At 43.7% G+C, this 54,368-nt stretch overlaps 1 protein-coding gene across 1 annotated transcript; it reads right to left on the reverse strand.

The window, feature by feature from the left end:
* Positions 1–10,196: 10,196 nt before the first annotated feature.
* On the reverse strand, positions 10,197–36,801 carry LY86 (lymphocyte antigen 86). Its single transcript, XM_040548981.1, has 5 exons — positions 36,433–36,801; positions 22,041–22,127; positions 20,774–20,902; positions 14,088–14,140; positions 10,197–10,954 (listed from the first exon to the last, which is right to left on the reverse strand). The coding sequence occupies exons 1-5, from the start codon at positions 36,551–36,553 to the stop codon at positions 10,859–10,861; spliced, it is 486 nt and encodes a 161-aa protein (XP_040404915.1). The 5' UTR covers positions 36,554–36,801; the 3' UTR covers positions 10,197–10,858.
* Between the last annotated feature and the right edge of the window lie 17,567 nt (positions 36,802–54,368).

Raw genomic sequence — 54,368 nt, forward strand, 5'->3', positions numbered from 1 at the left:
CAGCTTGCTTTGGGATGGCAGGGGTGGTTGTGCTGGCCTGAGGGAGAAGCACAGCTGTGGATGGGGCTTGTGAGAAGGTAAGAGGCACCACTCTAAGTGTGATTCTCAGGAAAAAGTCTGCTGAACCTTGTGTTGGCAGCTGAAGCCGTTAATGAACAGGCTATGCATCTGCTGTGAGGTATAGGCAGCTGCATTAATGTGTGGTGTTGACAAGTTTGCTGGCACACCGTCTTGTTAATGGAGGTGGCTGGGGTGCAGGTACCTGCCATGGTCAGCTCTCCCCTCTGCAGGGGAGGTCACCAAAGCTGGCAGCACCCTTGAGTCCTGCAGCAGGAGTAGCCAGGGCTGCTGTCAAGGTCTGAAGAGGCTTTCAAATGGAGTATGAGCTTCAAAACGGGACATGAGAATGTGAGCAAATACATTGCTTTGCATTGTTTGATCTTTGTGCTCACGGGGGGGGGGGGGGGGGGGGGGGGGGGGGTGGGGGGGGAAGGAATTTATGCATTCCTTGTGAGGGATGGAGGGAACACCTTATTCAGCTACCAAAATGGCTTGTAACGGAAACTTGCCACTCCCTACATTTTTGGCTGGCTGCTGAGGTCAGATGGGATAACAGCAGCGCTGTGTTGGAGTTAGCATTTGTCCTAGTTACTGAGGGGAGAGCTCTGTCTTCTTGACATAGGTTGAAATCGTCTCCCTCTATGGACACATGATATCTAAGTCATTAGTGTGTGAGGAGATATTTATCACTGAAATGTTAAAGTGCTAGGAAGGTGGCTTTGGTACAAATCAAGAGGATTGTTCAACTGGAAGCTTTCTATTTTCATGCCACTTGCATTGTGTTGATGTGTGAGCCTAGATACACCAACAAGCAAAGGCCCAGCAGGACAGTTCATAAAGCTCATAGCTTGATCATTGCTTTGTGTTTCTTCTTTTCCTTTGGAGGGACTTTCAGAGCCAGCCACTCCTACCCTGAAGGTGATGGAAGAGGCAGTGCCCGGGGCACATTTTTTGTTTCATGATGGCCTTTCTGGTAACAGAGTCCAGGTGTGAGCCCTTGTTATGGGAGAGGAGGAGTTGCAAGGACCTTAAGGAAACTGCTAATTGGGCTGGTTGCCAGACAAGCAGTGCTTGTGGGTAGCTCCTCTACTAAATTCAAGGAACTCACAGAAAATGGCTTGCTCATGAGCCATTGCTCATAGCCCAGGACCCCTTTCCTGGTAGCCTTGTTGGGAAGCAGGGTAGGTGCAGGCTAGCATGCATGCGTGCAGCACAGGTAACGTTTCTGAGAGGTGTCGAGCAAATTGCATGTACACAAGTTAGTTCTTCCACCTCGGCATGCTGTGTTATGTTCAGGGAGGATCAGATGTGTAGTCCTTGCATATGGTGAGAAGAACTTGTGGCCTGTCTGGCTAGAAATTTGGACGCCACTGTCCTGGAGCACATAGTTTGCAAAGCCTCATTTGCTGGTAGTTTCTGCAACTGTGGTAGAGAAGGGCCAAGTTTCAGGGAGAAAAAAATGGCCATGAGAACTTTTAAATCACTAAAAAAAAGACACAGGCACTGCAATCTTTGCTATGACTCATCTGGGCTGTTATTTGAAAGAGACAGTCTGATGAGCAGTTGTAGACCTCCTTGCTCAAGGGGAGCAGTACTCATTTGTGAACTCACTGAAGTCCTGAAAGCAGAATTGGTGTAGGTGAGTGGTTCCCATGCTGAGCCTCTGACCACTGATTTCCCTCTAACCACTGCCAGATGCAGCTTAGGGAGAGCTAGCAGGTCATGGCTGGCTAGTTTCTTTCCACCTGTTGCTTCCACTGCTACTGAACAAGTCTAAGAAGTTAAAATCCGGCAGATGTTTCCTCGTGGTTATCTTTCTCCCGCAAACAACTAATGAAATAGTTGCAAGAGTATCAGTGATTCCTGGATGATAGGTTTCTGAGCTGTAGTGAGTGTTGCAAAGGGGCTGGGGAGGGTCTACAAGGAAAGCTGTTGCCTTCATTACTGATGTGAGTGGAGATAACTTCAGGATGTTTCAGCCAAGTTTTTTTCCACTTTGTACTTTATTCCAAATTCACTGAGAGTCAAAACACTGCTGTGAACTGCAGTAGCTTGTTCAGTCACCTCCACAAGCCATGTTCCTGTGGGGCCCTGCTGGGACATGAAAGTGCCAACAGGAGTTTTGTTAAGTCTTGCAGCGCTGCTACCTCCTCCCTGGAGATTATGGACCCGTCGAGTCCCAGCAGGAGCATGTCCCCCCAGCTCAGCAAGTCTTGGTGCAAACTGCTGAGGGAAGGTAGGTTTGTGCCATTTCCCTGCCTGGGATCCTGAGTGGCTGGCACTGGGCAGGTGAGCTGCTGTGGAGGACTGTGGCTGTCCCTGTCCATGACTGCTGTTTGCTCAGGGAGCAGGAGTCGGGGTGCTGAGCTGCGATAACGCCTCCCTCGTGATAAAGCGCTCTTGTTGTTTGCCTGCTCGGTCAGAGCCAGGTAGGTGTTCTGCCTCACAGTGCATTGAGGGTGTAGGCTGTTCAAAATAAATTAATTAAAAGGGACTTTGAATGGGCTGGGGCCAGGTGCCAAAGGGTTAAAACAGAACAGTTCCGGTAGTTGCTGGAGGCAGAAAGTTGTATAACATCACCTTATACAGAGTAAACATCTCTATCTTAGCCAGTCCTTTACAATTCTGATGTGAGAGAGAAACACGCATGCAATCATAAAGCCATCGTCTGTTTTAAGGAGTCTTTATTCTTAATTCAGCCGAGCTTTTTGCGATGGTCTTTCGCCATCCTCAAGGCAGGAAAAAAAAAAAAAAAGACTGGGGAGGAGGTGGGATGGAAAACAGACGACTTGTGGCAAGCCTCAGTAGTTTAACAGTGCCACCTCCTGGATGGCCGTGAGAGGCGGGGATGTCCCTTGCCCGGCGACAGGCTTTGCACTGACGTGTCCCACCCCGAGGAGCTACCAGCAGAAAACACTGGGTCCCACACAGCGACTCGGGGCTCCTGCAGCATCTTGCTAAGTGCTGAGCAGCGTGGGGCTGCAGGGGGAAAATCAGCTGCAGCTTATACCTAGGTGGCACAGCAGCCAGAGACAGTCTTTGGAGTACAAAGGGGGCTGGCCAAGGCAGGATACTTCCACTTCATGCAAAAAGATCCACAAGACTTCAGAATTTTTTCATCTGCGGGGGTTCTGCCCTGATCTCACCTCCCTCCAAGGGATGGAGGGCTCGGATTGTAAAACATTTTGTTTCATGGGGAGGGCGACAGGGGAGGTCCTCTTTGGGAAGGTCAGAACAGTTTTTCTGATACCGATATTTAAACATTTATGATTATCAAAAAGTGATAATTAAATATACTAGGTAGGAAGCTATTTTAAAATGAAAAGCCTGTTCCTATAATGCTGGTCCAGGAAGTTTTGACATCAAAGTATTTCAGGCTTTTTGTTAATTTCTCATGAAGGAGGTGACCCTCTGGATTTTTTCAGCATAGCATTGTTTTCTAATATGCTCTTCCCAACAAGCTGTAGGGACAGGTTCGGCTCACAACTGAGGAAAAGGTGTAAGGGTTTACTGGTGTGAAGGGGTTACCTGCAACCTTGTCCTTTAGGCTCCTAACTTCCCTATTAACACCAATTAATCCAGGGCCTGTGCTCAGTGCTGCTATGAATTCATCCTGAGCCAGAATGGTGTTAGGGCAGTGTGGCCCCTTCTTGATGGGGCATCAGCTCACCTGTGTCTCCCACTGAGGAGATGGGGTTTGGGGCAGTGAGGAAAAGGCCATCCCTGGTAAGCCAGCAGGACGTGGCTCCAGCTCCGGAGGAAACCTCTGTCTGGGAGCTTTGCTCTGCCATGGATGCTGTGTATGTGAGTAGCCAAGGCAGATGTTCAGGCCCAGGGTGGATTTTCTGGGGGTACACCAGCTGCTTCAGCATGCTCCCAAGAGCACCTAGAGATGGTTAGGACCTTATGGGTCCTAACCTATCTTCCCTCTTGAAAGAGTTTATCTTTGCAGAGGCTCTCACTTATGCAATATAGCAGAGCATGTGTCTGATTTTTCCCTCTGTTGTACCACTTTGGCAGTGTTCCCTCCCTTCCTCCTCACTTTTGTCCATCCTACAGTGTTTTCTGTGGGTGCAGTCACTATGTAGGAAGCAGGAATGAGCAACCTGGAGTGACAGAAACTTCTTGAAATTACTTTGTCAGAAAAGCCTGGTAGTATGATAGAGTCTCCTGAATGGCACTTCAGCCTGTAGCGGGGTGATACGGAAACCTCAGCAGTGCTTTAATCGTAAGGAATGCTGCATCTGGGACTTTGACCCTTCAGCTGCGCGGAAGGATTTGTGGTAGGAAGCAGGCCAGGGAACTAACTGAGCCTAAAATAAGCAAATAAAACCACAGCACAACTCTTGTGCGTTGACAGGACCAGGAGCTCCTTCAGCCAGTTCTGCTGCTGAAGGACTCATAGCAGCAGAATACAATTGAAGTGTTGGACTTCATTCAAATTAGATTGAGTCTTCCTACCAGCCCTTTCTGCTGTGTGACCACCAGTCTGTTTCTAGGAGGCCTCTCCACTTATTTCATCTTTTAGACAGCAAACTGCTGTCCGGACAAACTGCTTTGCTTGGTCTGGCTGCTTCATTTTAGATTGAGCAGAAGACGTTTCACACCTTAATATTCTTCTGTTGTTAGCTCTGTCTCATCAGTGTTTGGGGTTTCATTTTAAGTAGGAGGTTAAAAAAGAAACAAAAACAAAACAAACAGAACCAGGCAGAAACAACACAGAAAATCTGCAGAGAATATGCTTCATAATCCTGATGGAAATCTCAGTTGTGTGAAGGTCTGCCTGAAGAGATTGTGATTGCAGTCAAGCCAATGCAGAAAAATTTCCCTGAACTGCCTCACAGATGGACTGGAGGACTGGACGTGATGTGTTGTGCCAATGTGTGTGTGCGCACCACAGAGTATTCAGGTGTGATTTAAAGTCTGAGGTACTTCAGAGTCCACTTGAATTAAAGCTTCTTATCTTGGTGGTTTCGGGGATTTGCATCCATTTTGCTCTTTCTTGCTGACCAGCAAATGCCAGTGTCAGAGCGGTTTGCTATTCAGACAAGATTATGAGAGACTTGTGTGAGCAAGCAGCAGTGGTGTGGAGTAGAAAAACTCTGCAGTGTTGTTTCCTTGCCACGTTCTGCAACTGCAGAAGCAAAACTCATCTTAGCAGTGGCTTCAGGCCTGCTTGTTTGTTTGTACTCATCATCCAGAAGGTAACAATGTGTTTATAAACATGTCTTCTGTTGTGTGTTCACCTTTAGAGGTGTTGATGAAAGAATTAGGGATGGAAAATATTGTGTATTCCTGATCTGGATCTACAGTTCCCTAACATCCAGGGAGAACAAACCAAGCTATGAATAATAAATACAAGCTCTGGGGCAAAACTATTTTCCATTCATAAAATTCAGTGAAGGCTGAGTAGTAATTTCTAAACATGTTGAAAAGCAACAAGAACTCCATCTTCGGACCAGAAAGCTTCTGATGGCTTCTTCAGCTTTTGCTATGCCACTGTTAATAGGTAAATTGGTCTCCAGCTGACTGATGCAGCTTGGTTTAGTTCCCAGCCTGAGTAGTTTGAACTTGAAAAAATAAGGGAAAAACAAAACCCTTTTTTCCTTCTTTGATTTTTCTCTTGGCTTTCAGAATGGGAAACCCAAATGGGTTAGCGGGAGCATAATTTGAATAAATAAAGTAGGGAGAACAGATGAAAGTTGTAGCATTGTGTTCTGGGCTGAATTAAAAGCTATTGCGCAGACTCTGACATTTCTGAGATGATGGGGTGGTGATTGGCATCTTGTGATCTGACGTTGGTCCTGCAGTTATCCAAGGGGTTCTCTGGGGCAACAGGCAGAGCGCTCCTTGGAGGGAGGTAAAGCACCATCGTTTGATTTGGGTATTTCAGTAAAGGGTATCTTGAGCATTCAGTAGGAAAACCTGATTATGACTTGCTCTCCTCCTGCCCTGGAACAGCCTGTTGCTTTTCTGTTTGTCAAGTGGCTAAAGGAGGTGAAGTTTTGCAAGGGACAAGAAAGCACCCTGGATCAAAGTATCTCATTTTTCAAGGTAAGGCTGCATCAAACTGTGGAGAAACAAATCAGCATGGTGAAGAACAATCTGTGCATTTTATCACTCTGACCTCAGCTGTAAAACCTGCCATAAGAAAGCTAATAAAATGGGAGCCACACAAGCAAACAGAGGGCACGGGATTATCAGCAAACATTTATTTTGGCTCTGGTGGAGCCACTCTCCTGATCAAAGCGGCTGGAGTTTGAACCTCCTAAGTTGTTCCCTGCATGGTTTGGGAGTGCCTTGCTCCTGCACTGATGGCATCAGTATGCTCTGTGCAGCTGAGTGGAAGAGGGAAGATATGGTAGGGAGAAGGAAACTGCATGTGAGGCTGTTGTACTGCAGTGTGAGACAACAGTAGCTCATTTTAGCTTTGCCAGCTGCTGCCTGGGTTAGGAAAACAACCTAAGGCTTATTGTATAACTAGATAGTACAGGCATTATCATAGGGCCAATAGGGGATGCTTTACCATCTTGCAGGCTCATTCCTGGCAGACTGAGAAGCTCTGGAACCCTTATCATCAAAATACCCCGCTGGCAGAAATCCCCCAGAGCCCAGGCAGGGCTCTTTGAGAGCCTCTTCTTCTGTCCGATCTCTTTGTTCGGGCTTTGTCCCAACTGGAGACGCTTGAATCCCTCTTAGCAATTTGTCTCCTGGCTGATGCTAACTGCTCCTTTGTGATCCTTTCAGGCTCCTTGGTCGGAGTCCTGTGTCCATGGAGGCGGGAGGTTCTCAGTGGGTGAACGTGGTGCTCAGTCTCACTTATTGGGGAAATATTTAATGAGCTTCTGGGAGCAGCTGACATGGATGAAAAACACTGTAATGGTATGGAAACAGAGGGAGGAGAAAGTTTTAAGGCCTCACAAGCAGGATCTTTCTATGCAAATATTTTGCTTCACTGTATAGGTTTAAGAGCAGAACAAAGGCAGCTTTATTTCTGACTTTTGTTGCTGTTTGTTTTCTCACTATTTTTATTCCTTCTGTATCTTTTTCCTTGCATGCTGTTGGGGAAATTGTTGTAGACACTGATGTGCTTGAAATCAGGTCTAGTTTAAGGCCAGCTCCTCATATGTTTAAATCAGAGAGCGCTGAGAGACAAATGGGGGAGCTGGGCTGAGAATATCTGCTAATGTGATGGCTTTTCTCAATGGGTCAGGGCAGCCCTGGAGAACCATGTAGTCCCTGTCCCAAAGAAGAGAGCAGGGGAGTGCTAAGGGAAGAGTTAACCCTGTAAGTGTTAGTCTGTAGAGGATTGCCTCATAATACACATTTATACAATTCTTATTTTTAAATGGCTCTGTGTTACCTAGCCAGAGCTAGATCAGGGTAATAATATTCCGGGGGGCCTTCTTGGAGGTGTGGGTATTGGGGGGGAACACTACAGCAATCTGAAAGGCTGGCAGAGCATAGAGGGAAACCTCTTTGTCCCAGGGGACTGCATGTGACTTTCTGTCCTCTTATCTTCCACAGCCAGCTCTCGTCATGTGAGGAAGATGCTGCATCCATCACATGAGGTTTTCCTGTTCAAGGCTGGTTGAACACTGACACATGCCCCAAGTCTGGCAGAGGGCTTTTCTGGAGGGGAATCCCATCCTACTGCTGTGCAGGAAGGGGGGTTTCTGCAGTGTACAGCCACGTAATGAGACTGGGGGGGCGAGAGCTAGAGTTATGGGTAGACCTTTCCGCTCATCTACGGGTATGCTGTCTTAGAGTGCTGGGTGCTCTATTCATGTCTGACAACCTTGAACTTTGCTTGCTACGATGCTCTGGCAAGTACGAGCATGGCTGAAGTCTCTGACAAGGCTGTGCATGACTTGTGGAAACACTGGTAGCTGTTTCATCTAGGCTTTAGCTGATTACTGAATATACTTGTGGCATGCTGACATTGTGTTTGCCCGAGCCCTGTGGGAGCTCCTGGGGCCCAGGATCCTGTCCTATCCCTCTCACTGAAGCATTTGTCAGTTCTGGGAGGAAGGCTAATTCAGAAGAATACACTAAAAAGACAGGTCCATATTCCAGGCAGATCCTTTGTCATAGTTCATTGAATGAGAATAAAGATAGCTTTGTGCTTTACCTTCCTTGTGTCCTCAAAGAGAGCCGGCTAGAAGTACTCAGGTGCTTGTTTCTGCAAAACTCATTTGCCTTCTTGCTTGGGCTGCAAACCCCTGGAGGATATTCATCTCACCCTTGCACAGCTGAGCTATATTCAGAGTCTGGATGTTGCTGCAGTGCCCTTATTAAGCTTTTTGAGGCTATTTCAGAAAAGGTAACTGCAGTGACTGTCAAGTGTGTTTGAATGCAGGTGTGACTACAGCACAGGCCTGCTGGGACAGCAAGGAGTTCATTAGCTGTTCTGGGATCAAGGAAGATGAGCACTGTTTTTTTTGTTGCTTGACCATGCACAATGGTTGTTGATGAGAAACAGGAATTCAAGGAAGAAGCTGAGGCTGGAGGGGCAAACATTGTTCAGCTGGTGCCAGAAGTGAGGCTCTGTAATGGGTTTGAGTAATTCAGGCAGCAAAGGGTCAGTGATGGAAGATCTCAAGGGCAGAAGTCTGCTTCCAACTTGAAATTACCAGTTTCTGGGCAGCTGAGATCTCCTGCTTCTGCTGCAGTTGCTCCAGGGTAGCACCATTTGGAGGCAAAAGCTGGCTTGTTTGCTGTGTTTGGCTAGGCTTGCTCCGGAGTGTACAGAACATGGCAAATTTGACTAAGAGGAACTTGGCTATTATGGGATCGATTCTTTTCTTTTTTTTTTTAAAGTATAAATGTTTAAACTAGTGCAGGTTTGTTTTCCATCTGGTGAGCCTTTCATCAGATAAAAGGCCAAGAGGCTCGGTGGCTGGCATTTGGGTTTTACTCACACTTTTGTTCTGGATTTGCAGTAGAAAGGAGCTGAGCAAGCAGACTCTTGTGCGAGTACTACTGCTAAATGCAGCTTTGTTCATTTCATCTTAAGGTCTGTCTCTTCTGATATGGGAATGGGGAGAGGTGAACCTAAACTACTGAGGTGAAGAGAAACTGAGCTTGTATCTGTATTGTGGTACAGTTTTATTAGTGATGAAAACCTAAAACATAGCAATGGTGGTGACTTGGACAAACCGCTTCTAAAGCAGCATCACTGTATTAGAGTTGAATCCTGATCTGCGAAGTGGTGGCCAAAGCTGTGATGAGAACTTCCAGCATTTTTTCCCCTCACCAAAACGGGCTGAAACCGCAGTATGTTGTGCTCTCTTATCCCATATTGTGGTGCTTGCTGGTTCATGCTCAGCAGAGGTAAGCCTGCCTAACACAAGTTAGGCCTCAAGGACTTGCTCACCTTTAGGATGGCAGGTAAGAGTTTCACTGTGCAGGAGGGAAGAAAGGGACTATCCCTTGCCTGGCAGCTGTTGGCTGCTCTGCAGTGTTGGTCATCTGTGCGGCAGGGATGCTCTTGCTGCTCAGGAATTTGTTTGTGCTGCAAGTATGTGGGTGTGTAGGACAGAAACCATGTGTGTCAGAGCTCCTGTGTGGCCAGCTGTGAGCCACAGCCCCTGCTGCCCTTGGTGAACCATGCCAAGGTGAGGCATGCAGCACCATGCTCATTACCTCATGAACCTGTGCTCAGCTCCAGCACCCTCCTGTGGCTCTGATTCATGTCCCTACCTCTCAAAATGAACATTCAAACCCACTCCTGATCCTTCTCCTACTCTTCCAGTCCCCCAAACAGGTTTCCAGGCCCACAATCTCCAACCCAAGCTCCTGAGCCCAGGTGTTTTCCCTGTGCTTGGCTATCTACCTACCTATCATCTATGCCAGCTGCAAAGGCTCCTGGAATGAGAAGTTTGGGGGTGTGCTGCAGCTGGTAGCATAAGTTGTGTTTACTTCTCATATTGCTCTTTTCTCAAAGCAAAGGGCAGTCTGTCCTCTGCTGACATAGAATGTGTATCAGCGTAACTCATGTTTCATATTTAAAAAAAATAAAATAAAGGAACTTGCTCATTCAAATTATTTCCTTCAATATTCCCCCTTGGTTGCTCTTTCCCTCCCAAGTTTGTGTACTTTTTTCCCTTTTAAGTTTCAGAATGATACCAGAATCATGAGGAAAAAATTTCTTTTATTACAAATTCATCAAGAAGCAAGACAAGCACATAGATTAGAAATAGAACAATTTGCATATTACAAAAACATTAATGAACAAACAAATTCAGGTAGAGTCCTGAAGCCTGAAGTAATATCAATACTGTGACTGGACATGGAGTGCTGAAAAAAGGCATGTTCATCATGTTTTTGTTCCATAGTTATAACAAAATCTATACAACCAGAGGCTCCAGACAGGCCTCAGGGAAGATTGAAAGCTTTGGGGGTGTAACTACATAATACATATGAAAATCTTCTTTAGCCTGTGTTAGAAATGGATACCTCCATAGCTTACTGCAAAAACTGTTTTGGCTCTTGCCTATTCTGCCTCATCCTATTTTCATCCTGAGATGAGAATGTTGGTACCAAGTACTTTCTATTTGCAGCTGTTTGTATTAAAAGCAAAAAGTGGGCTACAGTGTGCATTTAGATATAAAATTACCACTAGAGGGTCTACTGACTTCTTGAAAACAGTGAATTATAAAGAGGAACAGCATCAGAACCACCATATGGGAATTATTTCCTTCAGAATCATTGCAGCATGCAAGCAATTCAATTGGCTTGAATAGTTTTGGTAATCTGTAGCTTTAATGAAATTGGTCTGGGTACGTTATTTTAGTTGCTAATAATAATCTAAATAATTTTTCACAGTAAAATCAGCACAAGCAACAGTGACATGATCTTCATTAGTCAGCCTTGCTGAAATAGTGTACTCTCCCTGTGTGAAACAAACACAAAGCAAGAGATTAGTCCATGAGTAGTAAATAATTGCTTCAGTTTCTATGAGCGAGTCCTCTTCCTAGAAACAAAATAGTACTTTTCCCATCAAGTTCCTCTGAAACCTCTCCTGTCCAAATGTTTCAGAGCTGGTAAAGGAGTTGCCCATATTTTCTGCCAAAATATGCTCATCAGAAATATCAATGCTGACAGCGTAAGTTCAAAATTAAAACAACGGGGGGAACAAAATATTTTGATGTATAAAAATTCCTTTCAAATCTGTATTGCTTCTCATGTTTCTTGTGAGCAAGCACAGTATGGCCTGTGCTGTTTAGTAACTGGAAGGGGAAGAGGTGCTCAGTTGTCTGTCTGGCCCTTCTTTCTTGGATCTTGTTCACCATGTACACTGTTATTTATGCATATGAATTTCTATAAAAGATGGCATCTTGGGGATGTGTGTATAGATGAGTCAATCTGTGATGAACTCCTATACGGTAAAACAAGTGGTAGTTTAACTTCAAATTGTGCAGTTAAACACTAGTATCTTCTTTTTAGGGACAGAACTTGTATTGTTGAAGGGCAAAAATCTCAACCTTAAAGGTGCCATGGCTTTTTTGTGTTGGTCATAACTGCGCTCTCCAGGTGTCTGGAGAAGGAGAAGCAGTGGGCAGGGAGGTGTCAAGGCTCACCTAAGAGATTCAGAAGAGGTGAATGAAATTTAATCCTCTTGAAAAAAAACTTCTTTACTGTGAGTGTGGCAGGGCACTGGAACAGGTTGTATGGAGAGTGTGTGGAGTCTCCTTCTCTGGAGATATTCAAAGCCCACCTGGATGTGATCTTGTGCAATGTGCTTTAGGTGACCCTGCTTGAGCAGGGGATCAGCCTGAGATATGATGTCCAGAGGCCCCTTCCAACCTCAACTGTTCTGTGACTCTGGGTTGCTAGCATTGTGGCATTTCTGTTTTCTCTGGAGTTTGTAAGGGAGCAAAACCTGTGGTAGGCAAACCAGTAGAAGTGGAGAACTTGGCATCAGTGGCCTCCTGGCCTTGAACCATAGTTCTTGCCCTGCTCAGGACTTTTCTGGTTGTGAAGCAGGAGGAAGTACAGCTAGAATTAATTGTGCTTCTTGCCATTCTCCTTTTACCATGGGATTTCAAAGGCAATATCTGCCCTCTTTCCTCACAGAGAGTATCAAGCTAAGTGTAACATCCAAATTTAGAGAGAGGCCCAATGACAACATGCTCATGAGAATATAGCCTTGTTGCAATCGTCGTACAGATTGTCTAAATGTCCCTTGGGCTGGTCAGATTAGACTTCTCTGTAATGAGCAGAAGCTGATTGCTGCATGGAAGAATGGCATTATTTGCCTGATCAATTAATTAACAGTGAAGGCTTCCTATTCCCTTTCTCACAAACATGTTAATTCTCCAGAAGTTTATAGTTTTATTCATGGAAGTGAGTTTTTAATAACTCATTTCCAGTGCTCATTAGTGACTAGATTTTTTTCATTCTCCAAAATAATAATTTCCTCATGGGTAAAAATTGTTATTAAAACAAGATAGTGAACAGTCTTAATGTTTCTGGCTCCAAATTCAGCTAATTTGCCCATAATTGGAGTTCTGCTGCTCTGTGTGGTTGTTTCCAAGGCTTTCTCCTTGTCTGGAGACCTGTGTCTCAGTTTCTTTAGAGCCTTTACTACAGAAGTGTCATCTGTATGTTAGCAAAGCTGCTCTTGGAGCAGGATGCTGAGTGATACAAGCTTGGGTATTCCTCTGTGTGGTGATGGGGGGAACACACGTTAGGCATTACTTGACATGGTATCTCTAGGCATGGCATTTAGGGAAGCAGACTTGTAAGAATGGGATAACAGGGATAACAGCCTGCGTAAGGGAGCCCAGCTCCCTGTAGGAGAGCCTGGAAAGTGAAGGTTGTGGTTGCTGCTATCAACGGAGGAAGGCTGAGATGTTAGCTGCTGTTATGGAGGCTCGATCTCCCCAAACCCAGTTATCCTTCTAACCTGTGCAGGACCTGGCAAGCTTAGCTCTCCAGGACTTGTGTCCTTGTTCTCTGTCCCTGTTCTGATCCTGTTGTCTTTTCTTGTGCCTGGACCAATCCAGTGCTGCAATCCAGTGCTGATTAGGCCCCAGATCCTCAGTTTTGAGGCTGAGGCATAAGTTTTTATGTCACCTGTTGAAGAACTGAGAGCTGGTGTACTTCTCTGTGCCAGTAAATCTAAGGGGTGTTTGACTGTCCACTTGAACTGCATGCTTTCACAGTGATGACTGTGGCCCCTTCTTCCCCATGTAATCAAACAGATCTCTTGACAATCCCGATCTTACCTTCTCCCCTTCAATCCATTTTTTCAGGTATCTGGCTAGAAATCATTTGTTACTGACCCATAAAATATAGCTTCAAGTTGTGCCTGGTTACGGCAGACCACGTTACTTTCAGCATTTAAAACCTATCTAGCTTTGTAATGTGATTTGGTTGAGGTTTAGGAAGGAGACCTAGCTGAGTGTGAAGAAGACTGCTTGTAAAGAGCATCTATAATGGACAACCAAGCAACTCAGTAAGAGCAATGCCTAGGCACTGCCTGCTTTCTCACCCTTCTAAGAATTTCATCTCTTATTCTCTGGCCTTGTGGAACCTTAAAGTGTTCTTGGTCTCATAACTTGTACTTTTATTTGCAGCTTAGAAGAAATCTGTCTCTACCTCAAACTATATATGTACAGTGAAATGCATGCAATTGCAATATTTATCCAAATTGCCTTTATAGTCTGTGAGGATGAATGAGACTCTCCAAATTATTCAGCCCACTAAGGAGTGAGTTGAACTGCAGCTTTGGTCTCTCAGGAGTCACTTGAAGCTGCATCTACTAAAGAACTGTATGTCTGTGTGAGTTAGTGCTGGTAGAAGGGATCTGCTATTTGAAGAAAGCCTGTCTGTCTCTGGATAATGGTGTCTTTGTTGCTTTTTAAACAAAGCCCCTTAATTTCATGTTGCAAAAGATTATCCATGATGCAGTGTGCCAGCTGGGGAAGCTTGGAATATGCTGCTGTTGTTGCTTATGGTCAGAGGACTACACCTCATCCAGAAGGCCCTTCTGCTTCAGAGCACAGCTGTGGCAATCTTACCTGTGGGATTTCTTTGATCCCCAGTGTGACAGGTCCCTCATAGTAGAGGTGTTCTGAAAAGCAAAAATGATGGGTGGTTAGATACCACACAGCACATGAAGGAAACAAGCACCTGATAGACACTTTTTTTTTTTTTTTTTTTGTAATAGCACTTCAAAGTGCTCCAGTGACAAGTGTTACAGAACTGCAAAGTGCTCAATACACAGTCTTGCAACAACCCTCTTGAAAGAAATGTCAGGACGTGTACTGCCTTATGGGGAAGGCAGAGCCTGGGCTCAAGAAGATAGAGGAGGGGGGGCCCTGGCTTTGCACAGCCAGGTGGGTGTCTATGTCAGCATGCATCCTGCAAATGGGGAAATGAAAGGGGAGCAGGAAATTGCTAAACATGAGTCCTTTAGCATGATCTGTTAAACACCTGGGGATTCAACAGTTGAGCTATACTTTTTGCTTAGAATTAGCAGAATGGTAATCTGAGCTGAGTGTTTCTGTAGGTGTAGGGTTCTGACTGCTTGCTGAACATGACCTTAAAGTAATAAGAACATGTCTGTCTCACTGAGAGAGCATTCACTAAGAAGTTACATGATGTGCTAAAGCCATCGTGAGTTGTGTCGGTGACTGGAATGGAGCCCAGGAGTTGCACCTTCCAATCTCCATCCCCTTAATTGCAAGATGTGCTTGCTCTTCACTGTGGAAGAAAGGGCAACTTTAGCATTAATGGACAGAATTCACAAGCTGTTCTGCAGTTCCTCCTACTTTTTCATAGCTTACTGGGCCAAACTGTGTAGACTTGACTGAAAATAAAATTCGTAGATGTTTTGGTACAGAATTTCTTGCACAACTTGCCCTACAGAAGTCATGGAAAACTAAGAACTGTTTAAGGATTCTCTTTTGTAGGTGTCATGAAATATTCTTTACTTTGACAGTGACAGAGGAGTAAGTGTTTCATCATGTTTGAGCATGTGCTGGCATTTTGATGCTTGTCAATCCTAGAGAGTTGTTTTAGTCCGGTATCTCTGCGTTGCTTTAACTGTTCCTTGTTAAAGGGTGGACAAAAGATTTGTCACATGATTGTCATATGGTCCATCCCACCATGCAATAGGTATCTGAAATGGAAACAAGTGTACAGAATGTCTTCCCCACACATCATGAAATATTAGTCAATGCCTTCATTTAACAAACTTAAATGAAAGAATCGTAACTATAATATGCACTAGGAAATGAGTAGCAGAAACCTGAGACATCACCAATGTCCCACAGCTTTGTATTAATGAGAAGTTTGTTAAATGTAATGCCCTGATGATTCTGGGAGGTGGAGAAAAAGAAGCAGGACTTCCCACTGTCTCCCTGAAAAAAATAATACCAAAACTGAATAGAAACAGTACATTCTGGCTTCTCACTCCCAAACTGATCAACTGTATTATAGCACTCAGACTGTTTTCCTTCCCCTCTGCTTCCCTGGCCACCTCACCTGGACACCAAGAAATCTTTTTTTCAAAGAGCAGTTGCCATCACTGCTTGCTTCTGTGCATGAAGAAAGCCCTGGAGTCTGACACATCTCCGCAGCAGAGAGTGGTGACTGAAGAATCTTAAAAATACTGCACAGCCCACTTCTCAGTTCACAACTTACTAGAGCCTAAATAGGAGTTAAAGGCATTGCTTACTGCACGACTTATGTGATGAGTGACTCTCTTGGGACTTGGTATGTATGTGTGTGGATGTGAGCTAAGGCATGTTGTGAGCTGCACCCCCAGAGTGGTGTGGACCCTGCATTGGTATGGCTTGTGGTTTGTATGCACTTGCTTTCAGTAGAGGGCCTAAAATGGGCCTTGTCTGTCCCTCCTTCAGTCATCTCTGAATCTAGCACATCTTGGATGACAGCAGAGGAGGATAGAGAGTAAACTGGGCTGTGAACCATTGCCTTTCCCTGAAATCCTTTTCCTCTGGGATATGAAAACTCATCTTGGGTCATGTAGCTCTTTAGTGTCTCACCTAGGCTGTTGGAAAGATGTCCAGATTCTAAATGTAGAGAAACGGTATCCAAGCTCTGCAAAACCTATATTTCAAAATGAAATAGGATCATCAGGCCATATATTTCTTTCTGAAAGGATGGCAATGCTGATCTCTCCTTCACTACAGGTGGAAGCCGTTTTATCCCTCTTTGCTATGACAAAGTAATGATTACATCAGTTAGATGAAGGCAGACTTAGGGCTCTGCCTCACCTCTCCCTGTTTTCTTTGATTGCTCTGACTTGTGGTAGCTCTGCATTTGTTTGGTAACAAACATGGGAGGGAGCCAGGTTCTTTCCAGTGGTGTCCAGTGACAGGACAAGAGGCGATGGGCACAACCTGAAACACAGGAGGTGCTGTCTGAACATCAGGAAGCACTTCCGTGCTGTGAAAGTGACTGATCTCTGGCACAGGCTGCCCAGAGAGGTTGTGGAGTCTCCATCCTGTGGGATATTCTAAAGCTGCCCGGACGTGGTCATGGGTAACCTGCTTGAGCAGGGGGATCGGACTAGATATCCATAGGTCCCTTCCAGCATCAACCATTGTGTGGTTCTGTAATCAGGCCTCTAGAAAGCTCCTGTGACCCTCCTTGCTTCGGTAACTGTGAAAAAGGACTGTGCTGCTTTGAATGTATATTCTGATAGGAAAGCAAAATCAGCTTTACTTTTCATCTAGTTGAGGCCTGCTGTGAAATAATATAGAACTGTAGATCTGTGAATTTTATTGTTCATACTCATTTCTGACTATAGCAATCTTCTTGGTGCCCACATTGTCTGGATCAGGCTTCTCACAGCCCATTCAGTGCTCCTCTCACATGGAGATTTCTGCTACAGTTCCAGAAGTGTAAACAATCTGCAAGGCTTTAAGAGCTGTAGTTTATCACAGCGTCCTTCGTATGCTCATATACACTTTTGCATTCCTACAGTGAAAGAGAATGAACACATCTGTTTCAGTGGCTGTAACTGTCACAAACACTGAGCTGAGCTCATTGAAAGAATGCTGTGGTCTTCATAGAGCAAGCCCAGATGCTATTGTAGTTGCATAAATGCATGACTGTATATTTACATTATTGGGAACAGCATAAATCGTGACTACATTTTTCCTAATTAAAAGTCCCCTATGTCATTATTAGTCCGGTAAGTTATAGCACCTATAATGTGTGCTGTTATCAGTGATGTGCTTTTAGCCTACCTTCCATGTTCAGCTCTTCTCCTTAAAGACTTAACTGAATGTGATTTCTGTAGAGCATCCTGGAAAACATTTCTAATGCACTATTGATTCAGGGTGATATTACTGTATTTGTATCAGCTTTCCTCTACTATTTCTACCAAAAGTAACTTAGTCCTTTTCCCTGTCAATGAACAGGCCTCCGGTAGCTTCTAGTCTGACGCAGAGCTTTCAAATGTGTAAGAACTTCCTGAGAATTACTTCAACTTACTAGTTACCATTTACCATGAAGATGCTTCTCATTCCTGACAAAACACCTATAATGAAATTCTCACTTCTCTTTCTCAAATCTTCCTTGCACTGAAAATCTTAAACATTCTCACACTCTTGTACTATATAAAGGCCCTGTACATCTGCACCCACCTCTTCTTTTTCTACATTTTAAATCTTTTTAGAACTTAAATGCTCCATGTTGGAGTTCTTCTAGGACACGATCTTGCATCCATGCAATTGACACAAAACTTTTGTGAGTTTTAGGGATGCAGGAATGATCTGAATAACTGCCAGCTATAGATATACAGTTGAGTGAGAAAAATGTATATAAATACACAGCTGGATGAGAAACATCCACTCTCTTTACTGGGGAGGAAAAAGTGATATGAAGGGGCTAAGCAAGACGGCATCGTATATCAGTGCAAGACCTAGCTTTGTGGTGTAGCTGCTTTCTCGGAAAAATGTATCTAAACTCCCAAAGTGATACCCAGTTCTGTAATTTATGCCTCGTTCTCTATTCACAAATACTTTTTTAGAAACATGCTCACTGTAAAACCTAGCAAAAAGTAATAATGCGTAGAGTGGAGGTCTAAAGTCAGGGGTGTTTTTGTATTGTTTTGAGAGTGCGCACAAGGAATTGTGCCAGCTCTCTGGTGCTTTCTTCAGTTGGGGCTGAAAGAAAACTTGCAAACTTGCAGAGTATGCTAGCATCTTTCACCAGGAAGTTTTGTTGAAGCCTGCAAGTTGTGGTTGGCACACTGCTAAATATTACCATGCTAGGTCTCTTTCTCTGATTTTAGTGATTGCATTGAGAAATCTGTTAAATCTAATGTAACTATTTTCTTTAGAGGAAGTGGAGAATTACCACTTTCTATTAAAATAGAGGAAGAGCTGAGCTCGTGTTATACCACAAAGAATTTAGCAGTTTTTTTTTTTTTTTTTTGTTATTGCTGTTCTTAAGTGAGCAATGGCCTATTTCCTTGCAACCTTTGAGCTTGCAACTTCTCAACAGGGATAAAACTCAAACAAAAACCTTCAGTCCTATTTGGGATTCCCAGTGAGCTGTGCCAGATGTGACGTTTGTTTAACATAAATAGTAAATACTATGATTATGATGAACATGAAACCTGCAGCCATATTAGGTATTATATATTGTGTGATGATATAATTATTATACTGGGGGTGGAGGCAACATCCAAAACTTTGCCAAATCCATCTCTTACACATCTCTCTTCTTTGTAACTTCCTCTCTGCTTGTCCACGCCAGTGGACCAACAAAATCTTCAGTAGAGCTGTTATTTTACATTACTTGTCACTTTGGAAGAGGGAGGCAGAGGTAATTTTTGTCCTTCTTGTGGTGGGCAAGCATATTGTGTGTACAACTCTAAGCTCATGTCAGATTTGACTGATGTTGGAAATGCTGTCCATACAACGTGGAAACAGGGCTCTGCATGAAAAGCTTCCATTGTAAGAGTCATCTAACCTTCACTTTTGCTAGGCTGCATACTTGACCATTCACAATATTGTCTTTTGTGGTCAGACTTACAGTTGTACTAATATGGTCAAAATATGGTTGTGCTGAATTGCCTCAGACAGGTATTGAGCTCACTTTCTAAAACATGGGTTAGAATCAGATGTCAACTAATTAAGAAATACCACGCTTTCAGTTTGAACCTTAGTCTGAGAAAGTTCACTTCTTTCCCACTGTGATTTAATTACTAAATAAAAATAGCTACTGAACAAGATAGAAGTGCAGAGGTCCTCACATCAACTTAGGGATGCTTCTAAACAAAGATACATAATATTATTTCAACAATCAACTATCGCTTTAATCATTGTGTGCTTCAATTAGTAGAAACAATCACCTGTCAGTCTAAGATTAAGGGAATTGGAAACCCCAGGAGGTTTTGGCTTTGTAGCTTAATATGTGAAGGGCAGTTTGTGCTCTACTCAGGACTGGCTCCACTTCTTAATGTGTTCTCTAAAGGATGTTAATAAGTACTTCATGAAAACAAGGTAGTTTTCATGAGGTCTGTGGTGGTTATTTTTTTCTTATAATTCAATACACAATTGAAGAAACCTATAATTTTTTTTTTGTGTGTGTGTCTATCTGGCTTACAGGATTTACATAATTGGTTGCTCATGCAGCATTTCTCTATTATTCTTCATGATATTTCTATGCTGCGTGAAATGTTTTAGTAATTTTCCAGGGGCAGTCATAGCAATAGTGTTGTGCTTGATTGTCAGACTCATAGCCCTTGCACATGAATTGTTGCAGCATTATCATGATGGAGATGCAAGTGAATGGAAGGAAAGTGGAGCTCCTGAAACTAACTGATTCTCTAAGAGCTCTGTGGCAGACTTCACTTCAGTTCCACCTCTTTGTTTTAAAATCAACCTAAAGGACAATCACGATGTAAGAGGGATTTCAAAATGACTGTTGAAGATATGTGAATTTTACAGTCCAGAGGCATGACCATAGCTCTTTCTGGACATATTGTGGCTAGCTTTGCACTACCTGGCCTGGGTCATTGCAGAAGGACCTTGAGGTGCACAGGCTCACCTGAGAACAAAGATGCCTGCTTTCTGGGGCCAGCTAATGCCACTGTAAACCAACTAGTGTGAGGCTGGCAGCTGCTGGCTGGCAGCTTGACTGGCATGAACTGTATTCATCTGACCGCAGCATAGTCACACAATAGGCAGAAACAAGGTACAAAGCAGAGATGGTATCAAATACTATCTTGATCCAAAGATCCTTATTCAAGCATAGTCCTTAAAGTGTGTTAGGAACTGCCTTTAAGGACAGGATGTGTTATTTGCTTAATAGTAAAGAATGTGTTCAGAATGCCTTGTTTGTTTGCTCAACTCTTCCTCTGACAAAAAATAAAGGCTAGTTCTGTAGTACTTTTTGCGCACATGACAACCATGTGGCTATAAATAGGGCTTATGAACCTCTCTGCAGTTGGATGTGGTCTCATTACTAAACTTATTTTTTATGGATGTGAAATCCCATGTGTGCGCAATATTCTGTGATTAAAAGAAAAGCAAGCAAACAGGTTAAGGAAAGGCAGGCTCTAAAATTAAAACATCTCTGTCCTACTGTGTTTCTGTCATCCATTAACATGCTGTTGAAGTAAACAGAACGTTACAACGTATTGGTGCGTTCAGCAGCACAGCGGGTGCATCCTGCTTGGAGTATTCAGTAGCCATCAAACATTTCAGAGTGCTACCTAAATTACCTCCTTTCTTCTTTCCACAGAAAATAAGCTTAGAATGACCAGGCTCGCAAAGTGTGTCTGAGTAGCTCAGGACGGTCTTCCCACCTATGATCAGATCAACCTTGACGTACAGTTCCTTAATGCTGTGTCCTACACAGAAAGAAGGACGGAGTGTTCAGAAAAAGTGCAAGAGTAAACAGCTTTAATTTATTTTTCATTCACCCCATCCTCCCCTCCAGTTTTTAAACCATTAAACATTTTCCCTTCACTGAGGATTCCTGATACTTAGAAATACATGTTTCAGGAGCAGGTCTCCAAGTCTCTTGAGGTAGATATAACAACGAGCATAGCTTACATTTTTATTGTAAATTATGCCCATGACCATTCTCTGATCCTGAGACCAAGTGGCATAGGAAAGCTTGTGTCCATACACCTAAACTCTTTCTTCCCTTCTGTCCCTAGCAGTGTGGCCATGTCCAGTGTGCCCCTTGGAGCAGCCCGTGGCCAAATGTCTGGCTTGGGATGGTTGCCCTGTGTCAGGGACCAGCATGGCAGATAAGTAGTGCTAGGAGGTTGACTGTTTGGGCATTTTTGGCGTGCTAGTGAGGCTACCAGATCTAGAGGGAGGCCCTGTAATCTGAGTTGGTGGAAAGGTATTTGCAAATGCCTATAATATGGTGTGCAGGCTTGTGTAACTTTGCAGCCATCTGATAACAGGTGCTCGTCAGGGAAAAGGGCAGCACGTCCGTTAGGAGGATGACCTTTGCATGTAAGGAAGCATTCCTAAGTGTTAAAAGATGCTTGGCACACAAACTCGTGTTCAGACCACGGGTATACAGCAGCACAGTCTCATATTTGTTGTAGTAGTAGAGGTTCAAGGTGAACTTGGGGCCAACAGGGTTGCAAGAAGGTGCAAGGGTCAGCCTTGGCAATTTGGGAAGCGCTGCAGGTGCTGACACGAGATTGTGGGTGCTGTAGCCATCTCATTCAGCAAGACTTTCCCCAGATGAATTCTCTGTGAAGACAAGCTCTAGATCCAGCCCCCACCTTGGCTGTTCATATGTACAGATGAAGGGTAGGAGAGGGATAGGGGCTGAGGGCTGAATACACTGTCTGAGGCAGAACTGGTAACAGAACTGCCATTTCTCTAGCCTCAAGCAAGTTTTGAAACTTCTCAGGAACGAAGACCATTTTTATTTTATCAGAGGTTGTCACCCTTGCTTACTTAATATCAGCACTTACACGTGAATTATCTGCTTTTGGCACAAGGAAATAGCGATTCACTTACTTAGGACCATGGCAGCTCTGATGTTAAAGGTGTGGGTTACAACATCAGAACAACGGTCAATGCTGAAAGCAAAGTCTTGCTGGGGATCTGTCAGGAAATAGAAAGAAATGGGTAACAAGAGCAGTAAAACTACAGAAGTGCTTTTAAAAAAACATTACAGATTTCCTATAAATGTTCCAAGATGGGCTCAAAGCTCCTATACGCCATGTTTACTAGCTACTTCTGTCTCTCCTTCCTCCCACTTCAATCTGAAACACGTTCAGATGATAGCCTACATGGGGCTACAACCTGCTGGGTGGAAAATTTAACCAAGTTCAGGGAAAGCAAATTCCCCATGGAGGTGGGTTGTCTGTACTCATTTGACACTGAAGTCCTAGCACTGCTGTTCTTCTCAGGTTCTGTGTGTCACCATTCCTTCCTCAGCACAAATAAAAATTAATTACGATGACTGTCTTTTAATGAATTTGTATCACAAGATCACTTGGTGATTGTCTGGGAATCAGAATCCTGAAGTTGATTAGAAAGTCCAAAGATGAAAGCAAAATTGTGTTGCTGAGATCCTGCAGTGGTTCGTGCTGGGTCCATTACTGTGTGATATTTCTAACCTGTTTCTTCTCTTGGAGACCTTAGAAGAGCTGGGGGCAGAAGGAGCCCTAAAGCTGCTGACCGACATGGATGTGTTTCTTGCTACTTTCTATGGTGCCCTTTCCTCAGCACGAGACTCCAAAACTCTTGAACAAACACAACTGTTTTCCCCCTGCTTCCACCTTCCTCCTTCCTTCCCCAGGCTATGTGCTGTGCCTGAAGGCTTGCCAATGTGTCACTTTCTGGTGACAGCCAGCATCAACAACTGACAGCTCAGTTGCTGCTGGCACGGCTGCAATGATCGGCACATGCAAGAGGTTTCCAGAGCTGTGGCTGGAGGTGGAAGATGTGGCCAGTTTGGCTGAATGTCATCTAACCCATGGATGTATGCTGTACAAGAGCCTCAAGGCATACTTGGCCCTCATGGTGGCTTCATGGCCTTGCCCATGAATCTGACACCCTCTTCTGTGGAAAACCAAGAAGCTGTGGGGGTGGACCCAGGCACAACTGCAGCACACACAGAAGCAGCTGTAGGCTCTACGGTCTACACAGAGCTGTTGGTGACAAATTCTAGACTTGAGAATTGAATTCTGTTTCTAACTTATTATTGTTTGTGCTTTGAGGTGATCGTCTTACTGAATGGAAAATTATGGGTCGGGAGAATTTTACTTTGATGCTGTGGTGAAACTTGAGTAATGAGTGACTTCTGTGAGTCTGAGCTAATGTGTCTGTCATCTTTTTGCTCCTAGTCTGACCCTATTTTTGCAGCAGTGCTCCACAGCTGTAGCAGCTGACAGGGAACCAGCCTGGGTGACCGAAGCCTGTTTGTCTATTAGGGGAGCGTGAAAAGAATGAAAGTGCTGGGAGGACCTGGCATCTTCAAGCCAGAATCTGCAGCATGTGGATTGTCAGTGTGGTCCAAAAGGGTCTCCCAGGTCCTAACTTATGACAATTTAAAATAACTATTTGTTATAGGTAAAAGGAGGTAAAAGTCACAGTCATTTCCCACAGCTCTGTATCCCTATGCTGTATTTTTCCTTCCACACCACTAAACCAGTCTCTGCAGTTACATGACCTGCTTGGGACAGGTGAGTGTTCATCGGCTACTCAAGTGTGACATGGGTCGGAAGGGGGTCATTCCTCTTTTTCCATGTTCCTGTCAGTTTTTGCTTTGTTATTGCAGCTTCAGAAGTTGTCGCAATCAGGTAGGAGAGCAGTTTCCTGCTCCAGATGGAAAGAGTGTCAAACTTCTCTTTTTTTTTTTCCAGGACTGTTATGCCTGCTTCCCCTCTGGTCTCTGCCACCTCTCAGGGCTTGGTTTCCGCTTTCTTCTGGACTTTTGCAAGAGCCCCTCTCATTTCTGTTTTTGGTGTGTGGTGCATGGATAAGTTTCAGGAAGCAGCTGTTCAGATCCTGAGCAAGTTGGGTACTGTTGCCTACAAACAGTACTGGTTGTCAAACGACCAAAATTGCCAGTTCCGTAATTTTCAGAGGGGAACATGATCAAAGATGGCACTGCAACGTATAAAATGCTCTTTTCTTTTCAAAGAGACAGAGGCTGTGCTTTAGTCAACAAATTAAATCATGGTATTAAGGCTAGAAGTTTTCTTTTTTTTTTTTTAGCTGAAAATTTATCTTCCATAACTGTTTGGATGGAAAGAAGATGTTCATGAAACAAAGCTTCCCTGGAAAACATGTATTTCTCATAAAGAACTCCACCTCAGAGCTGTTTTAGTTTAGTTCATGTGTTGAGCTTTTTTGCCAGGTGAAGTATTTCATGGTGCAACATAACCACCGTGTCCCCTATTCTACCACTAGTGATGCAGCACAGAGGGACACTGGTGTGTTGAGGCACATGTTGCCTGATCCCCGGTGAGGAAGTGTGTGTGAAAACACTCACATGAGGTAGTCCAGCAAAATTTGTGAATTAGAGCACTCGGATTTTGTGTTGGTACTATTTTGCTGTGAAACAAACTTTTCTACTGGTGAATTAAACTCCAATTAATTTTCTGACCATCTCCCTGTGGAAATTCAGGTGATGACTTTGCAATCCAACATCTTGGTTACTATTGTGTACATGGCAGACTTCTGCTGAAATCAACTGAAAGGATGTCTTTGTTGCTAAATCTATGGTGCCAGGGTGTCTGGATTCCAAAAACAAAACAAAACAAAAAACATAGGCAGAAAGGATGCTGCTAAAAGGAAATTAAAGGAAATACTATTTTTTTTAACTACTTGATATGCAGAGATGTTTGTAGATTGAGCTGCGCGCTGTGAGCTAAGGTAGTGTGCCTTACTCCTTTCTTCAAATGTAGAGGAGTCCCTCGTGTGACAAAAGCAACTCAAGGCCATTGCCATTTCTCTGTTGCACAACTGTGAGTCACTGTCTCTCTCTTACGGAGGTTTAATTCTTACTCTTCCTTGTTGCCTCAACCTGAAGTGAGCTGGTTAGACTGAAAAAATACAAGTTATGTCTTTCACATGTGCAGAGCAATAACATTTATCATTAAATCTCTAAAATACGTGGGGCTGCCCTTCAGCCTTCCACTTCCCTGCAACATTTCATAGTGCACAGTACTGTATGTTCCCAGACTTCCCTCCACCCACTCCCTTCAATCTGCTCCCTCTTCCATAATTAAAGCTAGAAACTCTTCAACTGAATGCGGAGTTTTGCTTTTCCTGTTCAGCTTTGACATATTACCAACACTTAAACGTTGCTGGAAATTTTGCAAACATGTTGAGGTTTATTAGTAAAAATCTGCTTATTGGGGAGTGGGGGAAGAATATTTTTTGTATTTTTTGTTTCTCTGTACATCTGTGTGAGAAAGGCTTGGGTTATAACATTTTCAGCTATCATGAAGGTGCCCAGGAACAGGATTTTGACTGAAGTTTCTCTACAGACAGTTCTAAACCTTTCAGGCAACTGCCTTCAGAAAGATGTTAGTCTTTGTCCTTTGTAAACAGTCTGAAGATCTGAAGCACTGTAAGATCTCTTAGGCCTGCTGTTTGAACTCAATGCCATGCCTAATGCTGGGCCTTCAGCTTTATCTCACACTGAATGTACAGCTTTTACTAAATAGCATTTTCTGCAGTACAATCCTGCTTTGTGGGAGGTAAATTTGGGATGTATCTAATCACCAGTTACAAGGTGGAGTGCCAGCTGACCCCTGTATCACACCTCCTGTTTTACTCTTTCCCAAGTACTCTGGTGGAGATTGATTGCCATATTGGCTTGGTATGTGGTTTTCCTCATGCACAACCTGTAGTGTGGTACCATAGTTCATGATTTCAGCCTTAATGGCTTAATATTGTGAGGTGCTTGCAGTGGTGAAGTTTGCTGGGCATTTCTAGATCACTGAGCAGACACAATTAGTACTGCTTAGAAGCTCAGATAGGTTCTAGGAAGAAAAGTTCAGGAACTCCTTTTCCTACTCCTGTTCTTAGCAGAAGGTCATGTCCTAAGTAAGTTAGCTCAGACAGATTTACAGTGGTATATATACATGACCCTCCTGGCTGCAGGCATTGTACCTTCGACAGAGACAGGGACACGCTTTCATGCCTCAGTTACTGCAGCTGTAGGGCCACCAGCTCACCCTCCTGCTGAACACGGGTGTGCACCAGGACACAGGGCTGTGAGCTGGCGCTGCCCATGTGCCCCACATGTCTGTTCAGCCTCCCGTTCTCTGGGAGTTGGTCACCATCAGGGAGATGAAGTGGACAGCTGGGAATGATAATGTCTTAACCTGCTACAGCTGTGTCCTTCAGTGCCAGACCTGTTAGCAGACCACTAACAGGGATTACAGAAACTGCATGGTCGGATGGGAAGCACCTGTTACAGGAATTTTGTCGGGCTGTTCTAGAACAGCCTGTCTTATTCTTCTCTCTCTCTCCCCACCATCCTATTAGCTATCCTCTACTGGCTTTACTCTCATCTGAACTTGCTCTTAAATCCCACTGTTCCCATATGAGTACGAAAATAAATGGCATGACTGAACCAAGGGCAGCAAGCATGCAAGCTTTGCTTGCAGGAGAGCACATCTGTAACTCTTGCAGGGGTGAGAAGCCTTTCCAAATTAGTAAGCTTTGGGCCTTTAGAAATTGCACTTTTAGGAGAAAAGACGTACAATTGAGTGGAATGACATAGCTGGGCTTGGTTAGGGTCATACAAGGACAGACTGATGCTAGAAGAGCTGGAAATGAGCACAAGGAAGAAACATTTAGTAATTACCCAACACTCCTCACCTTCAAAGCTCTTAATAAAATTAAATCATTAGTCCTTACAACATTCAAGGTGATGAAAGGGAGGGAAAGAATGAGGAACTGTTTGGGATCTCACTCTGTATTCACTCAACATTTTCCCTTTAATGTCTATTTAAATAAATTAACCCAAATGCTCAAGGTTATATTTGACACTGTGGAATCTACTTACAAGGTACTGAGGAAGAAGCACAAGCTGCATTAGATTTCTAGTTTTATGTCTAGATTTCCCTGAATACCTTCAGTTTAATGAACTTCCCTTCAGGTCTTCCTTCACTGTATGCTTCAGCCATGTACATGGCTGGGAAGAGCAGAGGGACCCTCTGTTCATTGCGGAGCAGAATAAATTTTGAGAATCATGTCAGTTGTGGCTACTTAATCATAAGAATGCTTCATTTCAAAGCACTAACCCGGGCTTTTCCTTAGTTCAGACAGGCACACTGGTTTCCTTTGCAGAAGCCATGGTATGGTTTATCTCCTGTATGTTTCTGACATGATTAGGCAACATGGAGGTTAAGGAATAGGAAAATCACAGTTGATGTATCCGTAACATCCCAGGGCTACAGACCATGGGAATTCCCCACTGCCAATAGTTCTATCAACTTGTGGTCTCTGAGGTCTGCTTAAACCTGAAGCTCTTGGAGGTGACTAACAGAGTCAGTAACTGTGTCCTTTCTGATAAGACCTATGTGGCAATAGAGGGGAGTCTGAAGATCAGTCTCAGTACAATCTATAAGCTAAAAAACCCCTAGAAGACTAGAGAGAGAATGTAGAATACGGTTAACAAATGTTTCATGCAATATTTAAATCATTTCCACTCCTCTCTCAAGAATACTGAACACTGGTAATGCAAACAGCAATTAGTTTTGTTAGATTAAGGCAAAGGCATTACTGGCCTGTTTTTATGGCCCTTGTTTTGAAGCCAGGTAATTCCAGCATTTCGTGAACTAATTTCAACAAAGGGCTAAGGCTTTGTCTCTTACTAATTCAAATACAGCTCATTGCTGAGTATAACTGATGCCCAGATTTGCAGATATTCAGAAACTAACTCAGAAGGCTGGTAACCTCCAAATGTGTTGCTGGGGCAATAACTGCAATAGTAACAGCATTTGGGGTGTGAGGACCAGATGTGGGATGGAGGGCTCAGCCCATGAGCGAGGATGTGTGGCAGATGGCGAAGAGAGGAAGAGATGTGCCCAGTATCAAGCCAAAGAGCTGGTGGTGAGCTGGGTGGAAGCCTCTAAAGGCAATGTAGGTGAGGGGCTCTGCAGCCTGGGGCTATGTCTGGTGATAGGAGTGTCATTACCTTGCACAAATCAGCCCTGCCAAAAACTTAACTCAAATTTCCCTGCTTTTTCCTGCCCAAACCACATTTCTTGACAGCAGGCTTGTTAAAGCTATTTGCAAGGGCTTGAGGGGAGGCCAGTGTCTCAGGGTTCATGAAGGCTTTCCTTGCTTTTGCCAGTGGTGATATTTGGAAAGATGTGGGTGGGAGATGTTGCTGTGCTTTGAGTGGTATGACAAGCTTTGTCTAAGCCTGTTTAAGAAGGCAAAACTGAAAGATGCTGGCTCTGAGAGACAGCACATACAGATCTGCATTTGTATTTGATAATCCTGATTTGTCCTAGTTAGCCTGAGAGAGAAAGGGAGGCAGGGCCGCTTCAGCTGCAGCAGTTTAACCAACCCCCCCCCTCCCAAAAAAAAAAAAAAAAAAAAAAAAAAACCTGCATTAGTTTAGGCCCAGCAGGGAATGTATTAGAGAGAAAGTCTTTGTTCTTCTGTTCTGTTGGTAAGAAAATGCCATGCACTGCATGAGTAAAATGCATACAATAACTGCCTGTATTCCTAATCAGATCTGTCTCTTCTCTCTTCACGTGCTTCTTTATCGTCTTTATATTGTTCTGCTTGAGACAGATCTCTGGGCATCAGGGCTTGCCTCTAGGACTGAGGATTCACGACAGACTTGCAGACCTGTGTCAGAAATAGAACCAAACATTACCAGCAACTGCCCTGCTGTTAGACACATGCCATGCTCTGGGATAGCAGGCTTCACTGATGATTATACAGAACAGTAATCAGCAGCATATAAATGGACTAAATGTTCCCATTTTCCCAGGATGGGTTGAAATCCACCACAGGAGTGTGGCAGTAAGCTATAATTAGAATGGCATGCTCCCTCTGCTAAGGAAACTAGCAGGGTTCCCACCTGCCCGATCACCACTGGATCGTTTGACAGGAGTCATCCATCTTCAGGTGAAGAGGAAACTGGTGCATTGAATTAACTTGTGGTAGTTTTCAAGATCCTAGCTTTGGCAAGTGGCAGCTCTCCTGAGTCTGAAAGCAGCATTATGACAGATCAGAGGTTTGGGGTTTGGTATGTGGTGGTTCTTTGCAGGGTATTTGGGCATCTTGTCCCTTGTTGTTACTGTTCCTTCCAAATGTTAGTTTGCCATAAGCTTCCTTGAAGTTGCTGCAGTGACACCGACACAATAATGCAGAAGTCATTTTGGCATTTTTGAGGTGTATTTTCATTTTTCATGGATTATTCTAGGTATTTTTGCTGGTGGATGTTAAATTGCTGCAAGAAGCTGATCATAGAATCACAGACTGGTTTGGGTTGGAAGGGCCCTTAAGGATGATCCAGTTCCAACCCCCTGCCATGGGCAGAGACACCTCCCACCAGACCTGTCCAAGGCCCCATCCAGCCCAGCCCTAAATGCTTCCAAGGATGGGGCATCCACACCTTCTCTGGGCAAAACCTCCTACATCTCTCCTATTTCTTTGGTAAACTGTAGGTATTGTAGGGTCCAGAGCTTTTTTTGGGGCCTTCACGACAGATGAGATGAGATGATGTGGCCATGCCCAGAAAGCCTAGCGATGCTTCGTACACTTACACAGAAAGCTTTACCCTGGAGCACTTATGAGCTTGTTCTTGTTCCTAACTTGATGCAGTGAACATGCCTTTTGATAATTTCTACTTTATATAACCCAGAAAGTTAATCTCAATTTTATCACATTGCTAACAAAGCTGTGTTAACATAAAGACTCAAATTCTGCATGCAGTAGCAAATGGTGGTTCTGCTTTGCCCACAGTAATTTTTAACTGTAGTGAAATGCACATTTTTTTTTTTAGGTGCGTCTCTCCTATTTGCTTCCAAAGAGGAGAGCACATTTCCTGTGGCTTCCTTTGTGGGCTGTTATCCCTCCTGCTTGTGGTAGCTTAGTGACTCAGTGGCTACAACAACCGAAGACATGGCAAAAGTCAATAGGTGGAAAATCTATCTGTTATTTTAGATTTAGCAGCTGGAGATGAGCAGAATGGGCTGTCACAAACAACTTTCTTTTGCAGTATGTGATGCAGGACCTTCATTGATTTGGTGGGAAAAAAAATGGGCACCATGAGGAAATCTCTGAGAACTAAATTAGATGGGAAAATTTAAAGCAAGGTGGCAAAAGTTCAGCTGAGGTTAATTTTCTCCACAACTAGTCTCATTGAAAGCATTAATATTGATTTTGCTAAATGGTTCAAAGTCTAGATGCTGAACCTATTTTTTTTTTCTGAGGTACCACAGAGGTGTGAAATTGTATCCTGTTCCTCCTTACTGTTTACATTTTAAAACTTACAAAATACCCTTTTCTCTCTGAAATGAGGTAAAATTAAGTTAGAACCACCTAAAAGATCACATAGGGAATGAAAGTTTTAATCCTTTCTAATGAAGTGGAGAAAGAAACAGATTCAGAAATTTCAGTTCATGGAAGGACCAAAACTTTTTAAAAAGTTTTACATGTGCAAAATTAAAGCAAATTTACATGTGTACTCACATCCATGCTACCTTGATTCTGATGGTAGCTTCAGTCTGTTAGGATTCAGTGCCAGAAATATGCCTGTCAACATCTGGCCTTACCCCTGGAATAAGTAAGCTACACCAGATGAGTGCAGCAGCCAGGCTATGACACTAAGATGGCTTGGACAGAGCAAATAAAAAAATGTTTTCAAGTGAAATTCTTAAGTTCTTTGATTGTTTGCCCATTAGCAATCTATGCAACAAAAGATCAGAGGGGAGTTGGTGTCATGTGGCGTTTAAATAATTTAGAAGCAGAAGCAATTGCTGGAGACTGCTTGAGGGAAATAAATAAATAAGTCCAAGGGAAGCATCTGGCTCAATCTGTCTGCCAAAAAACAAAGAATAATGGAAAAAGAACCTTCTTTCACCAAGCATCTAGCAGAACATTTGCCCTGAAGATGCATGAGGTGAGAGTTTTTGCAGACATTTCTTTGCCAGCTGAAGCTATCAGATTACTGATGTCCTTTAACTAAAGGATGTATGTGCTTGTGGCCAGGGAGGAAGGGACCAGCAGCCTTGGTTGACGTAGAAAGCAGAAAGGGATATGCTATGAAATTAGTGCTGCAACAATGACAATTTAGCAGGATTGCTTACAAGTTGGTATTGTTGATTTAGCAGGATGGGTGTTACGTTGTCTATTAGAAAAAGAAAATAAGGAAAAGAAGAATTTTTAAAAGAAAGTGTATTTGACCTCTGTATGTAGGAGAAAGGATGTGATGGGCCTGAGTGCGTGAGGGGGACACCAGTAAGACCGAAACTATTAGCACGGACAGACAAATCATCAGGATAATGTAATCTAACCAGTCTATCAGTCTCCACTTTTAAAACTAACAAACAAACAACCCCCCTCCTTCCCAAAACAAACAAAAACCAACACTGGGATGTTCCCTCAAAGTGGAGTTTAACAGGAGGGTTAACAGCTTATCTGAGCAGGGCAGATTCTGCACCAGGACAACCCTGTTGACTTCAAGAGTTTTTTCTGGCAAGATCCAAATCTGAGCTCACAAGTTAAAAAACAATACAAATGAGATTTTCCTCTACCAGTAAATGCAATCCAGTGCAAGCTCACACCAAAGTGGGCAGGACAGTGCTGCTCTCTTTTACTCTATCAATGTAGGGCAGGAAAAATCTTCATAAAAATAACCCTGCTTGAAGTGTGACATAGAGCTATGCAAGCAGTCATGGAGCTCAGTGGACAACACATGTTCAGTCTAACTGCTCTCTTTATGAAGAGGCATTGGCATGTAAAAATAATTCCCTGAAGGGGACGAGAGAGGCTGCTGCTATGTCTAGCAGAAGGCATTAATTATAGCAATGGTTGCCCATATCACTAAGTGTTGTTATTTGTTTGCATGTTTGTTTTTAAATCTGTAGATAGATAAAATTGTAAAGACAGGGTACAGTCAGTTTTCTGTTTAGGTTCTGGAATTTGAGATGAATGGTGATTGATTCCTCCTCCTCTCAAAACTTCAGCTAGTGGCTTCAGATGAAAAAAAAAAAGTCAAACGTGACTTGGGAAATCTGCTTGTCTCTGCCTGATAGTCAAAAATCCATATGCTCTGAACAGTGTTTTATAAAGCCTGGGGAATATCCTTCAAGACTTAGCTTTGGCTGGCCTGCAGATCTCCCTGAAATTCTGTGTTATTTACTCCTGTGCTTAGGAAACAAAGTCCTTAATGGTCAGTGTTCTCCAGACCCTTTCTAGGACCCTTCTACCTTAATAGTAGCCTCTTCTGCATTGTCAAGAAATCTCCATTTTCAGGCAGCAGAAGTTCTGAATTCTTCAAGGTCCTAACCTTCGCATAGAGCTTTTTTCATCACTGGGAGTACTGGTCTGGGTAAGCTGGCTGAAATAAAACAGCTATTCTGGAATACTGATTTCTTGACAGAGGTCCAACTCAAATTTTAAGAAAAAGCTGTAAAAATGCTTGTAAAATGCTTTTCATGCACCTATAGTAGCAGTCACCTGCTTTACCCTGTGGAGAGGGTCCCATTTGAACAGTACCTCATAAGAATGTTTTCATTGCTAATTGACACAAGCTTACGTGAATGGTCTAGAGGCAGGCGCTGGTAGATGCATTGAAGAGTTACATTTTGTAGTTTCTGACTGCATTGCACTTTGCACTTTCAGCTAGATGCCTGACAATCAAATACCATTGGAATCTGCTCAGGGCACTCTGCTACTGCTGCCTTGCTGGCTTTCCCTTCCCACAGAATTGCCTTTTAAAATGTAGCTGGAAAGATCAAAAGCATTGTTGCTGTAAAAATCACTGTGAAATTAAAAGGGATAGGAATCAGCCATTTGTGTAGCAGATTCTTTTCACGTCTCTGCATAGACTTGCCAATTACAGTTCTCTTTTCTCAGTTGGAGATGTTAACCTGTGTTGCTTTTATCTCAGGATCCCTGCACAGGTTTCTAAAGTGATTTGTGGTCATTTGAGATCTTCCTTTGTTTTTGTCACTCTTCCTGGGAGGAAGAGTGGCACTGATGGGAAATGTCTTGCTATTTATAGACTGTCTCGGTGTTATGTCTCCTGCGGTTATGTGGAGGAGGCAGTGTACTGTCTATTTACTTCTAGACCACCCCATCTCTCAGCCTGAGTTTCTTGCTATGGACTTGATGCTGAGAATTTTCTTCTGATTTCCTTTATATTTTTTTCCCCCAAGTGTGTAACACTGATCACTGGGGTCTTATCCAGCCCTTTCTTTTGATGCATGCCTTAGGGTCCTGTTTTTGGAATGCTTAGTCTGACATTGCTGGGTGTAAATGGGGATGCTTTCTGTAGGATCCAGAATATGGGGTGACACTAAGGGGTTTGATGCATGCCTGTAAACTACCCCATTATAGAGGCAGGTTGCAGCTAGGTCAAGTGCTTTCAACTGGGAATTGGGACTTGCTCCTGGGTATAGAAGACTGCTATTCTTTCTCTGTCTATCTTCAGTTAGCCAGCTAAGCGTCTCTGCTACACTTATCACTGGTATACTAACTCTTACTTTTGGCTTTAATCAGATTTTTGAAGCCTTATAGGAGAAGATCTGATAAACTGCAAAGCATAAATGAACACACACCTCCATTTTAAGCTCTCAGACTGAACTCTATTAATCTGCTGATAGAGTTTGAGAAATAAAGTTGTAAAGTAATTGGCTAAAATTCCCCTGACCTTCTTAAATTTTACTTGATTCAGCCCTGGTGTACTGATATCATTGTAGAATTTATAGTAACAGTAATAGTGATGAAATCCTGACCCTCTTGAAACCATCAGGGAATTTTTTACCCAATATTTCATACTAGAAACCTCCCTGTAGATATTGTATCCCAAAATGTGTCATTCTCTGGCATCTTCAGTGGATCAGGAGATACCTTGAGGATGTATCAGAATGAAGAGGACATGCAGGAGGGAAAGTTTCTTGGGGGGGGGCTAACATTTATTTGGGGATTGGGTGCCCTCAGTAGGGAGTCAGCTTAAAATAACTGTGGGTTTAGTTTTGCAACATATTAATGTTCTTCAGTAGTTTGTTGGGATGCCTTCTGTGGCTGCTAGGATGTGTTATCATAGTCCCTTTTCCCCAACTCTGGTCTGTGAGCCAGGAAGCTGCTCCCACTTTTTTTAATCTCATACTAACACCCTGAAGAATGAGCAACCCTATGGTTTTGGGGTACTCCTTCCCTTGAAACACCTAAAGTGTATGGGCAGCTGCCTAGCATTGATGCTGTGCCTGCTGACATTACAAAGTTTTCATGAGGGGGTTGGCTGGGAGAGGGTCTTGTCAAAACCAGGCACTAGCATGTCTTTTCCTGGGTGAGAATAGCTGTTGGGACACAGCTAAAGAAAAAAGCTATGTTCTTTACATCAAATGATGGTTAAGAGTGAAATGAAGTGCAGACAAAGCTTCCCTCCTCCTGAAAGGTTGATCACTGCCTTTGTCACTGTTGCAAGCTGGCCAGCGAGCTCATGAAGAGCTGTCTTCTCTGAAGAGAGGGAACGCAGACTACTGTATTCTGATTAACCTCCCCATCTAGGAGGCTTTCTATAGATTTTTGGGCTCATCCCAAAAGACTTTTTTGTTTGTTTTGCTTTATGCAAGCTAGCAGACTATGAGATAGATCAGCTAAGATGCCAACAGTGCTTCCCGGTCTGATGCTACAGGTACAGGTAGCTTCTGGAAAAAGGCAGGGCAGAACACTTTGAGAGCAGCTGTGAGTGTTGCCACAACTGAATCTGCCTGAGCTGTAAGGGGGCAAAGAATCAGGCTTCAAACAAGGAATCTGATTTAATTCTTGCATTGCTTCCATGTCTGTGTAATCCTCTCATCTCCCATAGCTGTGCCTAGGAGAACAGAAAATCACTCTTGTGTTGGGACCTGACTTGAGATCTCTGGCTTGTGCTTCTCAAGCTGTGAACTTCTCGTGAACTCCTCCTGTTACCTTTCTGTGTGTGGCAAACCAAACAAGTGATATGTATGTTCTAAACAAACGCATTTTGTTTGTCAGTCCAGTGGTGTGCATAGTAAGAAGCAATGCCTGACTGACACGTGCCCAGCAAATTTCATCATCATTTGAATCAACTCAAACTGCAGCCTGTGCCCCTGTGTCAAGGCATCTCATGCTAACTGAGACCTGTAGAGGGAACAGAATTTGTTTATACAACGAATTCTTAAAATAAAGGTAGTACCAGTGCTCGTATTCAATATCTTATTAAATATTTTCCTAATGCAGTATACCCATTTATAACATGTGAAGCCTGACTTTGTTCTCCTGGGAGCAGGCCAGTGAAGAATTGCATTACAAATATTTATTTACTTCCCTTGTCCCTCACTGGCTTTATTTTAATGGGTGTGCAAAACTGCATGAAAGCTACAGGGGAGAAAAAGCCGCCCAGGAAAGCCTTTGTATCTGGATGAATTGGAAAAACAAACTCTAGGGTGCTCATTTGCCATGAATCACTTTTCACATCACGTGCGGAAAATGAATGAGGCGTCTGTGAATCTAATTCCCTTTGTCCCAGTTGTAAAGCAGATCAGCACAATAGGAGAGGCACAAGGCCAGCAAAGCAAGAGGTGGAAAGCAAGCACCATTCAGTGAATTCATTTTCAGTCATCCCAGTGCCACTTGCTCCTTTTCTTCTCTACAGATTTAAAGAACAAACAAACCCTGAGGTCCCTGGGAAATGCCCCTGTTAAGTGCTGCTGCTGAGGTCTTGCTAAGCATGGTGGCAACTGCTGAGAATGCAACTCCTTCCCACTGTCACACCAGGTCCATTGTCACTCCAAGTGGAAGGACAGAAAGCACATCACCACAGCCTAACCACACGGTAAGAAAACAGCAGATTGGTGTGTTGAAGAGTCTGTGTCAGAGGTAAAAAAGGATAAAGATTTAGGGTCTTCCTGTTTTTTGTAACTGAGCTTCAAGTTAAAAATCCTAATCGTCTTTCATGCTGAACTGAATTTTTGGCAGCTACTTAACAATCTGAATTAGGTTACATTATTTCCTCTCTATTATATTCCATCTAAAATCAGTTAGATTTGTGTGTGTGAGAACCAAACCCGTTATATTTGAAAAACTAAAAATGTTCCAGCTGCAAAACCCAGTGCTGGCCTGGGAATGTAACCCTTCCATTCACTGCCTGGTTTATAGGCTTCTCTCACTGCCTAAGAACAACTTTGTTGCCCAGCTAAAAGGAAAATGGAAATTTTAAGAATCTCACCACAGCTTTTGTAATGAATTTCCAAGTTGTCCTCTTTGCAGACTGTGTGCGTAGGCCATTCTGTGCTGGCATTGATGGAAAGCAGGACTAAGATGAGAACAAGAGCATTTGATGTGTTCATGGTGATGGTGGCAGTTTGCAGGATCAGTTCTCTCTGTCTCTTGCTAACCCTCTGTGGAGGGAGCTGTTCCTTCCCTTCTCCGAGGGAGACAGGAGTTACTACATTCACGCCTGCAGAAGGGTTAAGTGAGCCAAGGCAGCCTCCAGCTTACCACAACGTGGTATAAACAAGAGGCTAATCGGAATTGGAGGGTGCTGCTTCCGTGTGCTCAGACTTCTGCTTTCTGCTTCATGTTAGTTTAAACTAATGACAAATGAGCTAATCACACCTACTCGCTGCACTGCATAGCCCTGCCTTGGTGCCTGCTGGAACAATGCAGCAAACTGTTTATTTTTCTTCTTGCTGCCAGTTTCTTCTCTTGAAGTCAAAGCATTTGGGTCAGGACTTCAGACAAGCTTATTTAGGCCCCCTCGCTGCAACATATTTTGATCCAAATCACCCCATCTTAATCGCACAAAGTCAGACTAAATTTTGCAAGGTGACCAGTTTGGTTTCTGTGTTTTTCTTGGTTAAAAAGAAAATAAAAGCACTCTGCTAGAGGGAAGAGAGATTTGTCTGACACAGCTGACACACCAGATAACCAAGTCTTGAAACTTTTAGGAATTCACTCTGCTAGTCAAGCAGAGTGCGTTTTCATTCATTTTGTTCAGTGGTACTTAGGAATATACTACTTAATAGTAAACCCAGTCAGCTAAATGCAGACTTCACTTTTTCCCTTCTGTCTTCCTGATTGTTTAACTGTCCAGTACTGACACTGCATTTGTTATTCATGCTAGCTTTTGCATGAAGCACAGCTTTAAAAAAAAAAAAAGGTGGCTGTTGCAGATGGCAAGGAATGATCAGTAAGGAAAGGAGGGAGTGTTGCCTCATCCCCAGTAAAATTCTCTGATTCAGTTTGAGATCCAGGATTTGGAACAGAATTTCAAAACCCAGTTGCCAAAAAGGACTTTCCTGGACAAAGTATTAACTGGAAAAAACCTACAAGCTAAACTCAACCATAAAGCAAAAGTCTGGAACAGCGTTCTCTGAGCTGGAAACGAGGAGAAATTGGCTCTGTAGTGTGACAGAGTCGAATAAAAGATTGCTTTGGCCATCTCAGTCTTTCTTGCTCCAAAGGCTACAAGTATCATTTGCTCTGTCGCTGAGTAAAGTTGAAGAGGGAAAAACCTATGTACTTCAGCAAACAGGAGGTCACCTGACAAGATAATTATAAAATAATGCTACACAGTAGAGTTGTTCCTGAGGTGAAATCCTAGCCTGAATGAAGGTAACAAAAGTAATCCCATAGATTAAAGAGGGGGCCAATATTTCAGCCAGGATGTATTAAATTGAAAAAGCAGTTTAGTGCAGCCCAAGAGACCTTGCTTGCTTTGAATAATGAGCTTCAGGCCTGCTTCATGTTTTTGGTTGCTATCATAATAGTGAGTTAAATGTCCAGGGCCAGGGTGAGAGTCCAGGCAACTGTCCTTAGGCATAGCACATGTGTACAGATCATACAAAAAAAGATTTGAGTTACAGATCTGTCTGGTTTGACTGGACTTCTGGTGATACCCAGCTGATAGCTGATGAAAGCTAGCACAATTCCATAAGTAGAGACAATGTCCAGGATTGCTATCATGCATTTAAACTTGAATCATGTAGAGTAAAAGTCCCTTTCCACTAAGGTCTATGAAGAAAATGAGAACTGGATGTAGTGACTCCTTACAAAATGCAAAGCACTGCAAGTCAGAACTGAGAACATAACCTCTGTTTCTTTTTTCTTTTCTTTTTTTTTTTTTTTTTAGGAGTGACATCATCATGGTCCTTCCTTTGAAACATCAGTATGATGCTCAATAATAATGAACAAAGAAAACCAAATAATAGGGCAAATGCTTGAAAGAGAGACCCACTGTGGGGGTGTCAACAAATAAACCATATTAGGCTTAAGACCTCTTATAAGATGAAAATCATTGGAAGAGGAGAAAATGTGGGAGAAATACTATAGATGCTTGCCCTGCTCTTACTCTTCTCTGCATGCCTGTTCATAGACAGCACTGGGGCAGGTTACTGAGCAGAATGAAGCCTTGGTCTGGACCAAAATGGTTTACCTGGACATTGGTCTTGTTCTTTACCCTCCTTGCCTCTCTCTACCCCATCCTGCTGGCACCGTGTTTCCAGCGTCAGTGACTGCTGAAGTGCTGACTCAAAGCAGCTTTTCATCTTCATGGAAGCCCTGTGGTGGCTGTTCTCTTGATGTCCAAAAGTCTAAGCTGTGCCTTGCAGAGATTTCAGTCTAAGCACAAGCTTGGGAGAGCAGAACATCAGTGGACTTTCAGGATATGGGTTTTCCTGTTTCACTGAAAGCAGGACGGTTGGTGTAGATGTCCTAGCAGAAATCAAATGTGACTTTGTAGATGAGTCCAGAAGCGCTGTTATACACAGACAAGTGCCTGCACTGTTTCCCCGTCTGTTGCATAGACTCTCTCTTGCTCTTTTGAGAAAGCTACTTCATCCTTTTTTTGGCAGTGCTCCTGACACTGACTCAAAATGACAAATCACAAGATTTTTTTGTGGGTGCGAGGTTGGAACGTGTCTCAAGTAGTTTCAATAGCCGCCCTTCTGAGGGGAAGCAGCCATGATGGTGAACGTTTTGGAAAGCTGTGCTGCCGCTTCCAGTTTGCCCCACTATGTTGTTCTCAGTGGGAAGGGAATTATACTTTGGGTGGTTTTAGTTTACAACATGTACTCCAGATGCTGTTTCGCCATTTCATTCCCTGTGTAATCCCTGTATCTCCTAGAAAGTGCTTTATTACCAACTCCATCTGTTCTGAGAACTGCTTTCCCTTCAAACAGCCGAAGCCTGTGGGATGAGAAACTACATCTAAATGAAGTGGTATCAGTGCTGGCAGTGGGAATTCTGTTTTGGCAGCTTGCTTAGCTGGCCGACAAGCATGTTTCTTTATCTGATTGGAGGCTTTGACCATGGAGATAAGCAGCACAAAATGCCTGTAAGGAAAGCTATTTACTTGAAGAGAGGAAGTGGCTTTGTATTTCTAGAGCACTTTTCACCTTATTTGGGTGCTTCTGCAGTACTAAGGAGTGAAAATGCTCGTTACTTAACAAGGAAATTACATCTGTAATATAAATGGAAAGAGCAAAAAGTACAAAGAGAGACTAATAAGCAGGTAAATGTTATATCAATGTCTGTAACTACTTCTTGGTTTTAGTGATACAAGATTGTTGTGTGAGCAAATCCTCCCCTACCAGTAGCTTGTACCACTAGCCTCTCATGTCTCTAACCTCTTAACAATAACCAGTAGCAGCTCCTTGGAGAAAGTACAGCAATAAAGAGACTTTTTTCTTGTTCTTCCTCATTACTTCAGGTCCACCTCTTGCCTTTTAGATTGCAAGCTTGAGTCATAACTTTTAATAGACAGCAATATTGATTAAGCCACATACTATTAAGTAGCCTAATGATAGATATTATGAATAGAGACGCTGCTATCATTAATTTACAATTGTATTATTTTGCAGTTATAACTACAAAACTACTAAGTATCATTCTCAAATCTTTAAGATTAACCCAACTATGCTATTATCATTCTGTCACCCTTTCTTTCCACCCACTTGGTGCCAGGGTGTGAGCCTGTCCCTCTTTATTCTCGCCACTGAGTCTTTTGGACATGGGCTGCTGATGGAGAGTTGTATGAGTTATCCATGGGGGTTCTCTCTAGCATCCTGGTGGGCTTGGGTGTACAGGTAGCTTCACTAAAGTTTGTAGGTGTCAGAGCTCTTGCTGTCAGAAGATCCCACCCTCTTTGACCTTTGCCTGATTTTATGCCTTATTCCCCCCTTTTTACATTGCAGAACCTGCCTTTTTTGCTGCTTTTAACACTTTCCTTTCTTTACCCAAACTCCTTGCAAATATACAATTCACCTCAATTTTTTTTTCATTGTTGGCCCTGATTCTGCTACTTCCATTCTCAAATTTGGTGTTTCCAATACCTTTACTCACGTCTTGGCCTTATGTAGTGTTACTGGTACAGTTGCTTAGGTAAAGGTAGATCTTCTAAGATCCATAGACTGCATTCTTAAAGCTCCCCTACAATTATCTAGTTGATACTGACAATGCCTTTTTTTTTTTCTTATTTCGCCAGATTTCATACACTCACTAAGGCAAATTATCTTCCTGTAGCCTTGATTCCTTTACCTGCCTCCAATTAACGCAAGGAGTTTCATATCCAAGGCACAGCCTGCATACCAGGACAACAAAGCTACATATTTTTCATGCTCTGTTTTTTGCTCACACAGCATCCTTGCCCTTGAATTGCTTTAATTACTCTCTGGGTTCCCTGCAGAGGCTTTAGCTGGTCATGAGACCCGATGGTCTGGTGGGGCCTCTTTCTTGCATTCATACAACTGTACCTGCACTCCAACTTTTACACAATAGTTATGGGTATGTTGTTTTTTATTTACTCTTAGCCAAGTAGTTGTGTTTGCAAAACTTTTCCAAATGTAGGCCTGGATAGCACTTCACTTCATCTCTGCAACCATGTTTCCCCTTGAGTTTCTCTTCTTTAAAGAATTTTTACTGTAATGTGCAAGTCCAGTGTAAGGTGAGTTCTAAACAACGTTTACGTTTGTTCTTTCAAACAAAATTATTTCTTCTTGCCTTTGGTATCTTTGGGTACTCCTGTATTGTACAATGAAACATTTCTACAGAGAAAACTTCGCACTAAAAATTTCACTGATTTATTTTCTCTTGCAATTCCCTCTGAACAAAAGCTTTCTTCTTCAGATGTCCCTGTGTGGGTCTCCCATGAGTAAAAGATGACAAGATAGATGAGATTTTCAGAGGAGATACCTTCACTAACTGTAAAAGTCAGCTTTTCCTACTGCACTTTCACTAAGGTTTCTAATATTCTAGTTAAAATACAGCATGGCTTAGAAAAGTGAAAACTGTATTTCATTTGTCCTCAACGAAAGCTAATGCTCCACCCCATCTCCCTTTCCAACTGTACCTGAGCAGAGGTGAGTTCTGCATGGTGCTAGGGGAGTGTTTGAGCTGCAGCACTGCCAGCAGTGTGCCTGACTGGGCTCACGTGTGGAAAGGCTTCTGGGACCCACCGGCCCTCTTAGCTGTCACCGCAGCACCTGTGAGTGCCCACTGTCCCCGCAAGTGCTCCGGGAGCAAAGCGAGAGTCGGAGGCTGAGACGCTGAACACAGCGACAAAATTTTATACAAGCTTGGCTCTCAGATGGGGCCGCTGTTGTGTGCTTTCTCTGGGCACCATGAAGCTGAGCTTTGCTCAGCCCTGGCAGGCTCTCAGCACGAGCCCTTTGTGGCTGTCTGGGGTTGGCTGCTTCTCAGCAGTACCTGCTGCTGGTTGGTGTATGGCGTGAGCCTGTGTGGCTTTATACAGGTCAGGTTTTAATTACTTTGACACCTTAAATAGTAGTGGACCACTATCTTAGGTGCCGTGCTAAATTTGGTTGTTCTTTTTAAAAATCAAAGCTTTCAGGAGAAGAAATTACCCAGTGGTATGGAGAAAAGTTAGGGACATTCTCCTTTTTATCATTTACATTAAATGTTCAGAAAACTATATTAAGGTTGTACATTGTCACGAATTTTCCGTACTCACCTGGAGTCTATACTGTGAGACACAGACTGGTTTGTCTGCTACGAAGTGAGAGGGTGTACATTGCATCAACCTACAGTGAAGGCCATGCAGCTGTAATAGGTACATGTAAAAGTAAAGCCTTACACAGCTTCCTTCTGGTTAATAACAAAGCTTTTCCAGGAAGAAATTGATGGCCAGTCATAGAGAAAGGGCAAAATTAAGCTGCTGTCATGAAGGAAGCATGCTGAATACTTCTAGATTTTAACACTTGAATCCTTACATTTACAACATCCAATATTTGAAAGATGCATGCAATTTCTGTGCTGTGATTATATAGTGTCTTCATATAAGAACATAGAATATTTGTTAAAGCTCTATTTAACTCCTTTCTAAAGTGCTGGAAGATAAGATGAAAAAAATCTGATTTTCGGGCTTGTAGACTTCTACTGTCAGTAGCAGAGGCATTTGAAACATAGTTATGAAGCCAATGGGTGGTACCCAGACATGAGTGCTTGTCTGGCTTCCAGCTTTCATTTATCATTATATTATTTTACTGCCCTTGTTTTTGCCCCGCTGTACCAGGGGCCCTTCTAGCAATGCAAACTCAGTGCTCAACCCCAAGCAAAGAACTATGTTGTGTCCTGCCTGGACTCTTCTCTCACCTTTCTTCCAGAGGGAAAAGTGTGTGAGCAGCAGCAAATGTTTGTCCATGGTAGGATTGGGGCAGGAAGGTGGTACCTGTGTAATATCCCCCTGTCCTTCATTTGCATGTGGGAAAGAAATGTAAGACAAGTTTGTTCTGGTGTTCTCTGAAGAGGATAGCCATACGTGTGATGTGGCTGTGCCATTTGTCTTGGATGAGTGCTGCCGAGTGTGCCCATTCCTCCTGCAGCATGTGCCTTGGAATATGGGAATGGGAAGGAGGGAGGCAGGCTTAGCACTGCTCAGAGCAGAAGCAATTGTACATGTATACATTTACTCATGTTTGCATTGCCTGTTTTGGATGCAAATGAACGCGAGCCTAAGGCTAAAAGAAATTATGTCCTTTGAGCTACGTGGTCTCTCCAACTTTAGTAGGGGTGGAAGCAGTGGAAACAGCTTTGGTGCAAAGAGAAAAGCATTTGTCTGCTTCTGCATCTCCCCTCCTCGCTTCCACCAGCCCATCTCAGGAGCTGCGTGGAGCTGTTACTGTGACAGGCAGGTTTTGAGGTGGGTGGAAATTTTCTAGTGAATACTTCTCTCAGAAAATACCACTTCACTGAATCCAAAACTTCTTATGCTACAATTTGGTGGGAACGTGCATACTAGAAGGGGAGTTTTCTCAGTGATGGCAACAAGCATTGTGGTTAGCAGAGAACTCCTGTTCCACAATAGCCTATATGGGCTGGTAAACTTTTTTTGTGAGGCTGGAATTCAAAGCAGGGACTTGTATCCACTTTATCTTGGGCTAACAAACTCTGAGCTACCACAGGATGTCCTCTGTTTTTTCAGATGAAGTCCAAGATGGGAGAAGCTTTGAAACCTCAAACTTCAAAGGGGTGAGAGGGTGTTTGGTGCTGTTGTGCTGTCTCCCAGAATGTGGACTGCCCCTCAGTGCATGGCAGTGGCAGCAACGTGGTGAGGAACTGCTCTGGTGGGAAACCTTATGTAGTTAAGAAAACAGCCTCTGGCTTAGCATGAGCTTGGCAGGTATCGTTATATCAGAAGTCACTCTCTTCTGTGCTGCTTTGTGGCTGCGCTAACGAGCAGCTGTTTGGCCAGGCATTATGTCTACCTTGGTGTTGGAATCAGGATTGCAATGGGGCCAGTGGTCTGCATCAAAACCTCTAGCCCTCCTGGATGGAGTCAATTTGTTTGCCAGCACTGCAATGCCGATGCACAACTTTGGATTGATGCAGATTGGTGCTGGTTAGGTAGCAAGGAACAGCAGCCGCCCACTCCTGGGACAGATGGACTGGGGCGTGGTGTTGGCTGTTGGAAGTCTGTTGAAAACGAGCATTTCTCCATCCTGGCTAATGGAGTTTCCTGTGTTCCTGGGGAAGCTACTTGGTGGAATAAGCTCGGTTCACTGCCTGGGAAATGCTCAGTGGTGTCCAGGCATTCCTCTCATAATACAGCCCGGGGACTTCTGACAGAGCAGACCTAGCAAGGCACTGGTTGATGTTTGAGTTTCTGGCCTTACAGATGGATTGTGTTTATAGGTGATTCAAATACAGGGACAGGAATTGGAACCCATAGATATCAAAATAAAAAATGCACACAGTGGAATTTCATAGTAACACAAGAACTTGGAACCTCAGTACGGTTTTGGCTTGAGTAATGATCCAAAAGCAGGGAAGAATGTCCAAAATAGCTGACCTTCTGCTTCTGGATCACCTATCATGGATAGTTTCTCTCTTCTAAAATGATCAAATTGACTTCCACACAGGCATGACATGAAATCTTTAAAAATGTTCTTGTAATCAAATGCTGGCAGGCATGGAAGGAATTGTGTGCTCTGAGAACACTGTAAAAGGGAGGCAGAGGTCTCTCACCAATAACAGACATTGAGAACAACCAGCTCAACCCTTCCAGACAAGAAAGTAGGGCTTTTAAATTAGGCAAAAATTCTGGATTTCATCAACCTACTTTGCCACTTGCAGAGGCTGCATTTTGATACCCAAGTGTTCGCTATCCTATATTTATTCTTTCTGATTGATGGTTGGTGAAGTTGGGTTTGTTTGAATGCCTGGAAAACGGGGGCGAAGGAACTAGAGCTCAGGGAAGATTAAGTTTAAACTGGATTCTAATGGATTCAGGGACTGAATTTCAGATTGGTCAGCCTACTGCCAAAAAGTTTCTGATGCAAATGAATTTGATAGCTGCTGCTGACGTTCTTCCAGTTACGTTCTTCCAGCAGAAGTGGTGTCTGGTAAGGCAGTTTGCAGATGCTCCCCATGAAGCAATTCCTGAATTAATCCAGCAGGTCTCAAACTGTAGAAACACAGGATTTTTGAACTTTTTCTTCAGCATGATGCCAGTGGACAGAACGCATGGAGGTCAGTTTCTTGGTGGCTTGTGCTGTTATTTCAAATACTGCTTCAGTGGAAGATATGCCTCCCTCTGTATTGAGCATTATTGTAATTGTGCAGGGGGAGCTCAGCTGCTGCAACCAAATCTAAATCTGACAGGAGGGAGTACGGTCTAGTACCATCTTCTCTCTCCTAGCTGGGAGGAGGAGGTACTACATCCCTTCCTCAGGAACATAGGACAGAGCTGGTGCAGGGATGGTTTCAGAGCGATTTTTCAGGCTTGCTGAAATCTTTGCTCAGTCTCCTGGGGGAGCAAGCGCAGTGAGCTCTCCTCCGCCCAGCTACCTCAGCCAGGCACTCTGACAGGCACAGGTTGGTGTGGATTGCATCTGATGTGAGGGTGGGATAGAGCTGAGTGCAATCTGTGATTGGGATTTGCCAACAAGGCGGCAATTATAGATATGGGATTATACATGAGAAGGGCTACTTCCACTTCTTTTAACATTTCCAGAAAGAATGACAGGAGCCATTTTAGGATGAGACTGCTAGTCCTGCTCCGTGTCAGGGGTTGGAGAGCAGGGATCCTTCCTTAGCAGTATGAGAAGATTAAAAACTCCAGAAGGAGACAAGTGTAAACTGTGTATTACCCCTGGTTGCTGCTGAGACAAAATAGTGAGAAAAGCACCATCTTTGGTCCAGGTCCTGGCCTAGTATCACCTTATAATGCTAACAGTGTCATTGAGCCTATCCAGAAAGCTAAACTTGCTTTATTTCGTAAGAGTTTCTTAGGGATAGGGCAGAGTAGTGTATTAGGGTAGGCTGCTTTTTCTCAATGGATATTCAGAGAGCATCATCTGGGAGAGCTTCCAGCTCATTCTAGCTTCTCTTTCCTTAATAGAAGTCAGTATGGATCAGAGCCACAAGTTATTTCTAGTATATGGATTGCCAGAGATCTAAAATTAATATATGGGCCATCTTGTCCCAAGAGACCAGTGTGGCTGTGGATAGCTTTCTTCAGAAAAGCCCGTCTATCTGTCTTTGCATGATAGCTTTCATTCCCAGGTAGGAAGTAAATACAGGCTTTCTAAGTTAGCAAGGACATGACAGTTTGCACTAGCTAAGCCCAATTTGGATGTTGCTGAGATGAAAAAGTGGGATTTCTTTAGAGTTTCCTCTGGCAGAGAAAAGTTTCACTAGCAGTCTTGGTCAAAGCCTGTCTGAATCTGTTTCCTAGCAGAAACGTGCTCCTCTTTCCTCCCACTTCTGTTACAATCTCTTCCAGAGGATAGGTGGTGGTGGGAAGGAGTGATTGCATTGGTTTTTAAGACTCAGTTTGATGTGAGCACCCCAGCCCGAGCTCTGTGCTGGCTGGAAAGAATGACATGAGGAAATAAGATTGCAGGAGCCTGGGGAGAAGCTTTGCAGACCACCTGGCCTTCAAATTCCTGGCACTGCTCAAACTTGTCTCTGTAGGAAATCCATGTTCCAAGTCAAGCTCTGGTCACATGAGAAAATGAATTTGGCAGGAATATTGAGTCCCTACTGATCTGCCAACAAATCCACCCCAAGCATCTTGCTCCATGGCTCTACTCTTAGAATAGAGCAGCACAACTGACAGCCCAGCATAGAAATGTGCTTGCAGAAGTGCCTGGAGGTGGCTTCTGCAGGATTTCCCATGAACCAATGCTGCTGCAAGCTGACTTTCCGTAGCACCACGTTCTCTTTTTACAGTAAAACCAAAGGCAGGGGCTGAGGAGGGGCTTGCAAGCAAAGAGAATTAAGGTGGCAGGAAAAAAGGCATTCCTCCTCCTTAGCTTTCTTTGCTCCTGCTGTCCTAGGAAGGCTTTAGTTCTCCTGGGTACTGTTTAGTCACTCAAAAATGTACAAAAGTAGGGATAATTCATACTTCTATGCCCACCTGACCTCCTCTGACATCATTAGCAGCAACTGGTGAAACGTTGCTGTGTGCATTTAAGTGCTGCTTTGTGTATTGTTTTTCCCCAAATATCTCAGCTTTGGAGCAAGGTGCATAAAGAAAGTGAAATTCAAAATGACTCTGGCACAATTATAGCAGAAATAAGCAGCTATTGAGCTTAATGTGGATGCCATGATGGGAAATATAATCTCATTTCCTCTTTTTTTCATCTTTTGTGTTAGGTGTTCCGTTATCATCTTTATGTGGGATGTTCAGAAATTTTATTGCATTGAACATATCTGGGAATTGGAGGTCTCTTTATTACAGGAGGCAGAGATTTTGAGATGGGCTGTCAACAACTTTCAATGCTTTAACGTCCCTTCAAGGTGACTGGATGATGCACTTCACACAGAAGTGCCCCTTGGGGCACTATAACTGGAAACACAGGACTTCCTGTTCAGGCCACAAATTTTTGAAAATTAGAGGCCCAAAACTGGGTACGTAAATGAACCCTTCTATAAGCATAAGCACAAATGTAGCTGTGAAAGTCCTGATTTTCAAGCAGCTGGGATAGGATCTAACTGTGTGCATTCAAGGTTGAAACTCTGAGTTGTGGTGTTTCCTAAAGGAGCTGAGTAACCACGTATGAATAGTTTTCCTTTAAATTTGTGAATGCATAAATTTGTATGTGTATTGATATATTTATTTATATATCTTACATAAATGTAAGACGTAATATTTATGTTATAAAAATATATACATTCATAAACAAAGACACAACCAAGTAAATATATTTATGCATATTTCTAATTAGGTTACCTAAGTACTCCTAGGAGATAATTAGAAATAATTATTCATTGGAGTGGAGAACACTATGAAGAAAAATCTTTTAACATCCATGTATAAGAAAAGCGACTAAGACTGGATGGGTCTCTCCCTTGGCAGCACAAACAATGTGGTGGGTATGATTATAGTCATTGCACAACTGTAGGTGAAATAGCATTTCATTTTGCTTCAGATTCTTGCATCCAGTGCTCTCCTGTCTTTTTGGGGTCAGGTAGGGACTACAGGTGTGAGGCTGAGGGCAGAGGCTGCAGCATACTCGAGGTCTGAAGTCCAGGAGCTCAATTGCTGTTCATTATCTTTATGCTCATCCAGCTCCTAAACACCACACGTGTTGGGGCCATATCTGCTCTGTGACTCCAGGAGGTGGGCAATGCTCCTGCTCCCGGTTTATACTCACAAAATATGTGAGCAACAAGGGCAGGCAGCAAAGATGCTGAAGCAGCTGCTGTTTCAAAGGCAGTCTTTGGTGAAAGAGCACCTGCTTGAGGCTGAACAGGGTATCCTTCATCTTCCCTAGAGAGGCAGGTGGAGGTGGCTCCACAGGGATTTGCTCACTGGGGATAGTTTTCAAAGTGAAAACTTTAACTTGCCAGTGCCCCCAAAATTTGAAGAGGCTGAAGGGAAGGATGGAGACTTGGCTCAGACCAGCACTCTGGTGGCCACGAGCAGGTAGTTTGTTAACATGTTAGTTAAACTATGTAGTAAAGCTGAGATACATACACTTGTCAGCAATAAAAAGGACAAGACAACAGATCTGCGGATCCGCACAGTGGGAGAAAGGGAAGCTTTCCCTTCAGGCTTTCCATGGCTGTGCCTTGCTGCCATCGAAGCTTTCTGTGTAATTTTGGACCCACAGTGATCCTTCCGGGAGGACCTCTGTGCTCTCTCAGAACCTGGAAGGGGATGAAGGGAGGCCAGGGATGGCCAAGAGGGTGGCAGGGTGCTGCTGGGGATGGTGGCAGCCCTGGGTGTCTCTGCCCATCGCTTTCCACACGAGCCACCTGATGGTGCTGTCTGCCCGAGTTCCTGGATGCGCTGCCTGCTCTGCTCCTTGTGGGCCTCTGGGCCTGAACGGGGATGTGCCTCATCGCTGCACGTTTAATTAATACATAGATGCTAAAAACGGGTCTGCGTCTCCAACCGGGCTCTGGCGGTAGGAGCTCACCTTTCTGCAAGGCCCAGGGGCAATAACTGATGGGTATTTTGAAGCTTGATTTCAAGAAAGCACTTTGGAAAAGGTCTGGGGGAGGCAGAACCTGCATGCCTCTGCGTTTTGTGGAGGCTTATGATGGCTTGCTAGGTTTTTCTAATTTATTTTGCATTCTCCTCACAATTTCCATTGTGGAGCTTTCCCGTACGAGGATTAACCGTCACAAGCGGTGCAGTGCAGCACTGGCAACCTCCCTGGAAATCACGCGTCCTGAATAACGATGAGAGCTGAAAGCAGGACAGAAAATCCACCCTTCTGCTCCCGAAATCATCACCACGCTATTGCACCCCAGGCAAAGAGCAGTACTTGGGCACACCCCGTACCCACAACCTTCCCCCCTCACAGCCCCCTCACAGGGGCTCACATTGAAATATGTGGGTAAGGCGAGAAATGCAAACTGTGGGGCTGCTTCTGCCCAGTGCTGGGCACCCTGTTTGCTCTGGAGGGCACGGGCTTATGTGTGCAATCTTAGGGACCAGGTTCCTTGGTTAAGGACTGGTAGCATTGATGCTTCAGTGGAGGTGCAAGGGTCCAGGGGTAACTGATGCTGGCCAGCATCTGGGGCGTAAAATGTTGCTTAGCCGCTCTGGCCTCAGGCAAGCACTACCAGTGGGTCACTCTGAAGTAAACAGGCTGGCTCCTCATTTGTTTCTCCCTGTCAGAATGATGAGTCCAACTAGATTCCTTTCTGTTTGTGTTTGCTGCTTGTCTGTGCTGACAAAACATGCGTAGTTTGTAGCTCCCTCGCTTCAGCTGGCTGCCGTTCCATTTTAATGCGAGGCGCTTCATCAGAGGTCATTTACTCAGTGTGTTGCTGGGCCGTTTACAAATATGGGCTGATGAATATTTCATTGTCCTTCACCAGGAATTCTGTCGAAGGCTAGCGCTTCGTGGCAGTGAGTCAGTACGTGATGTGCTTAACCTGAAATTGTTTCCTCGCTAAATCTCTCATCGGATGTGCTAATTGCTGACGTTGAGGAGGGGAAGTTGATGGGAGGAGAAGGAATAAAAATGTATTAATATTATAATAGTCATTATCACTCCTTGATTCTACTTAAATGTTCCTGGAATCACCGCTGCTGGGGGAAGAGGCTCTTCTAATGAAATCACAAGAGCAGACATCCCTTCCCGATCGCTCTAAGACCAATACCCAGGCTGGCTTCCCTTCCCGCAGTGCCACACCTCCAGGAAGGAGGCTCTGCTGGACTCAGAGTCCCTCTTAAGAGCTAGGATGTGTGAGTACTTGCAGCAGAGTAGGTGGTGGAACCAATTTATCTCTCTGTAAAACACCCGAGTGGAAGCGGGACACTGTATGCAGGGGACAAGTGCTGGTGTTAATGCCTACTTGAGACTGCAAAGAGCCTGGAGCAATGGTTCTGCAGAGGGAGACCCAGGCCGTTTATCTCCAGAGTCCAGTGATGATTCAGGCACCAGCATGATTAGGTATTTTATTGCTGAGCCAGCTGAAGAAAACAGGATAGAGTACCAAGATTGACAGCAGGGGTCTATACAAGCAGCTTACCTCTCAGCTACCTGCTGGGAGGGAAGATGTTGCTGTACCATAGCAGCAGAAAGTCCCAGCTGTGTGTTGGATTTGTACAGGTGTGCCAGTGGCAATGCCTCACCTGCTGACATGGGAAAAGCCAGTGGGAAGGTATTTTCATGTTAATGTTGCATGTCACTGTAAAATGGTCTGTGTAACACTCTTCTGGATTTTCTGGGCTATATGGATTTCATGGTGAAAGATGTCTCACTCTGATAACTAGTGCTATGGTGAGTGTTACGACTGTGTTACGCTGTGTTTCACTAGTGAGAAAATAATCCAACCAAAGAGCTTCTGTAGTGGTCCAAGCTTCTCCAGCCCTCTCCCTTGGTGGTGTTGAAGTCAAGCTACAGGGGTCTGCCAGTAACAAAAGTAAATGTGAATGTGTCAAACATGGAAAAGGGAGAGGAGGCCACGTGTACTTGGAAGTCACCCAGTTGCCTGCATGCTCAGAAATTTCTCTGCTGCTCAGACAGCAGGGATGGGCTGCAAAATGTGCTGGCTTCTCATTTACTGCTGCCGGCTGGTCATCTGCTGTTTCAGAGATACAGCAAAGGAAAGAAGCTGTGAATATATCAAATTTGGTAGCTCTGTAGGAATTGGTGGGTGATCTTAACTCAAATGAGGAGGAGAAAGGTTGGTGTAGTTTGGAAGGCAGAAGAGTGGTGGAGCTTAACTGGGTATGGACAAATGAGAGAGGCTCTTTTCACTTTTCCATCTTAGCCTGGTCTACACTATGCAGTTCACAGCTCTCACTATTGACGTTTGTCTTGCCATTATGCAACAGGCTAGCGCATGCTGCGCTGTAGGTAAGGTCCAAGTGGCAAGCCCAGTTGGGTACCCTGTTTTGTGGGAAGCTCATGCCATGAACTGGGCAGAACAGACTGGATCTGGAAACTGGGCAGATGCGGAATTAGAGTTGTCTTCCCCAGCCTGCTGGCATTACTGGGACAGAGCAGGAGTTTCATGCTGGTGACACTATCTAGTCTTCCACAGGCAAAGGGGCTGTCCTTGTACTCATGGTACAAGAACTGGCCCTCAGCATCAAACTGCTTGGAAGGAGATGTAGTCTGAATACAGCGTGTTATTTTGTTTTTAAGATTCTGTGAAGTCTGTATTGCATGGACAGTCCACTGCTGTTCTAGTCAAGTCCGCACATATCTGTATGTGTATATATATATTATGCATATACCTGTATCGTGTTTTTTCTTATTGTGTGTTTTGGTGTAGTTTCTGGAAGCACCCCCAAGAGAGGTCTGGGGCTGGCTCCCCCCAGGTAGGGCCCAAACCCACTGAAGACAGCGGGAACATTTGCTCTAGAAATAGGGTTAGCCTGGGATAGATGTTTTGTGTCTGGAAACTTTAATCTCCATCCAGCTAGAAGCTTCACATATCTCTTGGAAAATCAACCTTTTGGACTCCTGTTAACCTTTCCGTGCTTAATCTCTACTTTTGCAAGTAGGTTTTGAAGGGATTTTGTTTGCTTGATTTTTAAATTTAACTAATGTCTTCAGGGTTTTTTTTGGGCTGGTACCCTATGATGCAAAGTGCTCACTGAAAAATAATGAAGGACAGACTAGCTTGTAAAAGGAGAATATGGAAGCCTGGAAATTAGGTGTCTGGGAACTTTATGCCAATACTGATGAAAGAAATAAAAGCAGACAGTGTGGGAAAAAAAAATAAGTGAAGGCACCTTAGACTACATCATAGTCTTTATCAGGCTTCTTAGTAGATCTTTTTCTCTATAATTGGATTTTTTTTTTTATTTGACCAGTTGTAATGAGGGAATTAAACTGATTCTGTAACCAGCTCTTCCAAAGCAGATTGATTAAACCTCTAGATCTTTAAAATATAATTAATAACTTTTTTGTAGAGAGAGACTTCTGTGGGTATGCAGGCATATGTGGGTGGTTACTGAGAATACATGGTACTCTACCCACTTCTCACTGTCTCTCTTTCACTCTTTCTGATGCATACAGATATTATGGGCCAAAATTTGCCACTTCTGTCATCCCAGAAATAAACAGGACTAGTCATAGGGCAAAACATGACTTACTACAAATACATGTGATAGAAACTGCACCTGAAGAAGGAAAAAAAAATGTAGTTTTTAATAACAGTTTCCAAAGTTAAAAGTGAATGAACAAGCTTACATTATACTCTCTGAGAAGAAAGAATAATACCATTCTAGAGAAATTTGGTGAAGGGAGAGGAATTACAATGAAAATTACTATTTGAGGCAAGATGTCCAAATTTTGATTTGTGGTTGGTTTTCTCAGCATCATAGTTGACATTTCCAATTTTTGTCATGCTACAATTCAACAGTACTCCAGCCATGAGTTAAGTTCAGATATTGCACAAAAGAGTAAATAGTGCAGATTTTAGTTTTTTACTGTACTCCATTAGTCACTTTTCTCACCAGACACGGATGATGCATGCTCTGTCAGCCCATCTTTTGGTTGATGTTTTTGCTTGTCTACCTCTTATGTAAGCCTGGACTGTGAGAGCCATAAAATTTGTTTGGGACCCTGGTATAATATGTTCTGAGCCCCACAACTTTTCCTAATTGTTTCCAGGCTAGTGACTGGGCAGGCAGAGGTGCTGGTATGAAGCGTGGAGGAACCTGGAGGGAAAGGGAAAAAAAATAATTCCGTTTCTCTTCCTGTTACCAGCCCACATGGAGCCACTTGGCTACTCCTGTCTCCAGCAGCCATGTGTTTGGTGGCACTGAAGTTCAACCGCAGACTAAGCTGCGTTAGCAGGATCTTCGCCATCAAGCCTAGGGAGGTGGATTTTCCCCTCTGAGTTGCACTTGCTAGGCCATATCTACTGCACTGTGCCCAGTTCTGAGTCCCTAGCACAAAAGGGGTATTGGAAATTGGAGCGAGTCCTCTAGGACAGGTAGGGGTCTGGGGCATGTGACATACAAGGAAAGGCAGGATGTGGTGCTTTCTTCATCCTGGAGAAGGTGTGGAGTGGACAGTCTAATTGCTGTCTGCAACTGAATAATGAGAAATTATAGAGAAGATGTAGCCAGATATCCACAGCAAAAGGGCGAGAGGCAACAGACACAAGTCACAGCATGAGAAAGTCCAGCCAGGTAGAAAGAAGATCTTCACAGGGGGGCAGTCAAGCATTGGAAGAGGTTGCCCAGAAAGGCTGTGGGATCTCTGTGTTTGGAGATATTCAGCTTTGGAAGTTGGACTAAGTAACCTCCAAAAGTCCCTTTTACTTAAACTGGCTTGATGACTTTGTGAGAGAGTTCAAAGAGTGTTTTATGCAGTCTGTACTGCCTCTGTAATGCCCCAGAATGACTTCCAGATGAGTCTTTTCCATTCCTTTCAGGCACAAAAATCCCTCAGGACTCTTCATACCACAAAAAAACTTTGCCAAAACTTTGCAAGCTGCCACTCCTCACCCCATGCACACTCAGCTTTGTCTTTGCCTGTATGTTCCAATATGTGAAATGGCTGTTAGATTCACCTCTAGCTGAAAACACCTGCTTTTATAAAGAGCTTGAAATGGTATAAACTGCACATGAAGATTAGGCTTACTTTAGCCCTGTGCTTCCCAGGTGTCTCCCTGTGCTCCTCAGCAGATTCTTATAGAAAGCTCTGGCAAGTCTCACTGAGGGACTTGTGTGGGAGTGTTCTTCGCTCTTTTCACCAGCAGATGTTATTGATGAACTCT

The sequence above is a fragment of the Cygnus olor genome, chromosome 2 (genome assembly GCF_009769625.2).
Source record: "Cygnus olor isolate bCygOlo1 chromosome 2, bCygOlo1.pri.v2, whole genome shotgun sequence".
In the NCBI taxonomy this organism is placed as follows: Eukaryota; Metazoa; Chordata; class Aves; order Anseriformes; family Anatidae; genus Cygnus; species Cygnus olor.

What these genes read in the sequence shown, in the direction of transcription:
- LY86 (XM_040548981.1), bottom strand. Translation starts at nt 36,553, where the DNA reads ATGAACACATCAAATGCTCTTGTTCTCATCTTAGTCCTGCTTTCCATC. An exon ending in CAGAGCTGCCATGGTCCTAA is followed by an intron (nt 20,903 to 22,040) that starts GTAAGTGAATCG and finishes CTTTCTGTGTAG; the next exon opens with GACACAGCATTAAGGAACTG. An exon ending in GGATCAAAGAAATCCCACAG is followed by an intron (nt 10,955 to 14,087) that starts GTAAGATTGCCA and finishes TGTTTCACACAG; the next exon opens with GGAGAGTACACTATTTCAGC.